Here is a 72,089-nt window from a genome sequence, read left to right as displayed (position 1 = left end):
GGGAAACATATACGAATATTTGCCATAGATTGATAGGGTAAACTTGTAATTATATTTGCTGACACCATTCAGTCACATTTTGGCGCCAGTAGAGTAGCTATCTAGATGTATAAACCACGCCCCTCTGCCCCGATGTTGGTTAAAAGGCGGTACTTATTTAAGTTAGGTAAGAGAATATCATGTTACAGTACCAGTGGTGTGTTAAAATGAGAGTTAAGGTGATGTCACGTTGTCCCCTAAATAATGAATCCAAGTGTTTGACATGGGGGAGGGGACCAGTAACTTTATGATCAAACTTTATCAATGTATAACTTATCATACTTTAGTCATCATACTTTGATCTGGTTTCCTTCAAATATCATCACATTTCATGAAAAACATCATTTTAACTATTCATGACCTTTAAATCAACACTGAAAGTGTTGTCTATGGACCCCATATAAACACCGGAACAGTGTTAAATTAACTTACGGATTAGTGTAAAGCCTTATTCAAATATTTCCCAGAGTGCCTTGCCTTTTGAGTAAATTGTAGAGTTATCACCAATGACTATATTTGTTATTGACAGAGACATGGATGATGTATTCATCCATTTTCAGTCCTATGGACTTCACCCAGTATTAAGTGAGATCCTAAGTCAATGTTATCATTAAAAATATATATGTTTAACACAATACCACACGCCATTTTGAGGGCCTAGTTTTACCCTTTTTTAGGGGCCTGAAACTCATACATATAACTTTGAACTAAAACCACGTCATTATTATCATATTTCCCAGCAGGTTCTATTGCAGGTTGATATTTCAGAATTGTTTGTTTCAATATCTATGTTTGTGCACATACATTGATTGACTGATTAATCTTGTGCTACACAAAGATAAATGACATACATTTTTATAAACTAATCCAATTAGTTAGTTCAAATCAGTTAGTTCCTAATGTTCCTAACCCAGGCAGTCATTCTGAATGCAGATTTCAGGTGAATAATTATTCCAACTGTTGGATCTCCACCCACTGATTGGATTCCAATAGGAATTACATGTCACCTTGCAAGCTAGCATAATGTGACTTGCAGGCCTGATGTGGCTTGTAAACCATGGGTTTCAGGCCCTTGTGTTACAATCTCAGAATAAAAGGTTTACATTTGTGACTAAAGGGAGACAAACACTTATTTATCTTTGTGTAGCATAATATTAATCAATCAATCAATGCACCTGCACAAATATAGATATTGAAACAAACAATTCTAAAAACAATCATCCTGCGATAGAGCAAGCTGGGAAATATGATAATGATGGGCATGGTTTTAGTTCAAAGTGACGTGCATGAGTTTCAGGCTCCTTTATTTGGTTAAAACTATGCCCACAAAATAAAGCCTTATGAAATAAATACAGTGCACAACTATTCAGACCCCTTCACCTTTTCCACATTTTGTTACGTTACAGCCTTATTCTAAAATTGATTAAATGCACATTTTTCCTCATCAATCTACACAAAATACCCCATAAAGACAAAGTGAGAAAACAGGTTTTTAGAAATGTTTACCAAAAAAAATAAACAAGTATTTACATAAATATTCAGACCCTTTGCTATGAGACTCGAAATTGAGCTCAGGTGCATCCTATTTCCATTGATCATCCTTGAGATGTTTCTACAACTTGATTGGAGTCCACCTGTGGTAAATTCAATTGATTGGACATGATTTGGAAAGGCACACACCTGTCCCACAGTTGACAGTGCATGTCAGAGCAAAAACCAAGCCATGAGGTCAAAGGAATTGTCCGTTGAGCTCCAAGAAAGGATTGTGTCGAGGCACAGATATGGAGAAGGGTACCAAAACCTTTCTGCAGCATTGAAGGTCCCCAAGAACACAGTGCCCTCCATCATTCTTAAATGGAAGAAGTTTGGAACCACCAAGACTCTTACTATAGCTTGCAGCCTGGCCAAACTGAGCAATCAGGGGAGAAGGTTCTTGGTTAGGGAGGTGACCAAGAACCTGATGGTCACTCTGACAGAGCTCCAGAGGTCCTCTATGGAGATGGGAGAACCTTCCAGAAGGACAACCATCTCTGCAGCACTCCACCAATCAGGCCTTTATGGTAGAGATGCCAGACGGAAGCCACTCCTCAGTAAAAGGCACATGACAGCCCGCTTACGTTTACATTTTACATTTTAGTCATTTAGCAGACGCTTTTAGCCAGAGCGACTTACAGTTAATAAAAATAAAAAAAAATTATACTGGCCCCCCGTGGGAATCAATCCCACAACCCTGACGTTGCAAACGCCATGCTCTACCAACTGAGCTACATCCCTGCCGGCCATTCCCTCCCCTACCCTGCACGACGCTGGGCCAATTGTGCGCCGCCCCATGGGTCTCCCGGTCACGGCCGGCTACGACAGAGCCTGGATCGAACCAGGATCTCTAGTGGCACGGCTAGCACTGCGATGCAGTGCCTTAGACCACTGCGCCACTCGGGAGTTTGCCAAAAGGCACCTAAGGACTCTCAGACCAAGAGAAACAAGATTATCTGGTCTAATGAAACCAAGATTGAACTCTTTGGCCTGAATGCCAAGCGTCCCGTCTGGAGGAAACCAGGCACCACTCATCACCTGGCCAATACCATCCCTACGGTGAAGCATGGTGGTGGCAGCATCTTGATGTGGAAAGGTGAACGGAGCAAAGTACAGAAGAGAGATCCTTGATGAAAACCTGCTCCACACCTCAGACTGGGGCGATGGTTCACCTTCCAACAGGACAACGACCCTAAGCACACAGCCAAGACAACGCAGGAGTGGCTTCGGGACAGGCCTCTGAATGTCCTTGAGTGGCCCAGCCAGAGCCCGGACATGAACCCGATCGAACAGCTCTGGAGAGACCTGAAAATAGCTGTGCAGCGATGCTCCCCATGTAACCTTACAGAGCTTGACAGGATCTGCAGAGAGGGATGGGAGAAACTCCCCAAATACAGGTGTGCCAAGCTTGTGGCATCATACCCAAGAAGACTCGAGGCTGTAATCGCTGCCAAAGGTGCTTCAACAAAGTACTGAGTAAAGGGTCTGAATATTTATGTAAATGTGATATTTCAGTTTTTAATTTTTAATTGATTTGCAAAAAAAAATGTAAAACCTGTTTTTGCTTTGTCAATATGGGGTATTTTGTGTAGATTGATAAGGAAAAAAACACATTTATTTAAGGCTGTAACGTAACAAAATGTGGAACAAGTGAAGGGGTCTGAATACTTTCCGAATGCACTGTATGGCATTGTGTTAAATATATATATATATATATATATATATATATATATATATATTTTATGACAACATATTCATTTAGGATCTCACTTTTTGAAGTCCGTAGGTCCAAAAATGGATTAATGCAACAACCATGTCTCTGTCACTTACAAATACAGTGGTGGTAACTCTACAATTTGCTTGAAAGGCAAGGCACTGTGGGAATATTTGAAAAAGGCTTTACACTAATCAGTGTGTTAATTTAACACTGTTCTGGTGTCTATATGGGTCCACAGACTCAACACTTTCAGTATTGATTTAACACCATCAGTGTTCTTAGTTATTATTTGTTTTACTGGATAATTTGTTGTGAAGAGATATATTTTGAAGGGACCATCTCTGTAAAGACTCTGTCTATGCATACTACATGACACGCGTAATAATTGCATAATTTCTTTGCCGTGCATCATTTCTCCAACATGTGTTTTTCTTTAAAGAGGTGGCCTCAATAAAAAAGATGGTGGTCCGCAAACAGTCCCTGTGCCGCATGTTTGTCTTTACTTTACTTTATATACTCTTTGTGTGCAGATCTCTGTGAGGACAAAGGACGAGAGGTTGAGCGGGTGTTTTCAGTTTCCGGTGATGCTGCCATGTTAACATCCACCCTGGTGGACCTCAATGTGTTTGACAACGGCAGCATCCCCTATAACATCTCATGGTATGACCCAAGGACTGGGAGAGAGCTGACCAGGGAGACAAGAAAGACTTTGCCGCGGGGAAAGACACTGTGGATTTTTAACATCGCGATGGAGGATGCTGGAAACTATGAGTGTGTTGTGAGGTAGGGGCAATACTTTTGTCTGCTGTGTGTGTGTGTGTGTGTGTGTGTGTGTGTGTGTGTGCTGTAAATCTTTCCTGTTACCTTTGATAAACAGACTACCCTCCCAGTGCTATAAGAAATCGGCCTTACTGATTGTGAACCACACCAACCCAGAAGAATGCGGTCGACCAGAAAAGGCCGACCAGGTCCTGACCAACAAAGCCACCGGTTTTCTGAACTGCCCATTGAGTGACCATATCAGGGAAGTGGACAATTACTCCATTCAGTGGTACAAGGTGAGTCCTATGGGGTAAACAGACAGTGCAGTGCAATGGGAGAGTGTTAAGAGGGAACGCCTGACAGCAGGGGTGGACTGGCCATGCCGGATGGGCTGGTACATTTTTAGCCCAATGGGATTGTCTTTTTTTTTTTTTTTTTTACATAATTATAATTATCTGGCTAATAACAAAATTAGTTCACCCAAAGTTCACCCAAATTACAATGACATTGGTTTCCTTACCCTGTAGGCCAGTCTATGGACAAGGTATAACAACAACGTGCTTTGGTTTGGTTTCCCTTGCACTGTTGTCACATGGAAGCGTTTTGGCATTTGTGGCACAAATCTCATTCAAGTCATTTGACCGATATTGGCATTTGTCGCGCATCAGTATGAAAAATGTATGCACTCACTAACTGTAAGTCGCTCTGGATAAGAGCGTCTGCTAAATGACTAAAACGTAAAATGTAATCATGTTCAAATCAATTTTAGATACATTTGGACATGATGTAGTCCCCCTGTAGCTCAGTTGGTAGAGCATGGCGCTTGCAACGCCAGGGTTGTGGGTTCGTTCCCCACGGGGGGCCAGTATGAAAATGTATGCACTCACTAACTGTAAGTCACTCTGGATAAGAGCGTCTGCTAAATGACTAAAATGTAAAAAATGTCAATGTAATAACGGGGTCCACAGTGACAAAAATGGGCCTTTGGGGGCCTCAAGGAAAGAAAATGGGCCAATGTCGGGGCCTCAAGGGAAAAATGGTCTGGTGTGTCAGAAATGCCAGGGGCGGATTTCTGGTCCCAGTCTGCCCCTGCCTGACAGTGCTGGAAAGCCTGTTTGAACTCTTTCTTTTCAGTCATTCAGTCTGTCTCTATGTATTCTTAATTTCTGTTTAAAACTATAGGAATGTGGGGTTATTACTACTAGTGACTACATTTGAACAATGTTCCATCAGATACGGTATATACTCTTTACATTGTTCATTGCTCTCACACATTGTACTGCATTGAATTGTTCTGAGAGTAGGTCTTCTAAGGTAAGACATTATCACAACTTATCTGTAATTGTGTATTCATTTTGTTTTATTAGCCATATTCCATTACTATGATATTCCATTCCATTACCACTACCTTTCAGTGTGGATTTCTACTTTAAACCTTTCAGGGCTGTGAACCCATTGTGAAAGATGACCCATTGTGGAACAGGTTTAGCTATGTCAATGACAGAGTTACGGAGTTACTCAAAGTAGACGCGGTCATTCCTGAGGACCATGCGTTCTACACCTGCACCATGACCTTTAACTTGGAAGGGCTCAGCGGCAGGATCTCAGAGACCATCAACGGTACGGTGGACGGTGAGTTTTGTTGGCACAGCTCATAAAGGTTGTCCCTAACCACAGATTATTACCATATACCCCCAATCCTTACCACAGCCATTACAGAGATACAGTGCCTTCAGAAAGTATTCACACCAGTTGACTTTCTCCACATCTTGTTGTGTTACATAGCGGGATTAAAAGGGATTTAATAGTCATTTTTTGTTAACAATCTACACAAAATACCCTGTAATGTCAAAGTGTAAGAAAAAGTCTAACATTAAAAAAAGAAAAAAAATAGAAAAATAGAACACTAATATATCTGATTACATAAGTATTCAACTCCCTGAGTCAATATATGTTAGAATCACCTTTGGCAGAGATTACAGCTGTGAGTATTTCTGGGTAAGTGTCTAAGAGCTTTCCACACCTGGATTGTGCAACATTTCCCCATTATTCTTTTCAAAATTCTTCAAGGTCTGTCAAGTTGGTTGTTGATCATTGCTAGACAACCATTTTCAGGTCTTGCCATAGATTTTCAAGCAGATTTAAGTCTAAACTGTAACTCGGCCACTCAGGAACATTCACTGTATTCTTCGTAAGCAACTTCAGTGTAGATTTGGCCTTGTGTTTAAGGTTATTGACCTGCTGAATGGTGAATTCATCTCCCAGTGCCTGGTGGAAAGCAGACGGAACCAGGTTTTCCTCCCTGGTCTTCGTGGTTGAATCTGTGTTTGAAATTCACTGCTTGACTTAGGGACCTTACATATAATTGTACTGTATGTGTGGGGTACAGACATGAGGTAGTCATTCAAAAATCATTTGAAACACTGTTATTGCACACAGAGTGTCACGATCGTCAAAAGGAGCGGACCAAGGCGCAGCGTGGAATGCGAACATACTTTATTTATATTCACCACACGAACAAAAACAACAAAACGATACGTGAAGTCCTTGGTAACAAACACAAACCAACACGGAACAAGATCCCACAAAACACAACTGCCAAACGGCTGCCTAAGTATGGGTCCCAATCAGAGACAACAAGCAACAGCTGATTCTCGTTGCCTCTGATTGAGAACCACCCCGGCCAACACAGAAACACATGAACTAGATACTGAAACAATGAACACAAAACATAGACTCTACACACCCTGGCTCAACATAAAAGAGTCCCTAGAGCCAGGGCGTGACAGTACCCCCCCCCAAAGGCGCGGACTGCGACCGCGCCAACATAAACCGAACAGGGGAGGGCCGGGTGGGCATTCCTCCTCGGAGGCGGATCCGGCTCCAGGCGTGACCACCACCCTCTATTAACCCCCCCGTAGTGCCCCTGGTCTGGTCCCGCTGGCTGGAGCTGGACTGGACATCGGTGGAGCGGATTGCTTAGGCTCCGGTGTGGAGCAGCTGACCGGTACCTGACCAGGCACCGGTGAAACGGGCACGGGCTGTGCCGGACTGACGACGCGCACCACAGGCTTGGTGCGGGGAGCAGGAATGGGCCGGACCGGGCTGACGACGCGCACCCCTGACTTGGTGCGGGGAGCAGGAACGGGCCGGACCGGGCTGACGACGCGCACCCCTGGCTTGGTGCGGGGAGCAGGAACGGGCCGGACCGGGCTGACGATGCGCACCACAGGCTTGGTGCGGGGAGCAGGAACGGGCCGGGCCAGGCTGATGACGCGCACCACTGACTTGGTGCGGGGAGCAGGAACGGGCCGGGCCGGGCTGGCGACGCGCAACATAGGCAAGTGCGGGGAGCAGGAACAGGCCGGACCGGGCTGGCGACGCGCACCATAGGCTTGGTGCGAGGGGCAGGAACAGGCCGGGCCGGGCTGGCAACGCGCACCATTGGCTTGGTGCGGGGAGCAGGAACGGGCCGGGCCGACGACGCGCACCACTGACTTGGTGCGGGGATAAAGAACGGGCCGGGCCGGGCTGGCGATGCGCACCACAGTCTTGGTACGAGGGGCAGGAACAGGCCGGACCGGGCTGTGGAGACGGACTGGAGGTCTGTAGCGAAGAGCTGACACAACCCGTCCTGGCTGAATGCCTATCTTAACACACTCTGTGTGAGGCATCAGCACAGGACGTACAGGGCTGTGTACACGTACTGGCACAACAGCACGTGACACTGGCGCAGGATATCCGGGACCGAGGAGGGGTACTGGAGGCCACAAGCGTTGAGCCGGCACACTCCGTCCTGGCTGCATGCCCACCTTAGCACGACACGTGCGTAGTGCTCGCACAGGACGTACCGGACTGTGCCGGACCACTCGCGGCACAGTACGCAGCTCCGCATATCTCGGAACCTGCCCAGTCTCACGCTGCCTAGCCTGAGTACGGGGAGTTGGCTCTGCTCTACCTCTAGGCTCCGCCAACCTCCCTTCCGGCCCCCCAAATCCGGTGGCCTCCTCTCCTAATCCCCAACCTCGACCTGTAGCTGCCTCCAGCAGCCCCGTCGTCCATGCCGTGTGCCCCCCCCTAAAAATGTCTTGGGGTTGCCTCTTGCGTGTCCGACGTCGGCCCGGTTGGCGCTGCTGCTCCTCTCTACGGCGCGCCTCCAGCGTCTCCTCCCACGGACGGCGATCCATACCGGCCTGGATCTCCTCCCAAGTCCAGGCTGTCTGCTCCTGGACACGCTGCTTGGTCCTGTTATGGTTCTTCTGTCACGATCGTCAAAAGGAGCGGACCAAGGCGCAGCGTCGAATGCGAACATACTTTATTTATATTCACCACACGAACAAAAACAACAAAACGATACGTGAAGTCCTTGGTAACAAACACAAACCAACACGGAACAAGATCCCACAAAACACAACTGCCAAACGGCTGCCTAAGTATGGTTCCCAATCAGAGACAACAAGCAACAGCTGATTCTCATTGCCTCTGATTGAGAACCACCCCGCCAACACAGAAACACATGAACTAGATACTGAAACTGATACTGATACTGAATGCACTGTATGGCATTGTGTTAAATATATATATATATATATATATATATATATATATATATATATATATATATTTTTTATGACAACATATTCATTTAGGATCTCACTTTTTGAAGTCCGTAGGACCAAAAATTGATGAATGCAACAACCATGTCTCTGTCACTTACAAATACAGTGGTGGTAACTCTACAATTTGCTTGAAAGGCAAGGCACTGTGGGAATATTTGAAAAAGGCTTTACACTAATCAGTGTGTTAATTTAACACTGTTCTGGTGTCTATATGGGTCCACAGACTCAACACTTTCAGTATTGATTTAACACCATCAGTGTTCTTAGTTATTATTTGTTTTACTGGATAATTTGTTGTGAAGAGATATATTTTGAAGGGACCATCTCTGTAAAGACTCTGTCTATGCATACTACATGACACGCGTAATAATTGCATAATTTCTTTGCCGTGCATCATTTCTCCAACATGTGTTTTTCTTTAAAGAGGTGGCCTCAATAAAAAAGATGGTGGTCCACAAACAGTCCCTGTGCCGCATGTTTGTCTTTACTTTACTTTATATACTCTTTGTGTGCAGATCTCTGTGAGGACAAAGGACGAGAGGTTGAGCGGGTGTTTTCAGTTTCCGGTGATGCTGCCATGTTAACATCCACCCTGGTGGACCTCAATGTGTTTGACAACGGCAGCATCCCCTATAACATCTCATGGTATGACCCAAGGACTGGGAGAGAGCTGACCAGGGAGACAAGAAAGACTTTGCCGCGGGGAAAGACACTGTGGATTTTTAACATCGCGATGGAGGATGCTGGAAACTATGAGTGTGTTGTGAGGTAGGGGCAATACTTTTGTCTGCTGTGTGTGTGTGTGTGTGTGTGTGTGTGTGTGTGTGTGTGCTGTAAATCTTTCCTGTTACCTTTGATAAACAGACTACCCTCCCAGTGCTATAAGAAATCGGCCTTACTGATTGTGAACCACACCAACCCAGAAGAATGCGGTCGACCAGAAAAGGCAGACCAGAACCTGACCAACAAAGCCACCGGTTTTCTGAACTGCCCATTGAGTGACCATATCAGGGAAGTGGACAATTACTCCATTCAGTGGTACAAGGTGAGTCCTATGGGGTAAACAGACAGTGCAGTGCAATGGGAGAGTGTTGAGAGGGAACGCCTGACAGCAGGGGTGGACTGGCCATGCCGGATGGGCTGGTACATTTTTAGCCCAATGGGATTGTCTTTTTTTTTTTTTTTTTTACATAATTATAATTATCTGGCTAATAACAAAATTTGTTCACCCAAAGTTCACCCAAATTACAATGACATTGGTTTCCTTACCCTGTAGGCCAGTCTATGGACAAGGTATAACAACAACGTGCTTTGGTTTGGTTTCCCTTGCACTGTTGTCACATGGAAGCGTTTTGGCATTTGTGGCACAAATCTCATTCAAGTCATTTGACTGATATTGGCATTTGTCGCGCATCAGTATGAAAAATGTATGCACTCACTAACTGTAAGTCGCTCTGGATAAGAGCGTCTGCTAAATGACTAAAACGTAAAATGTAATCATGTTCAAATCAATTTTAGATACATTTGGACATGATGTAGTCCCCTGTAGCTCAGTTGGTAGAGCATGGCGCTTGCAACGCCAGGGTTGTGGGTTCGTTCCCCACGGGGGCCAGTATGAAAATGTATGCACTCACTAACTGTAAGTCACTCTGGATAAGAGCGTCTGCTAAATGACTAAAATGTAAAAAATGTCAATGTAATAACGGGGTCCACAGTGACAAAAATGGGCCTTTTGGGGGCCTCAAGGAAAGAAAATGGGCCAATGTCGGGGCCTCAAGGGAAAAATGGTCTGGTGTGTCAGAAATGCCAGGGCGGATTTCTGGTCCCAGTCTGCCCCTGCCTGACAGTGCTGGAAAGCCTGTTTGAACTCTTTCTTTTCAGTCATTCAGTCTGTCTCTATGTATTCTTAATTTCTGTTTAAAACTATAGGAATGTGGGGTTATTACTACTAGTGACTACATTTGAACAATGTTCCATCAGATACGGTATATACTCTTTACATTGTTCATTGCTCTCACACATTGTACTGCATTGAATTGTTCTGAGAGTAGGTCTTCTAAGGTAAGACATTATCACAACTTATCTGTAATTGTGTATTCATTTTGTTTTATTAGCCATATTCCATTACTATGATATTCCATTCCATTACCACTACCTTTCAGTGTGGATTTCTACTTTAAACCTTTCAGGGCTGTGAACCCATTGTGAAAGATGACCCATTGTGGAACAGGTTTAGCTATGTCAATGACAGAGTTACGGAGTTACTCAAAGTAGACGCGGTCATTCCTGAGGACCATGCGTTCTACACCTGCACCATGACCTTTAACTTGGAAGGGCTCAGCGGCAGGATCTCAGAGACCATCAACGGTACGGTGGACGGTGAGTTTTGTTGGCACAGCTCATAAAGGTTGTCCCTAACCACAGATTATTACCATATACCCCCAATCCTTACCACAGCCATTACAGAGATACAGTGCCTTCAGAAAGTATTCACACCAGTTGACTTTCTCCACATCTTGTTGTGTTACATAAGCGGGATTAAAAGGGATTTAATAGTCATTTTTTGTTAACAATCTACACAAAATACCCTGTAATGTCAAAGTGTAAGAAAAAGTCTAACATTAAAAAAAGAAAAAAAATAGAAAAATAGAACACTAATATATCTGATTACATAAGTATTCAACTCCCTGAGTCAATATATGTTAGAATCACCTTTGGCAGAGATTACAGCTGTGAGTATTTCTGGGTAAGTGTCTAAGAGCTTTCCACACCTGGATTGTGCAACATTTCCCCATTATTCTTTTCAAAATTCTTCAAGGTCTGTCAAGTTGGTTGTTGATCATTGCTAGACAACCATTTTCAGGTCTTGCCATAGATTTTCAAGCAGATTTAAGTCTAAACTGTAACTCGGCCACTCAGGAACATTCACTGTATTCTTCGTAAGCAACTTCAGTGTAGATTTGGCCTTGTGTTTAAGGTTATTGACCTGCTGAATGGTGAATTCATCTCCCAGTGCCTGGTGGAAAGCAGACGGAACCAGGTTTTCCTCCCTGGTCTTCGTGGTTGAATCTGTGTTTGAAATTCACTGCTTGACTTAGGGACCTTACATATAATTGTACTGTATGTGTGGGGTACAGACATGAGGTAGTCATTCAAAAATCATTTGAAACACTGTTATTGCACACAGAGTGTCACGATCGTCAAAAGGAGCGGACCAAGGCGCAGCGTGGAATGCGAACATACTTTATTTATATTCACCACACGAACAAAAACAACAAAACGATACGTGAAGTCCTTGGTAACAAACACAAACCAACACGGAACAAGATCCCACAAAACACAACTGCCAAACGGCTGCCTAAGTATGGTTCCCAATCAGAGACAACAAGCAACAGCTGATTCTCGTTGCCTCTGATTGAGAACCACCCCGCCAACACAGAAACACATGAACTAGATACTGAAACAATGAACACAAAACATAGACTCTACACACCCTGGCTCAACATAAAAGAGTCCCTAGAGCCAGGGCGTGACAGTACCCCCCCAAAGGCGCGGACTGCGGCCGCGCCAACATAAACCCGAACAGGGGAGGGCCGGGTGGGCATTCCTCCTCGGAGGCGGATCCGGCTCAGGCGTGACCACCACCCTCTATTAACCCCCCGTAGTGCCCCTGGTCTGGTCCCGCTGGCTGGAGCTGGACTGGACATCGGTGGAGCGGATTGCTTAGGCTCCGGTGTGGAGCAGCTGACCGGTACCTGACCAGGCACCGGTGAAACGGGCACGGGCTGTGCCGGACTGGCGACGCGCACCATAGGCTTGGTGCGGGGAGCAGGAATGGGCCGGACCGGGCTGACGACGCCGCACCCCTGACTTGGTGCGGGGAGCAGGAACGGGCCGGACCGGGCTGACGACGCGCACCCCCTGGCTTGGTGCGGGGAGCAGGAACGGGCCGGACCGGGCTGACGATGCGCACCACAGGCTTGGTGCGGGGAGCAGGAACGGGCCGGGCCAGGCTGATGACGCGCACCACTGACTTGGTGCGGGGAGCAGGAACGGGCCGGGCCGGGCTGGCGACGCGCAACATAGGCAAGTGCGGGGAGCAGGAACAGGCCGGACCGGGCTGGCGACGCGCACCATAGGCTTGGTGCGAGGGGCAGGAACAGGCCGGGCCGGGCTGGCAACGCGCACCATTGGCTTGGTGCGGGGAGCAGGAACGGGCCGGGCCGACGACGCGCACCACTGTCTTGGTGCGGGGATAAGGAACGGGCCGGGCCGGGCTGGCGACGCGCACCACAGTCTTGGTACGAGGGGCAGGAACAGGCCGGACCGGGCTGTGGAGACGGACTGGAGGTCTGTAGCGAAGAGCTGACACAACCCGTCCTGGCTGAATGCCTATCTTAACACACTCTGTGTGAGGCATCAGCACAGGACGTACAGGGCTGTGTACACGTACTGGCACAACAGCACGTGACACTGGCGCAGGATATCCGGGACCGAGGAGGGGTACTGGAGGCCACAAGCGTTGAGCCGGCACACTCCGTCCTGGCTGCATGCCCACCTTAGCACGACACGTGCGTAGTGCTCGCACAGGACGTACCGGACTGTGCCGGACCACTCGCGGCACAGTACGCAGCTCCGCATATCTCGGAACCTGCCCAGTCTCACGCTGCCTAGCCTGAGTACGGGGAGTTGGCTCTGCTCTACCTCTAGGCTCCGCCAACCTCCCTTCCGGCCCCCCAAATCCGGTGGCCTCCTCTCCTAATCCCCAACCTCGACCTGTAGCTGCCTCCAGCAGCCCCGTCGTCCATGCCGTGTGCCCCCCCCCCTAAAAATGTCTTGGGGTTGCCTCTTGCGTGTCCGACGTCGGCCCGGTTGGCGCTGCTGCTCCTCTCTACGGCGCGCCTCCAGCGTCTCCTCCCACGGACGGCGATCCATACCGGCCTGGATCTCCTCCCAAGTCCAGGCTGTCTGCTCCTGGACACGCTGCTTGGTCCTGTTATGGTTCTTCTGTCACGATCGTCAAAAGGAGCGGACCAAGGCGCAGCGTGGAATGCGAACATACTTTATTTATATTCACCACACGAACAAAAACAACAAACGATACGTGAAGTCCTTGGTAACAAACACAAACCAACACGGAACAAGATCCCACAAAACACAACTGCCAAACGGCTGCCTAAGTATGGTTCCCAATCAGAGACAACAAGCAACAGCTGATTCTCATTGCCTCTGATTGAGAACCACCCCGGCCAACACAGAAACACATGAACTAGATACTGAAACAATGAACACAAAACATAGACTCTACACACCCTGGCTCAACATAAAAGAGTCCCTAGAGCCAGGGCGTGACACAGAGTGAGTCCATGCAACTTATAATGTGACTTGTTAATGTCACACCCTGGCTCTGGGACTCTATATGTTGAGCCAGGGTGTGTTCTTTCTGTTGTGTTTATTTCTATGTTGGCCAGAGTGACTCCCAATCAGAGGCAACGAGTGTCAGCTGTCGTTGGTTGTCTCTGATTGGGAACCATATTTAAACTGTCTGTTTTCCCTTTGTGTTTGTGGGTTTTTGTTCCGTGTTGGTCATTGTTACCGTGGACTTCACGAGTCGTTTCTTGTTTTGTTTATTGTGGTCTATTATCACTAAAGATAATAAAGTTGAACCATGTTCGTTCATCACGCTGCGCCTTGGTCTATTCCTTACGACGAACGTGACAGAAAAACCCACCAAGTAAGGACCAAGCAGCGTGTCCCGGGGCAGAACTTGGACTGGACATGGGAGGAAGCGCCGGGAGAGGCCCTGGCGAAAGAGGAGCAGCGGCGTCAGCAGTGTCAACGTCGGACAGGCGAGAGGCAACCCCAGAAAATTTTTAGGGGGGGCACACGGCATGGACGACGGGGCTGACGGAGGCAGAAGAGGGGCGGATTCAGAAGGCCACCAGGTTACGGGTACACCGCCCTGTACGTCCTGTGCGGATGCCTCACACAGAGTGTGTGAGGGTAGGCATTCAGCCAGGACGGGTTGTGGCCGCTCTTCACTCCAGGTCTCCTATCCGTCTCCACAGCCCGGTTCGGCCTGTCCCTGCTCCACGCACCAAGCCTACGGTGTGCGTCGCCAGCCCAGTCCGGCCTGTCCCTGCTCCACGCACCAAGCCTACGGTGTGCGTCGCCAGCCCAGTCCGGCCTGTCCCTGCTCCACGCACCAAGCCTACGGTGTGCGTCGTCAGCCCGGCCCGGCCTGTTCCTGCCACTCGCACCAAGTCTACGGTGCGCGTCGCCAGCCCGGCCCGGCCTGTCCCTGCTCCACGCACCAAGCCTATGGTGCGCATCGTCAGCCCGGCCCGGCCTGTTCCTGCCACTCGCACCAAGTCTACGGTGCGCGTCGCCAGCCCGGCCCGGCCTGTTCCTGCCACTCGCACCAAGCCTACGGTGTGCGTCGCCAGCCCGGCCCGGCCTGTTCCTGCCACTCGCACCAAGTCTACGGTGCGCGTCGCCAGCCCGGCCCGGCCTGTTCCTGCCACTCGCACCAAGCCTACGGTGTGCGTCGCCAGCCCGGCCCGGCCTGTTCCTGCCACTCGCACCAAGCCTACGGTGCGCGTCGCCAGCCCGGCCCGGCCTGTTCCTGCTCCTCGCACCAAACCTACGATGTGCGTCGCCAGCCCGGCCCGACCTGTTCCTGCCCCTCGCACCAAGCCTACGGTGCGAGTCGTCAGCCTGGTCCAGCCCGTTCCTGCTACTCGCACCAAGCCAGGGGTGCGAGTCGTCAGCCTGGTCCAGCCCGTTCCTGCCACTCGCACTCAAGCCAGGGGTGCGAGTCGTCAGCCTGGTCCAGCCCGTTCCTGCCACTCGCACCAAGCCAGGGGTGCGAGTCGTCAGCCTGGTCCAGCCCGTTCCTGCCACTCGCACCAAGCCAGGGGTGCGAGTCGTCAGCCTGGTCCAGCCCGTTCCTGCTACTCGCACCAAGCCAGGGGTGCGAGTCGTCAGCCTGGTAAGGCCCGTCGCTGCTCCACGCACCAAGCCAGGGGTGCGAGTCGTCAGCCCGGTCCGGTCCGTTCCGGCTCCACGCACCAAGCCAGGGGTGCGTATCGTCAGCCCGGTCCGGCCCGTCGCTGCTCCACGCACCAAGCCAGGGGTGCGACTCGTTAGTCCGGTGAGGCCCGTTCCGGCTCCACGCACCAAGCCAGGGGTGTGCATCGTCAGCCCGGTCCGGTCCGTTCCGGCTCCACGCACCAAGCCAGGGGTGCGTATCGTCAGCCCGATCCGGCCCGTTGCTGCTCCACGCACCAAGCCAGGGGTGCGCATCGTCAGCCCGGTCCGGTCAGTTCCTGCCTCACGCACCAAGCCAGGGGTGCGCGTCGTCAGTCCGGCACAACCCGTGCCTGGGTCATCGGTGCCAAATCAGGTACCGCTCAACTGCTCCACAACGGAGCTGAAGCTAGCCGCTCCTGCTACGTCCAGGTCAGTTCCAGCCAGCGGGGCCAGACCGGACCAGGGGCGCTATGGGGGGTTTATTGGAGGGTGGTGGGCAAGCCCGGAGCCAGAACCGCCGCCGGGGAGGAATGCCCACCCAGCCCTCCCCTGTTTTGCTCTTATTGAGGCGCGGTCGCAGTCCGCGCCTTTAGGGGGGGGTACTGTCACACCCGGGCTCTGGTACTCTATATGTTGAGCCAGGGTGTGTGTATTCTATGTGTTATATTTCTATGTTGGGGGTTCTAGTTCGTCTGTTTCTATGTTTGCCTGAGTGACTCCCAATCAGAGGCAACGAGTGTCAGCTGTCGTTGGTTGTCTCTGATTGGGAGCCATATTTAAACTGTATGTTTTTCCCTTTGTGTTTGTGGGTTTTTGTTCTGTGTCGGTCATTGTTACCGTGGACTTCACGAGTCGTTTCTTGTTTTGTTTTTGTTGTCTATTATCACTAAAGATAATAAAGTTAAACATGTTCGTTCATCACGCTGCGCCTTGGTCTATTCCCTACGACGATCGTGACAGTTAAGCAACATTTTACTCCTGAACTTATTTAGGCCTGCCATAACTAAGGCATTGAATACTTCTTGACTCAAGACATTTCATCATTTTTAATTAATTTGTAAACATTTCTAAAAACATTCCACTTTGACATTATGGGGTATTGTGTGTAGGCCATTGATACAAAAATCTAAATTGCATCAATTTCAAATTCAAGCTGTAACACAACAAAACGTGGAAAAAGTCAAGGGTTGTGAATACTTTCTGAAGGCACTGTATATGACCCTGAATCAGAGGTTATGAGTTCATAGAGGCTGCTTTGAAACTTTGCTCTTTGAGAGCTTAGAAAGGGTTGTTTTCTATAGGGTCAGGTGACTGAATATTTCTGTGTCTTTCTATGATGTTTATGAATCATTGTCATAATTTCAGTGCAGTATTGCCTGGAGCCCAAAGTGGTTGAACCTGCCAATGAGATCATCAAAGCAGATCTGGGTGAGTAAACCATTAGAGAACGTGTGTGTGTGTGTGTGTGTGTGTGTGCGCGTGCGTGCGTGAGTTTATTATTTATTTTCATTCATGATCCAAATAAAGAATTCAATGTTTGCCCCCTAGGTTCTTCCTTCAGTAAGATGTGTCGGGTGTTTGTGCCGAGTGTGGGGAATAAATGTTTTACGGATTTGAATTGGATAGCTAGAGAAAACTCAATTTCCAAAATTGTCTCAGAGCGCGTCTTTCAGGAATCACAAAGGTAGGTTGAGACAACACAACAGTATCACAATACACACTGTAAGAATTCTACAAATGTGTTGCTTTTTAACCATTTTCATGTAGACTTGATTGTGTGTTTTGGATCATTGTCTTGCTGCATGACCCAGCTGCGCTTCAGCTTCAGCTCACAGACGGATGGCATGACATTCTCCTGTAGAATTCTCTGATACAGAGCAGAATTCATGGTTCCTTCTATTAAGTCAAGTCGTCCAGGTCCTGAGGCAGCAAAGCATCCCCAAACCATCACAATAACACCACCATGCTTGACTTACAGTATGAGGTTCTTACTGTGTTATGCAGTGTTTGCTTTTCGCCAGACATAATGGGACCCATCTCATCCAAAAAGTTGACTCAAGTTTGCCAAAAAGCACCTGAATCATCAAGACTCTTTGAAGAATGTTCTATGAACAGATGAGTCAAAAGTATAACTTTTTGGACGACATGGGTCCCATTACGTTCTACAGGAGAATGTAAGGCCATCTGTCTGTGAGCTGAAGCTGAAGCACAGCTGGGTCATGCAGCAAGACAATGATCCAAAACACATATTCAAGTTTACTTGAAAATGGTTAAAAAGCAACACATTTGAAGTTTTGTAATTTACTAGTCAAAGTCCAGACCTAATTCCAATTGAGATGTTGTGGTAGGACTTGAAACTAGCAGTTCATGCTTGAAAACCCAAAAATGTTGCATGCAAGAGTGGGCCAAATTCCTCCACAGTGATGTGAGAGACTGATCAACAACTACAGGAAGCATTTGGTTGCAGTCATTGCAGCTAAAGGTGGCACAACCAGTTATTGAGTGTAAGGGGGCAGTTACTTTTTCACACTTGCATAACTTTGTTAATTAAATAAATAAAATAAGTATAATTTTTGGGTTTGTTATTTGTACACTCAGGTTCCTTTATCTAATATTAGGTTTTGGTTGAAGATCTGATAACATTCAGTATAAAAAATATGCAAAAATAGAGAAAATCAGAAAGGAGAAAATACTTTTTCACGGCACTGTATATGCCTGTATTCTGTGTCATCCAGATGGATGTTCTACTGTATAGTATCTAAACTGTTGGTATCGTATCAGGTATACCACTGAGATTAAGATAGGCTCCATATACCTTAATACATAGTGCTTGCTTTGAAACTTTGGAACTTCACAAAATCAAATCAAATCACATTTTATTTGTCACATGCGTCGAATACAACAGGTGTAGACCTTACCGTGAAATGCTTACTTACAAGCCCTTAACCAACAATGCAGTTCAAGAAATAGAGTTAAGAAAATATTTACTAAATAAAATAAAGTAAAAAATCAAATAAAAAGTAACAATAAAATAACAATAACGAGGCTAAATACAGGGTGTACCGGTACCAGGTCAATCAGCGGGGGTACAGGTTAGTCGAAGTAATTTGTACATGTAGGTAGGGGTAAAGTGACTATGCATAGATAATAAACAGCGAGTAGCAGCAGTGTAAAAACAAAGGGAGGGCGGGGTGTCAATGTAGATAGTCCAGGTGGCCATTTGATTAATGTTGACACAAAGGAACTTGAAACTCTCGACCAGCTCCACTACAGCCCTGTCAATATGAATAGGAGCGTGTTTGGCCCTCCTTTTCCTGTAGTCCACGATAGCTCCTTTGTCTTGATCACGTTGAGGGAGAGGTTGTTGTCCTGGCACCACACTGCCAGGTCTCTGACCTCCTCCCTTTAGGCTGTCTCATCGTTGTCGGTGATCATGCCTACCACTGTTGTGTCGTCAGCAAACTTAATGATGGTGTTGGAGTCGTGCTTGGCCACGCAGTCATGGGTGAACAGGGAGTACAGGAGGGGACTAAGCATGCACCCCTGAGGGGCCCCAGTGTTGAGGATCAGCTTGGCAGATGTGTTGTTACCTACCCTTACCACCTGGGGGCGGCCCGTCAGGAAGTCCAAGATCCAGTTGCAGAGGGAGGTGTTTAGTCCCAGGGTCCTTAGCTTAGTGATGAACTTTGTAGGCACTATGGTGTTGAACGCTGAACTGTAGTCAATGAACAGCATTCTCACATAGGTGTTCCTTTTGTCCAGGTGGGAAAGGGCAGTGTGGAGTGCGATTGAGATTGCGTCATCTGTTGATCCATGGGGGCGGTATGCAAATTGGAGTGGGTCTAGGGTTTCCAGGATGATGGTCTTGATGTGAGCCATGACCAGCCTTTCAAAGAACTTCATGGCTACCGACGTGCTACGGGACGGTAGTCATTTAGGCAGGTTACCTTCGCTTTTCTGGGCACAGGGACTATGGTGGTCTGCTTGAAACATGTAGGTGTTACAGACTTGCTCAGGGAAAGGTTGAAAATGTCAGTGAAGACACTTGCCAGTTTGTCCATGCAGGATCTGAGTACACGTCCTGGTAATCCGTCTGGCCCCGCGGCCTTGTGAATGTTGACCTGTTTAAAGGCTACGGAGAGCGTGATCACACAGTCGTCCGGAACAGCTGGTGCTCTCATGCATGCTTCAGTGTTGCTTGCCCCGAAGCGAGCATAAAAGGCATTTAGCCCATCTAATAGGCTCGCGTCACTGGGCAGCTCGCTGCTGGGTTTCCCTTTGTAATCCGTAATAGTTTGCAAGCCCTGCCACATCTGACGAGTATCAGAGCCGGTGTAGTAGGATTCAATCCTAGTCCTGTATTGACGCTTTGCCTGTTTGATGGTTAGTCTGATGGCATAGCGGGATTTCTTCCAGTCTGTGCTAGCAAAACAGTCCTGTAGCGTAGCATCCGCGTCTTCTGATATTGAGCGAGTCACTGGTACTTCCTGCTTTAGTTTTTGCTTGAAAGCAGGAATCAGCAGGATAGAATTATGGTCAGATTTGCCAAATGGAGGGCGAAGGAGAGCTTTGTATGCGTCACTGTGTGTGGAGTAAAAGTGGTCTAGGGTTTTTTTCCCTCTGGTTGCAAATGAGGTAAAATGGATTTAAGTTTGCCTGCATTAAAGTTCCTGGCCACTAGGAGCGCCGCTTCTGTCCTGCCGATGCACGGAAATCCAGCCAACTGTATATTATCCGTGTCGTCGTTCAGCCACGACTTGGTGAAACATAAGCTATTACAGTTTTTAATGTCCCGTTGGTAGGATAGTCTAGAACGGAGCTCATCCAGTTTATTCTCCAGTGATTGCACGTTGGCCAATAGAACAGATGGTAGAGGCGGGTTCCCCACTCGCCGAAAAATTCTCACAAGGCACCCGATCTCCGCCCCCTGTACCTCTGTCTTTTCTTCACACGAATGACGGGATTTGGGCCTGGTCTCGGAGAAACAGTATATCCCTTCTGTAAGACTCATTAAATAAAAAAATCTTTGTGCAGTTTGAGGTGAATAATCACTGTTCTGATATCCAGAAACTATTTTCGGTCATAAGAGACGTTAGCAGCAACATTATGTACAAAAAAGGTTACAAACAATGCAAAAAACCACACAAAATAGCACAGTTGGTTAGGAGCCTGTAAAACGGCACCCATCCCCTCAGGCGCCAATAACAGTGTATGTTATGTTAACTGTTGCCATGATGGTTTGATTGTGCGTTCACAAGGGGGAACTTGTCTGTCTCCCCCCCTCCCTCCCCAAACCAGGGAGTGGAGAGAAGAAGAGAAGAAGGGTGTATGGTTGGAGCGTCATTTTAATTTCTTGATGGTGGAAGAGGAAGACTTTTACATCAACTACACGTGTTTGGTTTCCAGTGACAGAGGCATTTCTTTAGCCTTCTTCATACTACAGCCTACAGGTTAGACAATACTGTCTGAAGGATAACATAAAGGTGTTTCAAAAGAGATCACACACATATTATCCTGTCCCTTTACCCTTGTTTTGATAGTGTATTATAACAACTGCAACCTCACCACTTTTGAAAAAACGGTTATAAATGCTATCTTCTCTCTTTTTCTGCACAGATCCAAACTATCTGCTCCCTATTGGGGTACTACTGACCAGTCTGGTATTGGTGTTTACTGTTAGTGTTGTTATTTACCATCGCTTCAAGATCGACATCGTGCTGTCGCTCAGGAGGATGTTCCCGCTTCTCTACACAAACACAGGTACGCAATGAGAGACACTTTACCGCACATATACTGCGCAAACACACTCATGGAAACATTAATAGAAACATGCCTGAGCGCGCACACGCAGACATGCACACACTCATGCACACACACACACTATCTGCAGACTCATTGCATACTGTGCTTTCACGAAATGGAAACTCGCACTAACATAAATATACATTCCTACACCAGATACAGACAGAAATGCACATACAGCATGTCTCCCCACAAACCCCCAGGCCCACACTTAAACCCACACACACACGCATGTTGCATTGCTTGTGTTAGATTCTGAACAAACTGAGTAAAAACTCAAACGGACAACTAGAAAAAGCTCAAACAAAGTTTATTCACCCACTGGGTCATACAGCTGCAAAGACAAAGATGTTTACACAATCACATATATTTATACCTTCCTACTAGGCGGAGTCAAACCCTTGCATATCTAGACAGCCAATACATCTCTGTTGCTAGTCAGGAACGTATTTGGTTCCTCTCATTGGTGTAGCCTCCTGCTAGAACCTTCATGGGCATGGAAATATACAGTTGAAGTTGGAAGTTTACATACAGTCATTAAAACTTGTTTTTCAACCACTCCACAAATTTCTTTTTAACAAACTATAGTTTTGGCAAGTCGGTTAGGACATCTACTTTGTACATGACACAAGTAATTTTTCCAACAATTGTTTACAGACAGATTATTTCACATATAATTCACAGCAATTCCAGTGGGTCAGAAGTCTACATACACTAAGTTGACTGTGCCTTTAAAGTTGGCTTGCAAGCTGAAGAACACCATCCCAACTGTGAAGCACGGGGGTGGCAGCATCATGCTGTGAGGGTGCTTTGCTGCAGGAGGGACTGGTGCACTTCACAAAGTATATAGCATCATGAGGAAGGAAAATTATGTGGATGTATTGAAGCAACATCTTAAGACATCAGTCAGGAAGTTTAAGCTTGGTCGCAAAAGGGTCTTCCAAATGGACAATGACCCCAAGCATACTTCCAAAGTTGTGGCAAAATGTCTTAAGGACAACAACGTCAAGGTATTGGAGTGGCCACCACAAAGCCCTGACCTCAATCCTATAGAACATTATGGGCAGAACTGAAAAAGCGTGTGCGAGCAAGGAGGCCTCTTACACCAGCTCTGTCAGGAGGAATGGACCAAAAGTCATCCAACTTATTGTGGGAAGCTTGTGGAAGGCTACCCGAAACGTTTGACCCAAGTTAAACAATTTAAAGGCAATGCTACCAAATACTAATTGAGTGTATGTAAACTTCTGACCCACTGGGAATGTGATGAAATAAATAAAAGCTGAATAAATCATTCTCTTTACTATTATTCTGACATTTCACATTCTTAAAATAAAGTGGTGATCCTAACTGACCTAAGACAGGGAATTTTTACTAGGATTAAATGTCAGGAATTGTGAAAAACTGAGTTTAAATGTATTTGGCTAAGGGGTATGTAAACTTCCGACTTCAACTGTATGTGTGTGACAGGACTGACTGTTCCTCCTCACTTCATCTGACCTGACCTCGGGCCGAATTCCTCACTCCTCCCTACTCCACGGCTGTCCTACCTTAGCAGTGACTGAAACCAGACTGTTGCCCTTTGCCTCTCTCCATAGGGTACATGAGATTTAAGAATAACATTTTCCAACAGAATGTAAGCTCTGCACTCCCCTTTCTCACTCAGTAACTTTCCATACACCCGGTTCTAATATGGTAACATGAATAAGTATATTCCAAGTTAGAATCCAACACTTGTTTCCCACTCCCCACCTGACCACAAGTAAAATCAGTAGCAAGTGTAGCAATGTATTGTAGCACATCCCACAGCTATGCAAGCACAGCATTTTCCATGACTCAGAGGAAACAGAGAGGAAGTTTGATACAAGGCACTAAATAGGCCATGTAACCATAAAACACAAGCAACTATGGTGTCATAAATAACCAAGCCTCCTCTGTTAGGCAGGTTTGTGGAGGCTTTTGCTCTAGCCCAGCACTAACACATCTATTTTGTTTTACCTGTCCCTATCCTGCATGTGGCAGACTCTGATGGGAAGTTGTATGATGCGTACGTGGCATACCCCCGTCTGTTTGGGGATGGGGGCGGAGCCTGTGGGGAGGCAGAGATGTTTGCCCTCCACATGTTGCCCCAGGTTCTGGAGGGGAGGTGTGGCTACAGGCTGTTCATACTAGGCCGGGACAGCCTACCAGGGGAAGGTATGACATCTCAGCTCGAGGTTCCAGAAGACTAAGTTAGCCTTGGCATTAGTACATAAGTAGCATGATGATGAAATATGTGAAACCTTTCTGAAATCATAAAGACCTTCAGAAACCATTTCAATGGTAGAACAATGTTTTAATAACAATTTTCCCTACTCCCTGACCCCCTCTTCTCCTCCCTCCTCCCTTTCCCCCTCTTCTCCTCCCTCCTCTCTCCTCCCTTTCCCCCTCTTCTCCTCCCTCCTCCCTTTCCCCCTCTTCTCCTCCCTCCTCCCTCTCTAGCCATAGTAGATGCAGTGGAGGAGAGCATGCTGGCAAGCCGGCGTCTCCTCCTGGTCTACTCTGGCTCTACGTTCTGCAGTGGAAGCCACAGTGACAGCAGCAGTGGTGTCCTGGAGGCCTGGCAGAGCTTCGAGAGGCAGACGGCCATGCACCGTGCCCTGTTGGAGGGCTCCCTTAAGGTGGTCCTTGTGGAGCTGGAGGAGGTCTCCCCACACAGCTGACCCTCTTCCCCGAGTCGGTGCGCCACCTCCGGGAGCGCCAGGGCGCCGTCTGCTGGTGGAAGAGTAGCAGAGGGTTGAGGTGTGGGAGGTGGGGAGAAGAGGAGGAGGTGGAGGAGAAGAGAGGGAGCTGGCTTGTCCCCCTCTCTCCTCACCCTCTCTTTCCTTGTCCTCACGCTTCTGGAAGGAACTGACGTATTATATGCCAGTGAGGGGCACGAGGACGAGGTGACCAGAGAAGAACAGCCTGATGAAGTTGTGATGGGATGGATGGGCTTTGGAGAGGACAGTGTTAGACATAACGAGGAAATCTGTTGAATGAAAGGACTTCTGGTACCTGACTCTCTCAACACATTTTCATGAAAAATTATTGAATCCAGTTATTTATGTGTGACTGATACCGGTGTGGAACAGCTGGTCACTCTTAAAGGATTCTGAATGATTACCTTGCCAATAGGATGATTGAATATTATTGTCTTGCAGACAATTATTTTTTTGTGAGTTTCCTCCTAATACAGGATGTGGTAGGAATCCTAAGGGTCATCATCATCACACCTGTTAATACTTATTTTCTATAACTTTGTGTGAAATCTATTTCTTATTGCAACGGCAAGTAAAATATGCCCTTTGTGTTTTATAGAAACGCAAGGTGTTTAATGTGAATGATGTTTTGCTTACAGCTAATGTTTTTTATACTGTCTATGTTTTCATGTTTTCTATTGTTTTCTAAAAATACATTTTAATCTATTTTAGAATAAGGCTGTAATGTAACGAAATGTGGAAAAAGTCAAGTGATCTGAATACTTTACGAATGTACTGTATGTCATGAGGTCCACCTGGCTACCACAACACACTGTCTTCAGTTGCCACGAAGTTGGAAGCACAGAATCATCTAGAATGTCAATGTATGCTTTAGCGTTAAGATTTCTCTTCACTGGAACTAAGGGGCCTAGCCCGAATCATGAAAAACAGCCCCAGAATATTATTCCTCCTCCACCAAACTTTACAGTTGGACACTATGCATTGGGGCAGGTAGCGTTCGTCTGTCGGACTGCCAGATGGTGAAGCGTGACACATCACTCCAGAGAACACAATTCCACTGCTTCAGAGTCTAATGGAGGTGAGCTTTACACCACTCCAGCCGACTCTTGAAGGTAACAGCGCTAACTGTTGCCCCTAGTGGCCGGTTTCCACGTCATCTCCTGATGTCCTCAGACATGGAGGGACGTCAAATTCTGACTTGTATGACGGGTGACCAGGCTGGATTTATCACCACCTTCAAGAAAAGTAACTTTGAATATGTCAAGATAAGAGAATATTCTGCGTCATTGCCGCAACGGCTATAACTCATCTGGAATTGCTTCTATTTAAAAGAATATGTCTCAACATGTTGTGTTTGGAATTCATCAAATGATAACTGATCATATTATCCAAGTAAATTTGTTTTATATCTCTCCATGTACGTTATCATTAAACTCACTTACTGCACCTGTTTCCTGACTCCCTGCGTCTCCGTTACGGAATTCTGCCTCTACAAATGGAAGCAGCAGGTAATCAAGACATCTCCCAGATGGTAGGTGAACAGGGACGCCTACTTTGCCAACACCACGACCAGCTGGCGCAACTGGGGACGACTATAGATGAGGTCCTCCGCGTTCTTCAACACCTCGACATTACCCAAGGGGCGTCACCTCCAACTAGCGGAGGATTCTCTACCACGAGTCGACCCAGCGAGCTAGCACCCCAGCCCATCCAGCAGTCCTCCCAGGTCAACGATGTCCGATTGTCCCTCCCGGACAAATATGATGGGACTCCATCTAAATGCCGTGGCTTCCTACTCCAGTGCTCCCTCTATTTCGCCCATCAGATGGGAGCCCCCACCACCGATACGTCGAAAGGACCGACAGGGGGAGTGGGCCCGATTCCTCGAGGGGTGCCCCGCCTATGCCGTCAAATCCCTCCTGGGCTCCCGACGTCGTGGGGGTCGGCTCCAGTACCTGGTGGACTGGGAGGGGTACAGTCCAGAGGAGCGGTGTTGGGTCCCGGTGGACGACATTCTAGATCCCAACATCATCAGATATTTCCTTCTTCGCTGTCCGGACCGGCCCGCTCCTCGCCCTCGGGGCCGTCCCCCTGGCTGCCGTCCCCCTGTGGCTGGAACCGCGCGTCAGGGGGGACTTCATCACACCTGGACTTCATCACTACCTTGATTACTCCCCATTTATCTACAGTGGCTTGCGAAAGTATTCACCCTCCTTGGCATTTTTCCTATTTTGTTGCCTTACAATCTGGATGTGATGGGTGATTTGAAGGAGTCAGGCGCAGGAGGGTAAATCACACAATAACAGGATTTATTCCGGAATACAGAGTTACACAGTAAAGCGTCAAAACTGTCCTGTGCGCAAAACAGGTGCACTGGAACCAACAAGGCACATGGGGAAAATAACCTGGCGATACAAAATACAAGGAGCTCCACCGAGCTTCACTATCCTCACAATAAACAATCACACACAAAGACAAGTGGGCAGAGGGAATACTTGTACAGGTACTGATGAGGGGATATGAACCAGTTTTGTGTAATAAACAAGACAAAACAAATGGAATGATGAGATGAGGAGTGGCAGTGGCTAGAAGGCCGGTGACGACGACGCCGAAGCCTGCCCAAATAAGGAGAGGAGGCAGCCTCGGAGGAAGTCGTGACAGTACCCCCCCCTTGACGCGCAACTCCAGCAGCGCGTCGACACCGGCCTCGGGGACGACCAGGAAGACGCGGAGCAGGGCGAGCCGGATGGCGACGGTGGAAATCCTGCAACAGGGAGGGATCGAGGATATCTCTCACCGGGACCCATCACCGCGCCTCCGGACCGTACCCCTCCCAATCCACAAGGTACTGAAGGCCCCCCACCCGACGCCTCGATTCCAGGATGGAACGGACGGAGTACGCCGGGACCCCCTCGCTGTCCAGAGGGGGCGGAGGGACCTCCCGCACCTCAGACACATGGATTTTAATACGGTAATCTGGAGGGAGTAATGACATACAAGTAACCTCGTTTATTCTCCTCAAGACTTTGAACGGCCCCACAATCCGTGGGCTCAGCTTCTGGCAGGGTAGGCGGAGGGGTAGATTCCGGGTCGAGAGCCATACCAAATCACCCGGTACAAAGACCGGGACCTCACTGCGGTGGCGGTCAGCGTTGGCCTTCTGGCAACGCATGGCGCGTTGGAGGTGGACATGAGCAGCGTTCCACGTCTCCTCCGCGCGCTGAAACCAGTCATCCACCACAGGAGCCTCGGTCTGGCTCTGATGCCACGGTGCCAGAACCGGCTGATAACCTAAAACACATTGAAATGGCATTAGGTTAGTGGAGGAGTGGCGGAGAGAGTTCTGGGCATATTTGGCCCATGGCAAGAACACCGACCATTCCCTGGCCGATCCAGGCAGTAGGACCTACCCACATCCTGGTTCACCCGTTCCACCTGCCCATTAGACTCGGGGTGAAAACCGGAAGTCAGGCTGACTGAGACCCCCAGACGTTCCATGAACGCCTTCCAGACCCTAGATGTGAACTGGGGACCCCGGGTCAGACACTATGTCCTCTGGAAACCCCATAGTGCCGATAGACGTGTGTAAACAGTGCCTCCGCAGTCTGCAGGGCCGTGGGGAGACCGGGCAGCAGATGGAGGTGGCAGGCTTTGGAAAAGCGGTCCACAACGACCAGGATGGTGGTGTTAACTTAACAGAGGGGAAGATCAGTAAGGAAGTCAATACACAAGTGTAACCATGGCCGTTGTGGAACTGGTAAGGGCTGTAACTTACCTGCTGGGAGGTGCCTAGGTGCCTTACTCTGGGCGCACACTGAGCAGGAGGAGACATACACCATCACGTCCTTAGCCAAGGTAGGCTACCAGTACTTTCCGTTCAGACAGCGCACTGTATGACCGATACCTGGGTGACCAGAGGAGGGGGTAGTGTGTGCCCAATAGATCAGACGGTCACGGACAAGAGAAGGCACGTACTGCAACCCAGCTGGACACTGAGGTGGAGATGGCTCTGTGTGTAATGCCCGCTCTATGTCCGCGTCCATCACCTATACTACCGGCGCCACAATACAGGAGGCCGGGAGTATGGGGGTGTTGTCTATGGGCCTCTCCTCTGTGTCGTACAGCCGTGACAGTGCGTCTGCCTTCACGTTCTTCGTACCCGGAATGTATGATAGAGTCAAATCAAACCGGGTGAAGAATAGGGCCCACCTGGCCTGGCGAGGATTCAGCCTCCTCGCTGCCCAGATGTACTCCAGGTTATGGTGGTCCATCCAGACGAGGAAAGGGATGTTTCGCTCCCCTTGAGCCAGTGCCTCCAACGTTCAGGGCTCGGACAACAGCGAACAGCTCCCGATCACCAACGTCGTAGTTCTGCTCCGCCGGGCTGAGCTTCTTGGAGAAGAAGGCATAGGGGTGGAGCTTGGGTGGCGTGCCCGAGCGTTGAGATAGGACAGCGCCTATCCCAACCTCGGACGCATCCACCTCCACTACCAACGTTAGTGATGGTTCGGGATGGGCCAGTACCGGGGCTGAGGTGAACAGAACCCTCAGGTTACTGAAGGCCCTGTCAGCCTCAGCAGACCAGCGGAGTCGGGACGGCCCACCCTTCAACAGAGATGTAATGGGAGCTGCGACTTTGCCAAAGCCCCGGATAAACCTCCGATAGTAGTTGGCAAAGCCAATAAAGCGCTGCACCTCCTTAACCGTGGTTGGAGTCTGCCAAATACGCCCGGCTGAAATGCGATCTCCCTCCATCTCCACACCTGAGGTGGTAATGCAGTATCCGATAAAGGAGACGGACTGTTGGAAAAACAGACACTGTTCTGCCTTGGCATAAAGGTCATGTTCCAACAGTCGGGCCAGCACTTTGCGAACCAGGGACACATGTTCGCTGCGCGTAGCGGAATACACCAGAATGTCATTGATGTAGACCACTACACCACGACCAAGCATGTCCTGAAACACCTCGTTCACAAAGGACTGGAAGACAAATGGAGCATTCATCAAACCGTACGGCATCACCAGGTATTCGTAATGCCCCGTGGTTGTGCTGAATGCTGTCTTCCACTCGTCCCCCTCTCGGACACACACCAGGTTGTACGCACTCCGGAGATCTAATTTTATGAAGAAACGTGCCCCATGCATTGACTCGATCATAGATGGAATGAGGGGTAGAGGATAACTATGAAGTATAGTCCCCTTGTTCAGTGCTCGGTAATCAAGGCAAGGGCGCAGACCTCCGTCTTTCTTCTTCACAAAAAATAAACTTGAGGCGGGCGAAGTGGAGGGACGTATGAACCCCTGACGCAGGGACTCGGAGACGTATGTCTCCATCGCCTCCGTTTCAGACTTCGACAGGGGATACACATGACTCCTGGGAGGCACAGCGTCTACCCGGAGGTTTACCGCGCAATCCCCCGCCCGATGAGGTGGTAATTTGGTCGCCTGCGTTTTGGAAAATGGGTACGCCAAATCGAGGTATTCGGGGGGGAATGCGCACGGTGGAGGTAGTGTCTGGACTGTCCACCGTGGTTGCACCAATGGAAACACCTAGACACCTACCCTGACACTCTCACGCCCACCACGTGAGAACCCTCTGCAGCCATGAAAAGGTGGGGTTGTGTAGTACTAACCAGGGAAGACCTAACACAACAGGGAAATCAGGAGACTCAATAATAAAAAAGGTGACTTGCTCGCTATGGGTCTTGTGCGTAACCATAGTGACTGGTGCTGTAACTTCCCTAACGAACCCGGACCCTAGTGGTCGACTGTCAAGTGCTCTGATGGGGAGTGGAATGGATAGGGGAACCAATGTAATGCCTAGACTATGTGCAAATGACCTGTCCATAAAGTTCCCAGCTGCGCCTGAATCGACCAGCGCCTTACACTGGGGAACTACAATGTAATCAGGAAAGTGCATGGGTAGGGTAGAGTGTGCAGCAGAGGGCTCTGAACGAGTGTGGGTGTTCGATACCTGGGGTGACGCGAGAGTGCCCTGCCTGCCGCCTCAAGACCCAAAAGAAAGCCCACGACAGCGTGCAGGAGAAAGTCCTCTCGTTCCACTAGAGGGACACTGGGGCTGTCGTCCTCCGCTTTCCCGGATCGCCGCTCCACCCAGCTCCATCAGCTCGTGATCCGGGTTGGGGGGGTGGAACGGGCAGGCCCCTTCCAGGACGTCCTCTAGCAGCCAGCAGGTTGTCCAACCGGATGGCCATGTCCACCAGTTGATTAAAGGACAACATGGTGTCCCGGCAGGCTAGCTCCCTTCGGACATCCTCTCGTAGATGGCACCAGAAGTGGTCAATGAGGGCCTGCTCGTTCCACCCAGGCCCAGCCGGGGTCCTGCGCGGTCCTTGTCCCCTGCCTCAGGTGGACCAGCCGCTTGCCCGCCTCACTACCTTCGGGCGGGTGATCGAAGACGGACCGAAAGAGGCGAGTGAACTCCCCGTAGTTGTCCAACGCGGCTCCTCTTTCACTCCAGACTGCATTGGCCCACTCCAGGGCTTTCCCCTAGAGGCAGGAGACGAGGGCAGACACCTTCTCCCGCTCCGATGGGGCCGGGATGATGGTAGAATAATATAGCTCCAGTTGTAGGAGGAGTCCCTGGCAGCTGTCCCGTCTAAATCCCGTGGTCGGAATATATGGATCCCTCTGGGTGCTGGGATGTGGGTGGCTGGATCTGATACAAAATACAAGGAGTACCACGAGCTTCACTATCCTCACAATAAACAATCACACACAAAGACAAGGGGGCAGAGGGAACACTTATACAGGTACTGATGAGGGGATATGAACCAGGTGTGTGTAATAAACAAGAAAAAAAATAGAATGATGAGATGAGGAGCGGCAGTGGCTAGAAGGCTGGTGACGACGAACACCGAAGCCTGCCCGAACAAAGAGAGGAGGCAGCCTCGGATGAAGTCGTGACACTGGAATTAAAATGGATTTTTGGGGGGTTTGTATCATTTGATTTACACAACATGCCTACCACTTTGAAGATGCAAAAATATTTTTTCTTGTGAAATGAACAAGAAAGAAGAAAAAAAAACGGAAAACTTGAGCGTGCATAACTATTCACCCCCCCCAAAGTCAATACTTTGTAGAGCCACCTTTTGCAGCAATTACAGCTGCAAGTCTCTTGGGGTATGTCTCTATAAGCTTGGCACATCTAGCCACTGGGAGCTTTGCCCATTCTTCAAGGCAAAACTGCTCCAGATCCTTCAAGTTGGATGGGTTCCACTGGTGTACAGCAATCTTTAAGTCATACCACAGATTCTCAATTGGATTGAGGTCTGGGCTTTGACTAGGCCATTCCAAGACATTTAAATGTTTGCCCTTAAACCACTCGAGTGTTGCTTTAGCAGTATGCTTAGGGTCATTGTCCTCCTGGAATGTGAACCTCCATCCCAGTCTCAAATCTCTAGAAGACTGAAACAGGTTTCCCTCAAGAATGTCCCTGTATTTAGCGCCATCCATCATTCCTTCAATTCTGACCAGTTTCCAAGTCCCTGCCGAAGAAAAACATCCCCACAGCATGATGCTGCCACCACCATGCTTCACTGTGGGGATGGTGTTCTTGGGGTGATGAGAGGTGGTTGGTTTGCGCCTGACATAGCGTTTTCCTTGATGGCCAAAGAGCTCAATTTTAGTCTCATCTGACCAGAGTACCTCCCGAGTGGCGCAGTACCTCCCGAGTGGCGCAGTGGTCTAAGGCACTGCATCGCAGTGCTAGCTGTGCCACTAGAGATCCTGGTTCGAATCCAGGCTCTGTCGTAGCCGGCCGTGACCATGAGACCCATGGGGAGGTGCACAATTGGCCCAGCGTCGTCCAGGGTAGGGGAGGGAATGGCCGGCAGGGATGTAGCTCAGTTGGTAGAGCATGGCGTTTGCAATGCCAGAGTTGTGGGTTCGATTCCAACGGTGGGCCAGTATGAAAAAAATAAATAAAAAATAATGTTTGCACTCACTAACTGTAAGTCGCTCTGGATAAGAGCGTCTGCTAAATGACTAAAATGTAAATGTAATGTTTGGGGAGTCTCCCACATGCCTTTTGGCGAACACCAAACATGTTTGCTTATTTTTTTCTTTAAGCAATGGCTTTTTTCTGGCCACTCTTCTGTAAAGCCCAGCTCTGTGAAGTATACGGCTTAAAGTGGTCCTATGGACAGATACTCCAATCTCCACTGTGGAGCTTTGCAGCTCCTTCAGGGTTATCTTTGGTATCTTTGTTGCCTCTCTGATTAATGCCCTCCTTGCCTGGTCCGTGAGTTTTGGTTAGTGGTGTTGCAGACTCTGGGGCCTTTCAGAATAGGTGTATATATACTGAGATCATGTGACAGATCATGTGACACTTAGATTGCACGCAGGTGGACTTTATTTAACTAATTATGTGACTTCTGAAGGTAATTTGTTGCACCAGATCTTATTTAGGGGCTTAATAGCAAAGGGGGTGAATACATATGCACGCACCACTTTTCCGTTATTTATTTTTAGAATTTTCTGAAAGAAGTTCTTTTTTTCATTTCACTTCACCAATTTGGACTATTTTGTGTGTAATACCTTGCTAAAACCAAGTATAGAGTTTATTTGTTATAATTCATTGGTATTAGATTTAAAAGGTGATCGAATAGCTCCTGATTTGTAATGTCATTAATGCATTTCTTTTGAAGCAATGTTTAAAAAAAAAAAATTAAGTTTAAATTTCCCACGTATCTCGTTAAAGTTTTGACCAATGAGGTAACTTGTTAAGTTGTGGCCAATGGGAGAGTGGACTGGTTGCTGGGAAAGAGAAGAGAGGGAAAGGTTGAAAGGAGAGAGAGGAGAGACGTTAGTGGGGTTGGTGAAGGAAAAATGACCCAAGGAAACGATAGAGAAAACAAAACCATACCTACAGAGTTTGTTTTAAAGGGAAATCCTGATTTTATTTCTATAAGAGAGTGTTTATTAGTTCGTTAAGAAAGACCTAGTAGAGACTGAAGCTGCCGTCACATTGTGGAGACATTCGACATCCTAGAGGTTAGCCTAGCATCGTTCAAGACTTGGAGAGAATTGCTTGTGACGATCAGTTCGGGTTTCAAACGGATGTCTGTTGCTGCTACGGATTACTGGCTGCATTGATAGCTGTGTTCGCTGTGGATCTTGTGAGGACACCTGCACGGAACTACTATATTTTGCTGAGGCATTATCTACAAGTAGTGAGTAACTACAAATGTGTGGTGGACTTCGGGACTTTATGTATGTCGTCATTTTTTTGAGCTCCAACGCGCGCCCAGGGTTTAAGCAAGCTTGCAAATAATTTGGACATGGGTTGTGGAAAAATCATTGGGGTTTATAATTTGTATTTCTTTTGATGTGATACATTGAACATTTGATTAATATAGATCTTGAACCTTGTGTCTGTTGTATTGGTGGAGTCATTTACTGTTTCAGTTTCATTTAATGCATGGGAAAGCATATCCTTATACCAATAACCAAGTCTATAATCATTCTATCTGAAGTTAATACCCTATTTGTCATTCACCCTAGCAAGTTTACAATAGGGATTCTTATTGGAGATGTCCTTCTCACCTAATATCCCATGCTGTTCAGATATTCTAAATAAGGTAATATCTTGAGAGTCAAATTCGAGCCTGGTGAGAGGGTTACATGTGTATTACATTTGACATTTTAGTCATTTAGCAGACACTCTTATCCAGAGCGATTTACAGTTAGTGAGTGCATACATTTTTAAAAAATCATACTGTCCCCCCGTGGGAATCGAACCCACAACCCTGGCGTTGCAAACGCCATGCTCTACCAACTGAGCTACATCCCTGCCGGCCATTCCCTCCCCTACCCTGGACGAAGCTGGGCCAATTGTGCGCCGCCCCATGGGTCTCCCGGTCACGGCCGGCTACGACAGAGCCTGGATTCGAACCAGGATCTCTAGTGGCACAGCCTTAGACCACGACAGCCTTATGTCCATTACATGAAATCCAAATAAAAATCCATTTAAATTACAGGTTGTAATGCAACAAAATAGGAAAAACGGCAAGGGGGATAAATACTTTTGCAAAGCACTGTAGCACTCATCGGGTCAGGCAGTATTGGTTATGTTTTCTTGTCCATACGCTTCCCTTGTTTTCGATCTGTCCATGTTCTTAATCATGAAACTCACTACTGCACCTGCTTCCTCTCCCTGCGTCTCCGTTACATAAATCCATGTCTTGTTGAATAAAATGGCCACAGTCAATACCAGTTTATGGTTCCTGACAAAAGTAGAACATTATTTATGTAAATTCAAGTTTCTTTCAAGAAACAAACAAAAAAAAAAAGTGCCAGTAGTTGCAGAACCACCCATATACAAACTTTATTTGTGTAGTGTAAGGTTCTGTATTTATTTTCTTAGTCAACCTTGTGTTCTTGAATGTAGCCATGTTTCTCTGTGTTCTTGAACGTAGCCCTGTCTTTCATTTTTGTTCATTGATTTCACCTGTGTTTGTTACTCACCTGGTCTCATTAGCTCCTTATTTAGTTCAGTTCATTCTGTTTGTGCCTTGTGAGGTATTGTTCATTTTGACTCTACTAAACCTTTTCTTAGTTCGTTTGTGACTAGGGGTGGGCGATATGAGCTAAAATTCATATCACGATATTTTCCACTGTCCAGACGATATCGATATGATATCACGATATATGACGTAAAAAAATATGAATCACATTTTAATATCCCTTCTTGGTTAAATTATATTAGTTAAGGAAAAATATGTATTTGAACCTTATATAACCAGAAAGAGTGAGGCATTGGACCGTATGGACCTGAAAAGTTTTTATTTGTATTGTGCAAACATGCATTCCGTAAACATGAGGTAGGTAGGCCTATATATATATATATATATATATATAAATTAGATATTAAGTAAAATTAAATAAAAAATAACAGGAGATAAAGAAAATAAGGTAATTACAAATTCAAATACGTGTGTTTGTTTTGGCTACGGTCCGTAGATATGTAAAAAAACTAACCGTTTGAAACTAAACCTTTCAAGCCTCAACCATCAATTATCAACAATATCAACAAATCTTCACTAGAACTTTCTTCACAAGTTCCGTGCAGGAATACCAGCATGTTGACTGTTTCTGGCTTTAGTGCTGCCCTGTGACATGTCACCACATTGCCCCCAGTGCTGAATGCCCTCTCAGAGGGGGCACTTGTGGCAGGGATGCATAAGTATTTCTTTGCCAGACAACTCACACGTGGAAAATTAGATCCGTGAAATCGCCACCACTCCAAAGGATCAGACTCGCTGTCTGCTGCCGTTGCCAGAATGTAGCTATTCAGCTCTTGCTCAATGATCTGCCTCTCTGAACATGAGGCAGGTGCACTGCTGGTCTGCTTAAAGAAGCTCCCAAGGCTCTTCTTGGGCTTCTTGCCTGATTGATGAGCAGTGGAAGCTTCTTTCTCCCTGTCAGTGTGATCCTCTGCAAGAGACGATTTTCCCAGGGCTGTGTTCTCCACCAGGAGGGCTTCGGTCTCTGAGGCAGCTCTCACCTTAAAAAATGAAAATAATTAAACTTTATTTGTATAGCACCTTTCATACATAAAATGCAGCCCAAAGTGCTTTACATTTGAAGCAATAAAACAAGAACAAATGAATAAATACCTTAATGTCCTCCAGTTTCTCAGCGGACATGTACCTGGTCTTGAACCTTGGATCTAGAAAGGTAGCCATGGAGAGCAGCTCATCTGTTGCAGGGTCAGTGTACTTGTTATTCAAGTAATCAAGAACCTTGATCTTGATCTCTTTGGTCAGTTCTGTATCGTCCTTGCTCAGATTTAGAACCTCTGCATTTAACAGATTGATGACAGGCTTCAGGCTGCTGTGACTGATTCCAAGACCTGGATGTCTTGCCAGGTAGGTACAAGGTGCCGTGTCTTTTTGTCCCCTGCCAGGACCTGTGTAATGGCCTTTTCCTGCTCCAGGACTCTTTCCATCATTTTCAGACGAGATCCCCACCTTGTCGGAGATTCTGTGATGAGCTTGTGCAGGGGCAGGCTTAGTTCATTCTGTGCTGTCATCAGGGCCTTCTGCTTTTTCCAGCTGTATGAGAACGTGCTAACCACCTTTTTGCAAACCCCTGTGGCCCGGGAAATCGCACACCCCTGTGGCCCGGGAGCGTTTTGGACACTCCTCTCTGGAAATTGGGAATAAGAAATCAAAATAATAGGGTGAAAAATAATCGAATCACAATACAATAATAATTAATAATAATGCATTTTTATATAGAAATCACAATACAATATAACTTTTAATCTTTGTTTGAGGATTTACGGCATTTACATTCAACTGTTACACATTTTACAAATCTGATGTGCTTAGATTTAGCCTACGGTACATGGCTGATGTGAGCTGTATTTTTTTCTTAATAATAAGCATCATACAGGGTAGGCCTAGGCTACAGTCCTGAAACTTACCAATAGCATTGTGCAGCCTGTGTCCGAAACATCCAAGGTTTGCCCACTTGTTCAGCTGCAATGCCTTGATCATGTTCGATCCGCTGTCGGTCGTCATACAAACTTGACGCGACTCTTTTAATCCCCAGGACGACAGTATGTCCCTCAGCCCACCTGCAATTATTTCCCCGGTGTGGTCGTCTGGGAAATAAGACGTCTGTAGGCACTTACTTTTCAGTTTCCAGTCACCGTCTATGTAATGGATTGTGAGGCTTATATAAGGTTCTGTGGTACGACTTGACCATAGATCGGCAGTAGTGGAGAAGAATGGAATGTTATTTATCTCACTGTAAACTCTGTCCCAGCATTCTGTGTAAAGCTGTGGCAGGCATTTTTGGCTAAAATATTTGCGGCTCGGGATCTCATATCTTGGGTCCAGAGTTTGAATCAACTTTCTGAACCCCTCTTTCTCCACAGTTTGAATCGGTACCATGTCCTTCGCTATGTGATTTGTAATCGCAGCTGTGATGTCTATCCATTTTTTGCTCGTCTTCTCATAGCAAGTACCGGCAGCAAATGATGATATAATTGATTGTTGAGTGCGAGTCTGGCTTGTCTTCGGGCGAGCTCCTGGGCTTACTGTCTCACGCATTCTGGTGCATTGTTCATACTCACGGACATGTATGTTTTTTAAGTGATTGAACAGGTTGGTCGTGTTTCCACCTTTTGCTAAGACAACACGACGACACAACTTGCATAGGGTAGTGTTTTGGTCGGGGGTCGGAGATTTTAAAGCCAAACCAGTTCCAAACAACAGAGGTGCCCCCTTTCTTCTTAACCAATTTATCCTCCTGCTCTTGAGCAACATCAATTTCTGTGTTTTCGCTCATCCTGGATTGTAAAGTTTTCCCCCAATAGTTAACCTGCCTCCTAACTGCAGCTGCCTGCACACTTCTTTGTTGCTAGCACTACATGCGTGCAACAAGTGCATGCGACGTGCGCTCATAAAAATAGGTCAACATATTAACATACATTCTTTTATTCGTAAGAACCAAGAAAGGTTGGATAAAAAAAAAAAAAAAAAAGATGTAGCTACTTAGTACTATCACTCAGTTGAAATTTGGAACAAAAAAATATTGATGCAAAATTCGAATTTATGAATTCTGAATAAATCGCGGTATCCATGATATTGCTAAATCCATATCATGGCGCGGCACAATACCGGTTTTTACTACATACACAAAAAAAAAAAATGTATGCACGCATGACTGTAAGTCGCTTTGGATAAAAGCGTCTGCTAAATGGCATATTATTATTATTATTATTATTATTATTATTATTATTATTATTATTATTACTATCAAACCGGTATATCGCCCACTCCTATTTGTGACAACCAGTTATAGCCTTCAGTCCTAGTTTTGGATTCTCCTGCCTGTTAGCCTACCTGTGTATGACCATTGCCTGCCTGTGAACACGATTCCTGCCTTTTGTGAAGGCGAAATAAACACCTGCCGCGCTCTGCGCGTGAATCTACACCCTTTTTCTCCCTGACTATTCATTACAGAATACTTCACCAAAAAATTGAACGGATTCAGCGGAGCTACAGCAGCGCCTAACCCAGCAAGAGGAATGTATGGAGGAAATCTGCCATCTTCTCCATCAGCCTATCCCTACTCTTCCGATGCCAGGTATCGTAACCCATAGCCCTCCTTCATTCATATCCATGCCTGGAAAGTATGACGGTTCACCTGGGAAATGTCAGGGATTTCTGATGCAATGCAGCAAATACATTGAGCACAACCCCACTAACTTTGCCACCGACAAGAGCAGGGTGGATTTTGTGTCTCTGCTCACAGGCAAAGCCCTGGATTGGGCCACCGCCATATGGACTGCCAACAGCACAGAACTCAGATCCGAGACCCATTTCCACACCCTCTTCAAAGAGGTATTCGATCACGCTCCTTCCAGGAGACCTCCTCATAGAACTTCAACAAGGACTCAATTCAGCTGCCGAGTATACCCTCGAGTTCCGCACCATGGCTGCAGGGAGTGGATGGAGTGAGGCTGCTTTACTTACGTCTACCGAAGAGGGCTCAACAGGGAACTTCAGGCGGAGTTGGCCTGTAGAGGTGACCTTCAGGATTTAAATCAATACATTCGTATCTCCATCGACCACCTCGTCGCCGACCGTCGAAGAACTCTGACACCCAGGAACCTGAAACCTTCTCTTTCCATGGTTCCGTCATCCCGTTCCAGTCTTCCAGAGCCCATGCAGTTGGGCCATGCTCCTCTCCCCGCGTATCAAACGTCAAAGGCGGATCCAAGAAGGGCTCTGCCTATACTGTGGAGGGAAAGATAATCTACTCAGCCATTGCCCTGTTCGCCCCACGGAGAGATGATAAGGGTCCCTCCGCTGCCATGCAGGTAGGCGTGTCCTTATTTCTAAATATCTCCCAGAAGCAATTCTCCATCCCAGTGTTGATAACCGCAAAGGGGGTTACTAAGTACGTAGAGGGCTTGATAGATTCGGGCGCAGCAGGTAATTTTATTGATCACCAGCTAGTACAAGAGCTTGACATTGATCTTACACCTGTCACCCCTCTCTTAAGGATTAACGCCCTGGACGGGCAGCCATTGGGCACGGGCTTCATTACGCACCTGACACAGAGCGTCACCCTCCAGATTGGAGTCTTCCACACCGAAACCATTCAACTCATGGAACTATCATTCCCCAAACAGCCACTCATCCTCGGACACCCCTGGCTTTGCCGTCACGACACTGCTATCTCGTGGTGACAAGGTGAACTACTGTCCTGGTCTTCTACCTGCATCACCAGTTGTCTCAGCCTACCCTGCAGAAACACCACCATTGAGGACTCTGCAGTGCCACCCACTATACCATCTGAATACGCCCAGTACAGCAATGTCTTCAGCAAAATCAAGGCCTCCACTCTGCCACCACATCGCCCAGTGGACTGTGCTATTGACTTACTCCCTGGAGTGTCCCCACCGAACGGGCCATGTTTACCCCCTATCTATCCCGGAAAATGAGGCAATGGAGAACTACATTGATGAAGCACTCGAAAATGGTTTAATTCGTCCTTCTTCCCCGGCTGCGTCCAGCTTCTTCTTCGTTGGAAAAAAGGACGGTGGTCTCCGTCCATGTATTGATTACCGTTCCCTGAATGACGTCACGGTCAAGAACCGTTTCCCTCTTCCTTTGATCCCAGCGACCCTTGAACAAGTGGGCCACGCCAACATCTATACAACATCTTTTCCAGGATATGATCAACCGCTTTCTCATCGTCTACATTGATTACATCCTGATTTACTCCCACTCCCTGAAGGAACACATACAGCATGTACAAAAGGTTCTTCAACGGCTCCTTGACCATAACCTTTATGTGAATTCTGAAAAGAGCACCTTCCATGTAAACTTCCTCGGTTTCGTACTGACACCTGGAGGGGTCCGCATGGATGAGAACAAAGTCACCGCTGTCAATAACTGGCCCAAACCCACCACTGTTAAGGGACTCCAACGTTTCATTGGGTTCTCCAACTTCTATCGCCAGTTCATTTGGAACTTCAGTTCTACTGCCGCTCCCCTCACTGCCCTTACTAGCCAAAAGACCCGGACTCTTCAAACGACTGATACCGCCCTGACTGCTTTCAACAACTTGAAATGCCTCTTCACCTCAGCTCCTCTCCTTCGCCAACATGATCCGACCCTTCCTTTCACCCTGGAGGTGGATGCCTCCAAAGTAGTAGGAGCCATACTCTCTCAGTGGGTGGCAACACCCTCCCAAATCACATCCCAGTGCCTTCTTCTCCAGGAAGTTATCCGCCGCTGAGAGGAATTACGATTTGGGGAACAGAACTCCTCGCCATCAAGCTGGCCCTCGAGGAATGGCGCCACTGGTTGTAGGGCGCACAACATCCTAAACAGATCATCATTATCTGGAATATATCAAACGGGCCAAGAGGTTAAACTCCAGACAAGCCAGCTGGGCTCTCTTCACAAGCTTCCATTTTCATGTTACTTACATCCCTGGAAAGAAAAACGTAAAAGCTGATGCTCTCTCCCGCCAGTTTGACCTTCCGACCAGTAACTCAGACCCTACACCCATTTTTCCATCCTCTTGCATTATGGAACCGGTACAGTGGGAGGTTCACTCTGCTATACAAGAAGCCCTAACCTCAGACCCGGCTCCTCCTGAGACACCAGCTGGGAATACTTACGTACCAGCAGCTGTTAGACCCCAACTGATGCAATGGTGTCACACGTCCTTGGGGTCAGGACATCCGGGCATTACATTAACCACCGAACTTCTAGCCCGTAAGTTCTGGTGGTCCTCACTGGCATCCGACGTAAGGGATTACGTACTCTCCTGTCCAGTCTGCGCCCAAACCAAAAGCCCTCGTCATCTCCCTGGTAAGCTTCAACCTTTTATAGCTGTTGACTTCATCACAGACCTTCCTGAATCCTCTGGTAACACCACCATCCTTGTCATAGTAGACCGTTTTTCAAAAATGTGTCTGGTTCCTCTTCCTCATTTACCTAACACCATGGAATTGGCTGAGTGTATGTTCCAGCAGGTGTTCCGTCTGTATGGGATTCTGGAGGACATAGTTTCTGACCGCGGGTCCCAGTTTGTCTCCCGGGTGTGGCGAGCCTTCTGTGACCGACTGGGGATCGCCCTCAGCCTCTCCTCCGGGTACCATCCCCAGAACAACGGGCAGACGGGACGCCTGAACCAAGAAATAGGGAAGTACCTCCGCCAACAATGTTCTGCCTCTCCACACGACTGGAGTCAGTATATGAATACGCAGTCATCCGCATACATAGACACACTGGCTTTACTCAAAGCCAGTGGCATGTCGTTAGTAAAGATGGAAAAAAGCAAGGGGTCTAGACAGCTGCCCTGGGGAATTCCTGATCCTACCTGGATTTTGTTTGAAAGGCTTCCATTAAAGAACACCCTCCTGTGTTCTGTCGTCCCCACAGTGACTGTACGTACATACGCCAATCAGAAGCCATGGATTACAGGCAACATCCGCACTGAGCTAAAGGGTAGAGCAGCCGCTTTCAAGGAGTAGAACTCTAACCCGGAAGCTTATAAGAAATCCCGCTATGCCCTCCACTACAAAGGGATGCACAGCCGCGAGCTGCCCAGTGACACGAGCCTACCAGACGAGCTAAATCACTTCTATGCTCGCTTCGAGGCAAGCAACACTGAAACATGCATGAGAGCATCAGCTGTTCCGAATGACTGTGTGATCACGCTCTCCATAGCCGATGTGAGTAATACCTTTTAAACTGGTCAACATTCACAAGGCCGCAGGGCCAGACGGATTACCAGGACGTGTACTCCGAGCATGCGCTGACCAACTGGCAAGTGTCTTCACTGACATTTTCAACCTCTCCCTGTCTGAGTCTGTAATACCAACATGTTTCAAGCAGACCACCATAGTCCCTGTGCCCAAGAACACTAACGTAACCTGCCTAAATGACTACCGACCCATAGCACTCACGTCTGTAGCCATGAAGTGCTTTGAAAGGCTGGTCATGGCGCACATCATCACCATTATTCCAGAAACCCTAGACCCACTCCAATTTGCATACCGCCCCAACAGATCCACAGATGATGCAATCTCTATTGCGCTCCACACTGCCCTTTCACACCTGGACAAAAGGAACACCTATGTGCGAATGCTATTCATTGACTACAGTTCAGCGTTCAACACTATAGTGCCCTCAAAGCTCATCACTAAGCTAAGGACCCTGGGACTAAACACTTCCCTCTGCAACTGGATCCTGGACTTCCTGACGGGCCGACCCCAGGTGGTAAGGGTAGGTAACAACACATCGCTGATCCTCAACACGGGGGTCCCTCAGGAGTGCGTGCTCAGTCCCCTCCTGTACTCCCTGTTCACTCATGACTGAATGGCCAGGCAAGACTCCAACACCATCATTAAGTTTGCCGATGACACAACAGTGGTAGGCCTGATCACCGACAACGACGAGACAGCCTATAGGGAGGAGGTCAGAGACCTGGCCGTGTGGTGCCAGGACAACAACCTCTCCCTCAATTTGATCAAGAAAAAGGAGATGACTGTGGACTGTTGTCATATGCTCTAATGTCAACTGTTACACAGTCTGCATGACAACTTATGTCATATGTTATTACATGCTACAAATAACCAGATGTTATAAAATTTTATGTCATTTACCAACCTCTGTGTCACATTATTTAATTAAATAATGAGCGCCATAACCATGTCATATGGCTTTACAAAGTGTGCACAGACACCTTCAGTATAGTGACATTAATTTGAGGTGTAATGAAACAGTTACTGGATGAATGTGCTTATACCACAGGATGAGTTGAGTATCATAAAATGGTACCATACAAATGATCTCCAAGAAACATGGGCAAATGGGAGCACAGATGTAGGCCTACTAAGGATATATGTTTTTCAAGGAGACTGCTCTGAGTTGTAGCTACAAATTGGACCACATCGAGATATAATAAAGCACACATTATAATACCAACATCTAACTTAATAATCCATCCTCTTTCTCTCCGTTTGTTGGCACCATTCATTTTTAATCTTAGTGAACACCTTTCTCTATCTTTATCTTTCTGTCACTTTGTTTTAATCTCTCTATCAGTGTGTTTTGATGTGGTGGTTGTGCTGAGAAGTAGAGAGATCATTTCCTGTATCGCACAAGCAGTCATTATGGTCGACTCAACATCAATCCGATTCTGGCGCCTACTAGCACTCTTGTTTGATGGGCGTCATAACCATGGGCAAATGGGAGCACAGATGTAGATTTCATTCTGGCGCCTACTAGCACTCTTGTTTCCACATCCTTTAGTGCTTCTGTCAAGGCACAGCCTTATCACTGTAGCCTAGCAGTTAACAGCGCTGGGCCAGTAACTGAAAGATCGCTGGTTCGAATCCCTGAGCCGGCTAGGTGAAAAATCTGTTGATGTGCCCTTGAGCAAGGCACTTAGCCCTAATTGCTCTGGATAAGAGTGTCTGCTAAATGTCTAAAATATATATTTTTAAATGCATATCGTCAATGGCACATCATCCAGAATAGACACTGATGTTACCCAATATAAAGCAAAGATATCGAACTAAACTCCATGTAGTAGCAGAATGTACATTTGATATCACTCTCATTACAAGTGGACAAAGGTAGTGTGACTCCTCACAGTTGATAACTTAGTTGTAATAACAGCTGTTATACAGTTAAACAGTTATACACCTCCACTGTGAAGTGTGTCTGTCAGACTTAGTATAAACTGGCCAGTCAACCAAACATCCCCCCTTGATAAAGAGTCAAGCTTGTATTGAAGGAGGGAATTGAAAACTCCAAGACTCAAGTCATGCAGTGAGTCAATCCAGACCAGCTGGGAACAGGAATCTTAGCTTTCAAAACACTGACCTCAAGACTCTTGTGCTGCACAGTATCATCACTCCAGGGATGGCCAACCCTGCTCCTGGACAGCTACTGAGTATGCACTTTTGCTATAACACACCTGATGTTTGACATTTTACTGAACTGTTAGGATCTAGTAATGCAAGCATTTCGCTGCGCCCACTATAACATCTGCTAAACTGTGTATGCGAGCAATAAACTTTGATTAGATTTTTTTGATTCAACTAATCAATATATTGGTGAGCATCTAGTAGAATCAGGTGTTCTTGTTAAGGGTTTGAATGCAGCAGGGTAGTTCTCCCGGGTTAGTGTTGCTCACCCCGGGTGATCATTTTCTCTCTCCGTTACAGTTGTTTTATGTTTTACCTTTAGTCATCCAGTTAACACCAGAGCCCTGGAGATGTCAGTCAGTCTTTCTGTGGTGGAATGGGGAATGTGTCTGGCCCTGTTCCAGGTATGAGGTATGAGGTATTAGCCTGCCTGCCTGCCTGCCACGGGCTGTGGTTGTTGACTACCGTGGTGACTCCTGTAGTCAAATATAATTTGTTTTCCTTAAAGGCCTGCCCCAGATTGCCTCTACACAGCAAATTCCCCTATGGACTTCACCAAGTGAGATCCTAAGTGAACATGTTATCATTCAAATGTAACTATTTAAGACTATTCAAAATCATGTTTTTCATGAAATTTGATGATATTTGAAGGAAAGCAGATCAAAGTATGATGACCAAAGTACAGTGCCTTGCAAAAGTATTCATCCCCCCTTGGCGTTTTTCCTATTTTGTTGCATTACAACCTGTAATTTAAATTGATTTTTATTTGGATTTCATATAATGGCCATACACAAAATAGTCCAAATTGGTGAAGTGAAATGAAAAAAATAACTTGTTTCAAAAAATTCTAAAAAATAAATAACGGAAAAGTGGTGCGTGCATATGTATTCACCCCCTTTGCTATGAAGGCCCTAAATAAGATCTGGTGCAACCAATTACCTTCAGAAGTCGCATAATTAGTTAAAAAAGTCCACCTGTGTGCAATCTACAGTGAGGGAAAAAAGTATTTGATCCCCTGCTGATTTTGTACGTTTGCCCACTGACAAAGACATGATCAGTCTATCATTTTAATGGTAGGTTTATTTGAACAGTGAGAGACAGAATAACAACAATAAAATCCAGAAAAATGCATGTAAAAAATGTTATAAATTGATTTGCATTTTAATGAGGGAAATAAGTATTTGACCCCTCTGCAAAACATGACTTAGTATTTGGTGGCAAAACCCTTGTTGGCAATCACAGAGGTCAGATGTTTCTTGTAGTTGGCCACCAGGTTTGCACACATCTCAGGAGGGATTTTGTCCCACTCCTCTTTGCAGATCTTCTCCAAGTCATTAAGGTTTCGAGGCTGACGTTTGGCAACTCGAACCTTCAGCTCCCTCCACAGATTTTCTATGGGATTAAGGTCTGGAGACTGGCTAGGCCACTCCAGGACCTTAATGTGCTTCTTCTTGAGCCACTCCTTTGTTGCCTTGGCCGTGTGTTTTGGGTCATTGTCATGCTGGAATACCCATCCACAACCCATTTTCAATGCCCTAGCTGAGGGAAGGAGGTTCTCACCCAAGATTTGACGGTACATGGCCCCGTCCATCGTCCCTTTGATGTGGTGAAATTGTCCTGTCCCCTTAGTGTCAGCGTTGATGTGGATGCGGTTGAGGAGTCAGACGCAGGACGCATAGGCTTTACTAACTGTATAACAATACAAAATAAACGACCTCAACAAGAAGGAGGCGAGCGACAACGCAAATACAGTGCGTCACTATACACAAAGTCCAGAGTACAGCACAAGCGACACCAACTGACAGGCGGAAAATAACACACAAACTAACAAACACAAAGCAGGAAACTTATAGGACACATAATCAGACACAAACGGACACAGGTGCAACAGACAGACCAAACCAATCAAACATCGAAACATCTAATGGTGGTAGCTAGTACTCCGGGGACGACGAACGCCGAAGCCTGGCCGAGCAAGGAGGAGGAGCAGCCTCGGCAGAATCCGTGACAGTACCCCCCCCCTTGACGCGCGGCTCCAGCCGTGCGCCGACCCCGGCCTCAGGGACGACCAGGAGGACGCGGAGCCGGGAGCGTGGGATGACCACGGTGGAACTCAGTCAGGAGGGATGGATCTAGGATATCCCTCCTAGGCACCCAGCACCGTTCCTCCGGGCCGTACCCCTTCCACTCCACGAGATACTGGAGACCCCCCATCCGACGTCTCGAGTCCAAGATGGTCCTGACCGTGTACGCCGGAGCTCCCTCGATGTCCAGTGGGAGCGGAGGGGTCTCTCCTATCTCACCTTCCTGGAGTGGACCAGCTACCACCGACCTGAGAAGACACACATGGAACGAGGGGTTAATATTCTTATAATCAATAGGCAGTTGTAACCTGTAACACACCTCGTTCAATCTCCTCAGGACTTTAAAAGGCCCCACAAACCGCAGACCCAGCTTCCGGCAGGGCAGGCGGAGGGGCAGGTTTCGAGTCGAGAGCCAGATTCGATCTCCCGGTGCGTACACCGGTCCCTCACTGCGGTGGCGATCGGCGCTCGCCTTCTGTCGACGGATGGCCCGCTGCAGATGGACATGTGCAGCGTTCCACGTCTCCTCCGAGCGCCGAATCCACTCATCCACCGCAGGAGCCTCGATCTGGCTCTCGTGCCAAGGTGCCAGAACCGGCTGATACCCTAACACACACTGGAAAGGGGTTAGATTGGTGGAGGAGTGGCGGAGAGAGTTCTGTGCCATCTCTGCCCAGGGGATATACCTTGACCACTCCTCTGGCCGGCCCTGGCAATAGGACCTCAGAAACCTACCCACATCCTGGTTGACTCGTTCTACCTGCCCATTGCTCTCTGGGTGGTAACCCGAGGTAAGGCTCACCGAGACCCCCAAGCGTTCCATGAATGCCCCCCAGACTCTGGAGGTGAACTGGGGACCTCGGTCAGACACTATATCCTCGGGAACCCCATAGTGCCGGAAAACGTGGGTAAATAGGGCCTCAGCGGTCTGTAGGGCAGTAGGAAGACCTGGCACTGGAAGGAGATGACAGGCCTTGGAAAACCGATCCACAACGACCAAAATGGTGGTATTCCCCTGGGAGGGGGGAAGGTCGGTCACAAAATCCACCGAGAGGTGGGACCATGGTCGTTGTGGAACGGGCAGGGGATGTAACTTTCCCCTGGGCAGGTGTCTAGGCGCCTTACACTGGGCGCACACCGAGCAGGAGGAGACATAAACCCTCACATCCCTAGCTAACGTTGGCCACCAGTATTTCACGCTAAGGCAGTGCACTGTCCGGCCAATACCTGGATGTCCAGAGGAGGGTGATGTATGAGCCCAATAAATAAGGCGATCACGAACCTCGAGCGGAACGTACGTCCGCCCCACAGGACACTCTGGGGGAGTAGGGTCGGTACGCAATGCCCGCTCGATCTCCGCATCGACCTCCCACACCACCGGAGTCACCAGACAAGACTCCGGCAGTATGGGAGTAGGCTCAATGGACCTCTCCTCTGTGTCATACCGCCGGGACAGGGCGTCTGCCTTACCGTTCTGGGACCCTGGGATGTATGTGATCTTAAAAACAAACCGGGTCAGGAACATGTTCCACCTAGCCTGACGAGGGTTTAATCTCCTAGCTGCCCGGATGTACTCCAGGTTACGGTGGTCAGTCAGAATGAGGAAAGGGTGTTGAGCCCCCTCAAGCCAATGCCTCCACACCTTTAGGGCCTGAACCACGGCTAACAGCTCCCTGTCCCCTACGTCATAATTACGCTCCGCCGGCACGCCGGGCTGAGCTTCTTAGAATAGAACGCACAGGGGCGGAGTTTAGGTGGCGTGCCGGACCGTTGCGACAGAACTGCCCCAATACCGGCCTCTGACACGTCTACCTCAACTTGGAATGGTAAAGCGGGGTCCGGATGCGCCAGCACCGGAGCCGAAGTGAACAGGTTCTTCAGTTTAACAAATGCCCTGTCCGCTTCAGCTGACCACTGCAAATGCACCGGGCCCCCCTTCAGCAGGGACGTAATGGGAGCTGCCACCTGTTCAAAGCCCCGGATAAACCTCCGGTAGTAATTAGCAAAACCCCAAAACTGCTGCACCTCCTTTACAGTGGTTGGAGTTTGCCAATTACGCACGGCCGACACACGGTCAACCTCTATCTTCACACCAGACGGACATCGATAACCCAAAATGGACTCCTAACAAGCATTTCTCTGCCTTGACATACAAGTCATGCTCCAACAGCCTCCTCAACACTCGGCGCACCAGGGCTACATGCTCGGCTCGTGTAGAAGAGTACACTAGGATGTCGTCGATGTATACTACCACACCCTGCCCATGCATGTCCCGGAAAATCTCGTCCACAAAGGATTGGAAGACTGAAGGAGCATTCATTAACCCGTATGGCATGACGAGATACTCGTAATGACCCGAGGTGGTGCTAAATGCTGTTTTCCATTCATCTCCCTCCCTAATGCGCACCAGATTGTACGCGCTCCTGAGATCCAACTTTGTGAAGAACCGCGCTCCGCGTAATGACTCAGTCATAGTCGCAATCAGAGGAAGAGGATAACTGTACTTAACCGTGATCTGATTGAGACTACGGTAATCAATACACGGGCGCAAACCCCCGTCCTTCTTCTTCACAAAGAAGAAACTTGAGGAAACCGGGGAAGTGGAGGACCGTATGTATCCCTGTTCCAAGGACTCGGCTATGTAAGTCTCCATAGCCGCTGTCTCCTCTTGAGACGGGATACACACGGCTCCGCGGAAGTGCCGCTTCTGTTTGGAGATCTATCGCACAATCCCCCTGTCTATGAGGTGGCAGCCGTGTTGCCCTAGTCTTGCTGAACACAAGTGCTAAATCCTCATATTCAGGGGGAATGCGCATTGCGGGCACTTGGTTCGGACTCTCCACCGAGGTCGCCCCTAAGGAAACACCTAGACATCTCCCCACACACTGGGCAGACCACTCCATAAGAGCCCTCTGTTGCCACGCAATGGTAGGATCATGGGCGCTTAACCAGGGAAGCCCCAGCACCATGGGATACGCAGGAGATTCGATCAGATAAAACTGAATGATCTCCTCATGACCCCCCTGCGTAGTCATCTTAAGTGGTGCTGTGACTTCTCTAATCAACCCCGACCCCAGCGGCCGGCTGTCTAGAGCATGAACAGGGAAGGGGGCTTCCACCGGCCGAAGGGGAATTCCTAACCTAAAACAAAATTCCCGATCAACAAAATTCCCAGCTGCGCCTGAATCTACTAGCGCCTTATGCTGGGAATGAGGTGCCACCTGTGGAAATCTCACAGGTATACACAGGTGACCAACAGAGAGCTCTGGGTAAGTGGGGCGCCTACTCACCTGAAATGACTCCCCAGTGCGTGACCTGTTGTCCCCTCTCCCAGGAGACCCTCCCCAGCACCTAGCCGCAGTGTGCCCTCCACGGCCACAGTTGGTGCAGGGGACGGCCCCCCTCGGGTTCACTCTCCTCCTCTCTCTAGCGCCAGCACCCCCGAGCTCCATGGGAATCGGCTCGGAGGTGCTGGAGGGTGGAATGGACGACCCCCATTCGGGACGTCCGCGGGTAGCCAGCAGGGTGTCGAGACGGATGGAAATGTCCACCAACTGGTCGAAGGATAGGTTGGTGTCCCTGCAGGCCAGCTCACGACGAACGTCCTCTCGTAGGCTGCACCGATAATGGTCGATGAGGGCCCTCTCATTCCACCCCGCATCCGCCGCTAAAGTCCGGAACTCCAGGGCGAACTCCTGTGCACTCCTCTTCCCCTGTCGGAGGTGGAACAGACGCTCCCCCGCCGCCTTCCCCTCAGGTGGATGATCGAACACAGCCCTGAAGCGGCGGGAGAACGCGTAGGTGATGGTGGCGGCGTCTATTCCCCTCCATTCGGCGTTGGCCCACTCCAACGCCTTGCCGGATAGACAGGAGATGAGGGCGGAGACGCTCTCGTATCCCGAGGGCGCCGGGTGTATGGTGGCCAGGTAGAGTTCCACCTGCAGGAGGAACCCCTGACACCCGGCTGCGGTACCATCATATGCCCTCGGGAGCGAGAGCCGAATGCCACTGGGTTCCGGTGCTGGGAGAGGAGGACTGGCCGATGGTGATGGTAAGGTGTGGGCACCTCTCCAATGACCAAACGGCGCAGAGTGTTGGACACCTCGTTCATGGCGGCCCCAAGTTGCCGGATCATGGTGTCTTGATCGCTGATCCGTTCCTCCAGCGACTTGGGTGCCGCCGCTGCTCCTGCTGACTCCACAGCAGGTGTGTTATTCCGTCAGCGTTGATGTGGATGCGGTTGAGGAGTCAGACGCAGGACGCATAGGCTGAGTCAAACAAGACTTTACTAACTGTATAACAATACAAAATAAAGGACCTCAACAACAAGGAGGCGAGCGACAACGCAAATACAGTGCGTCACTATACACAAAGTCCAGAGTACAGCACAAGCGACACCAACTGACAGGCGGAAAATAACACACAAACTAACAAACACAAAGCAGGAAACTTATAGGACACATAATCAGACACAAACGGACACAGGTGCAACAGACAGACCAAACCAATCAAACATCGAAACATCTAACGGTGGTAGCTAGTACTCCGGGGACGACGAACGCCGAAGCCTGCCGAGCAAGGAGGAGGAGCAGCCTCGGCAGAATCCGTGACACTTAGCAGAAAAACACCCAGAAAGCATAATGTTTCCACCTCCATGTTTGACGGTCGGGATGGTGTTCTTGGGGTCATAGGCAGCATTCCTCCTCCTCCAAACAAGGCGAGTTGAGTTGATCCCAAAGAGCTCGATTTTGGTCTCATCTGACCACAACACTTTCACCCAGTTCTCCTCTGAATCATTCAGATGTTCATTGGCACACTTCAGACCGGCCTGTATATGTGCTTTCTTGAGCAGGGGGACCTTGCGTGCGCTGCAGGATTTCAGTCCTTCACGGCATAGTGTGTTACCAATTGTTTTCTTGGTGACTATGGTCCCAGCTGCCTTGAGATCATTGACAAGATCCTCCCGTGTAGTTCTGGGCTGATTCCTCACCGTTCTCATGATCATTGCAACTCCACGAGGTGAGATTTTGCATGGAGCCCCGGGCCGAGGGAGATTTACAGTTCTTTTGTGTTTCTTCCATTTGCGAATAATTGCACCAACTGTTGTCACCTTCTCACCAAGCTGCTTGGCGATGGTCTTGTAGCCCATTCCAGCCTTGTGTAGGTCTACAATCTTGTCCTTGACATCCTTGGAGAGCTCTTTGGTCTTGGCCATGGTGGAGAGTTTGGAATCTGATTGATTGATTGCTTCTGTGGACAGGTGTCTTTTATACAGGTAACAAGCTGAGATTAGGAGCACTCCCTTTAAGAGTGTGGTCCTAATCTCAGCTCGTTACCTGTATAAAAGACACCTGGGAGCCAGAAATCTTTCTGATTGAGAGGGGGTCAAATACTTATTTCCCTCATTAAAATGCAAATCAATTTATAACATTTTTGACATGCGTTCTTCTGGATTTTTTTTTGGTTATTCTGTCTCTCACTGTTCAAATAAACCTACCATTAAAATTATAGACTGATCATGTCTTTGTCAGTGGGCAAACGTACAAAATTAGCAGGGGATCAAATACTTTTTTCCCTCACTGAATGTGTCACATGATCTGGCACATGATCTCAGTATATATACACCTGTTCTGAAAGGCCCCAGCGTCTGCAACACCACTAAGCAAGGGGCACCACCAAGCAAGGGGTACCATGAAGACCAAGGAGCTCTCCACAGGTCAGTACACATTTTAAACATGGTTATAAAAAAATATCAGAAACTTTTAACATCCCACGGAGCACCATTAAATCCATTATAAAAATGTTTAAAGAATATGGCACCAAAACTCACAGACCAGGCAAGGAGGACATTAATCAGAGAGGCAACAAAGAGACCAAAGATAACCCTGAAAGAGCTGCAAAGCTCCACAGCGGAGATTGGAGTATCTGTCCATAGGACCACTTTAAGCCGTACACTCCACAGAGCTGGGCTTTTTACGGAAGAGTGACCAGAAAAAAACCCATTGCTTAAAGAAAAAAATAAGCAAACATGTTTGGTGTTCACCAAAAGACATGTGGGAGACTCCCCAAACATATGGATGAAGGTACTCTGTTCAGTTGAGACTAAAATTGAGCTTTTTGGCCATCAAAGAAAATGCTATGTCTGGCGCAAACCCAAAACCTCTTATCACCTCGAGACCACCATCCCTGGTGGTGGCAGCATCATGCTGTGGGGATGTTTTTCATTGGCAGGGACTGGGAAACTGGTCAGAATTAAAGGAATGATGAATGGCGCTAAATACAGGGAAATTCCTGAGGGAATGTCACGTTCGTTCATAGACGGGTCAGACCAAGGCGCAGCGTGATATGCATACATGTTTATTAAATGAATAAACACAACGACAAAACAATAAACCAACGATACGTGACGTTCTACGGTACACACAACAAACCTCACACGGAACAAGATCCCACAACCCACTAGTGCCAATAGGCTGCCTAAGTATGGTCCCCAATCAGAGACAATGAGCGACAGCTGCCTCTGATTGGGAACCACACCTGCCAACATAGATCTAGACATACTAGATCCTACAACATAGAACAAACACAACAAGGAATATACACACCCTGACTCAACATATAAGCGTCCCCTGAGTCAGGGCGTGACAGTACCCCCCCCCAAAGGTGCGGACTCCGACCGCACAACATAAACATAACAGGGTAGGGGCCGGGTGGGCATTCTGCCTCAGAGGCGGATCCGGCTCAGGCCATGACGACCTCTCACTCTTCGCCTCCCAGTTGCGCCCCTGGTCTGGTCTAGACCTCGGCGCGTTGCTTCCCCTCTCCTTCCTCCCACTATACTCCAAGCCCTGTCTGGACCCTGGTGTGAGAGACCCCGAACCTGGAGAGGGGCTGACGTCTGGGTCTGGACTGGAGCCGCTGACCGGAGCTGGATCAGGCACCGGTGGAGCGGACTGCTCTGGCTCCGGAGTGGAGCCGCTGACCGGAGCTGGACTGGACCCCGGTGAAGCGGATTGCTCTGGCTCCGGAGTGAAGGCATCTTTGCATAGGGACGTGGTTTATATAGCCAGAAAGCTACTCTACTGGTGCCAAATTTGACTTTAGGGTGTCATCAAATATAAATAAAAGTTTTCCCTGTTTATCTATGGCAAAGATACTTATATGTTTCCTCTTTCATCTGTGACTGGTGTTAGCTTGCTACTGGCTAGCTAGGTCTTCAGCCAGCATGGAACAAAGGGGGGAAGGGTCATTCAAAACGCTGACGCAGTTGTCAAGTCAACACATCCATCAGTGCTCTTGTGAACTGCGTCACAAGAGACATGCCAAACAAGAGATGTATAAAAAATAATTGATATCATTGATGCAATTTCAGTGTTTGAGTTGCTTTGTGTATCACCAAATTTGCTTGAGATGATTTTGCTGCAACACTGCTCACTGCATCCAAGTTGCTTGACATGGGAGTTTCAAAGAGCTGTCAGTCAAGGCGAGATCATGAATATAAGCTCCCTGCACACTCAGCCTCTTTTCAAACTTCCTGGTAGTTAGCCATGACAGAAAAAGTACTTTTCAGAATTACTGTTCAATACCTTTAACACAATACAATATGTATTTCTTAAGGCCTCATGAGGGCTTACACTCTAAAACATCCTGGGTTGTTTGGATGACCCAACTGCTGGGTTGCAGGCATTGGGTCACTTAGTTTGGTTGTTTTTTAAAAAGAGCAAGGTTGGTTTGGTGATGCTGGGTTATTGTGATTTTACAGAGGGGGTCAAATCATAATAAGACTGGAGGCTTGGCGTAGTAGGGGCGTGGCTTTCAGGAAGTTATTTTTGTCCACCCATGGGAGTAAATGTAATTCCGGTTAATCTGTTCTGTTGAATTGTTAGCACATGTCACGGTTGAACACTTACATATTTGTAGTTATAATTAAGCCTACAGAAGTATACCAAAAAAAAAAAAAAAAAGTATATGAGTTCCTTAAAAGCCTATGCAAATCATAATGTGATATCCCCAATGGTATAGTAACCACTTTAGTGTAATATGTAAATAATAATGTTCATATTTTTGTATTAGATTATGTGACGTGCAATAATTTTCAAGGAAAATTTGACATTGCAGTCTACAAAATAAGGCTTTACACCAAGCAGTGTGTTAATTGAACACTTTCCAGTGTCTATAGGGGTCCACACTTTGTGTTAATTTAAAACTCTCAGTCTATAATTTGCTGTGTAGCTCTGGTGTGTGTGTTTGTGTGGGAAACAGACATTCAGTTGACAAGTAAGGGATTCAGTGGATGGTCAGAAAGAAGCATGATACGTTTGTGTGTGTGAGATCATTTCTTTTGCTGAAGATTTTGGATAGTGTGATGTGACCCTTGATTCTGATAGTTTGTTTGAGCCTATTATGGCAATGCCTGACTAAAACTCACAAGTGATTCTGTGTGTCTCTTTGTTTCAGCTATGGATTGGAGTCAGATGTTGCAGCTCTCACTCTTCTCACTCCTCTGTCTCACTGGCAGCGCCAAGGCAGTAGGAGGTAAGTAGCATGGACTTTACCAACATAATTCATCAGCCATTAATTAATCAATCAATCAATCAATCATGTTACGAGGACAGCTAGAAGTACAGATTGAATTAAACTGTATCAATTGAACAGCTCTATAGGCAGAAACATGGTCCTTCACTTTGTCATGACTTAACTCTGACCTCTGGTGGGTGTTGATGGAATTACATCCTTTGAAACAGCAGCCCTGCAAATATCTATGTTTCTTGTTGTTCTGAAAGGTTAAGCACACAGCAAATTCTCCAGTTTAAAAAAAACAGAGTTTTAAAGGTCCTGAACAGTCATTCTGAAAAGTACTTTTTCTCTCATGGGTAACTACCAGGAAGTTGAAAAAGACAGGCTGAGTGGGTGGTGAGCTTATATTAATTAGTTCGCCTTGACTGACAGCTCTTTGAAACACCTATGTCAAGCAACTTGGATGCAGTGAGCAGTGTTGCAGTAAAATCATCTTAAGCAAATTTGGTGACACAAAAAGCAACTCAAACAACATTGAAATTGCATCATTGATGTCATTTATATATATATATATCTCCCGTTTGGCATGTCTTTTGTGATGTGTTTCACAGCAGCACTGACGGATGTGTTGACATGACAACTGAGTCAGAGTTTTGAATGACCCTTCTCCCCCTTTTGTTCCATGCTGGCTGAAGACCTCGCTAGCCAGTAACTAGCTAACACCAGACACAGATGAAAGGGGAAACATATAAGAATATTTGCCATAGATTGATAGGGTAAACTTGTAATTATATTTGCTGACACCATTCAGTCACATTTTGGCGCCAGTAGAGTAGCTATCTAGATGTATAAACCACGCCCCTCTGCCCCGATGTTGGTTAAAAGGCGGTACTTATTTAAGTTAGGTAAGAGAATATCATGTTACAGTACCAGTGGTGTGTTAAAATGAGAGTTAAGGTGATGTCACGTTGTCCCCTAAATAATGAATCCAAGTGTTTGACATGGGGGAGGGGACCAGTAACTTTATGATCAAACTTTATCAATGTATAACTTATCATACTTTAGTCATCATACTTTGATCTGGTTTCCTTCAAATATCATCACATTTCATGAAAAACATCATTTTAACTATTCATGAAAGTGTTGTCTATGGACCCCATATAAACACCGGAACAGTGTTAAATTAACTTACGGATTAGTGTAAAGCCTTATTCAAATATTTCCCAGAGTGCCTTGCCTTTTGAGTAAATTGTAGAGTTATCACCAATGACTATATTTGTTATTGACAGAGACATGGTTGATGTATTCATCCATTTTCGGTCCTATGGACTTCACCCAGTATTAAGTGAGATCCTAAGTGAATGTTATCATTAAAAATATATATGTTTAACACAATACCACACGCCATTTTGAGGGCCTAGTTTTACCCTTTTTTAGGGGCCTGAAACTCATACATATAACTTTGAACTAAAACCACGTCATTATTATCATATTTCCCAGCAGGCTCTATTGCAGGTTGATATTTCAGAATTGTTTGTTTCAATATCTATGTTTGTGCACATACATTGATTGACTGATTAATCTTGTGCTACACAAAGATAAATGACATACATTTTTATAAACTAATCCAATTAGTTAGTTCAAATCAGTTAGTTCCTAATGTTCCTAACCCAGGCAGTCATTCTGAATGCAGATTTCAGGTGAATAATTATTCCAACTGTTGGATCTCCACCCACTGATTGGATTCCAATAGGAATTACATGTCACCTTGCAAGCTAGCATAATGTGACTTGCAGGCCTGATGTGGCTTGTAAACCATGGGTTTCAGGCCCTTGTGTTACAATCTCAGAATAAAAGGTTTACATTTGTGACTAAAGGGAGACAAACACTTATTTATCTTTGTGTAGCATAATATTAATCAATCAATCAATGCACCTGCACAAATATAGATATTGAAACAAACAATTCTAAAAACAATCATCCTGCGATAGAGCAAGCTGGGAAATATGATAATGATGGGCATGGTTTTAGTTCAAAGTGACGTGCATGAGTTTCAGGCTCCTTTATTTGGTTAAAACTATGCCCACAAAATAAAGCCTTATGAAATAAATACAGTGCACAACTATTCAGACCCCTTCACCTTTTCCACATTTTGTTACGTTACAGCCTTATTCTAAAATTGATTAAATGCAAATTTTTCCTCATCAATCTACACAAAATACCCCATAAAGACAAAGTGAGAAAACAGGTTTTTAGAAATGTTTACCCAAAAAAATAAACAAGTATTTACATAAATATTCAGACCCTTTGCTATGAGACTCGAAATTGAGCTCGGGTGCATCCTATTTCCATTGATCATCCTTGAGATGTTTCTACAACTTGATTGGAGTCCACCTGTGGTAAATTCAATTGATTGGACATGATTTGGAAAGGCACACACCTGTCCCACAGTTGACAGTGCATGTCAGAGCAAAAACCAAGCCATGAGGTCAAAGGAATTGTCCGTTGAGCTCCAAGAAAGGATTGTGTCGAGGCACAGATATGGAGAAGGGTACCAAAACCTTTCTGCAGCATTGAAGGTCCCCAAGAACACAGTGCCCTCCATCATTCTTAAATGGAAGAAGTTTGGAACCACCAAGACTCTTACTATAGCTTGCAGCCTGGCCAAACTGAGCAATCAGGAGAGAAGGTTCTTGGTTAGGGAGGTGACCAAGAACCTGATGGTCACTCTGACAGAGCTCCAGAGGTCCTCTATGGAGATGGGAGAACCTTCCAGAAGGACAACCATCTCTGCAGCACTCCACCAATCAGGCCTTTATGGTAGAGATGCCAGACGGAAGCCACTCCTCAGTAAAAGGCACATGACAGCCCGCTTACGTTTACATTTTACATTTTAGTCATTTAGCAGACGCTCTTAGCCAGAGCGACTTACAGTTAATAAAAAATATATATAATAATACTGGCCCCCCGTGGGAATCAATCCCACAACCCTGGCGTTGCAAACGCCATGCTCTACCAACTGAGCTACATCCCTGCCGGCCATTCCCTCCCCTACCCTGCACGACGCTGGGCCAATTGTGCGCCGCCCCATGGGTCTCCCGGTCGCGGCCGGCTACGACAGAGCCTGGATTCAAACCAGGATCTCTAGTGGCACAGCTAGCACTGCGATGCAGTGCCTTAGACCACTGCGCCACTCGGGAGTTTGCCAAAAGGCACCTAAGGACTCAGACCAAGAGAAACAAGATTCTCTGGTCTAATGAAACCAAGATTGAACTCTTTGGCCTGAATGCCAAGCGTCCCGTCTGGAGGAAACCAGGCACCACTCATCACCTGGCCAATACCATCCCTACGGTGAAGCATGGTGGTGGCAGCATCTTGATGTGGAAAGGTGAACGGAGCAAAGTACAGAAGAGAGATCCTTGATGAAAACCTGCTCCAGACCTCAGACTGGGGCGATGGTTCACCTTCCAACAGGACAACGACCCTAAGCACACAGCCAAGACAACGCAGGAGTGGCTTCGGGACAGGCCTCTGAATGTCCTTGAGTGGCCCAGCCAGAGCCCGGACATGAACCCGATCGAACAGCTCTGGAGAGACCTGAAAATAGCTGTGCAGCGATGCTCCCCATGTAACCTTACAGAGCTTGACAGGATCTGCAGAGAGGAATGGGAGAAACTCCCCAAATACAGGTGTGCCAAGCTTGTGGCATCATACCCAAGAAGACTCGAGGCTGTAATCGCTGCCAAAGGTGCTTCAACAAAGTACTGAGTAAAGGGTCTGAATATTTATGTAAATGTGATATTTCAGTTTTTAATTTTTAATTGATTTGCAAAAAAAATGTAAAACCTGTTTTTGCTTTGTCAATATGGGGTATTGTGTGTAGATTGATAAGGAAAAAAACACATTTATTTAAGGCTGTAACGTAACAAAATGTGGAACAAGTGAAGGGGTCTGAATACTTTCCGAATGCACTGTATGGCATTGTGTTAAATATATATATATTTTATGACAACATATTCATTTAGGATCTCACTTTTTGAAGTCCGTAGGTCCAAAAATGGATGAATGCAACAACCATGTCTCTGTCACTTACAGTGGTGGTAACTCTACAATTTGCTTGAAAGGCAAGGCACTGTGGGAATATTTGGAAAAGGCTTTACACTAATCAGTGTGTTAATTTAACACTGTTCTGGTGTCTATATGGGTCCACAGACTCAACACTTTCAGTATTGATTTAACACCATCAGTGTTCTTAGTTATTATTTGTTTTACTGGAGAATTTGTTGTGAAGAGATATATTTTGAAGGGACCATCTCTGTAAAGACTCTGTCTATGCATACTACATGACACGCGGAATAATTGCATAATTTCTTTGCCGTGCATCATTTCTCCAACATGTGTTTTTCTTTAAGAGGTGGCCTCAATAAAAAAGATGGTGGTCCGCAAACAGTCCCTGTGCCGCATGTTTGTCTTTACTTTACTTTATATACTCTTTGTGTGCAGATCTCTGTGAGGACAAAGGACGAGAGGTTGAGCGGGTGTTTTCAGTTTCCGGTGATGCTGCCATGTTAACATCCACCCTGGTGGACCTCAATGTGTTTGACAACGGCAGCATCCCCTATAACATCTCATGGTATGACCCAAGGACTGGGAGAGAGCTGACCAGGGAGACAAGAAAGACTCTGCCGCGGGGAAAGACACTGTGGATTTTTAACATCGCGATGGAGGATGCTGGAAACTATGAGTGTGTTGTGAGGTAGGGGCAATACTTTTGTCTGCTGTGTGTGTGTGTGTGTGTGTGTGTGTGTGTGTGTGTGTGTGTGCTGTAAATCTTTCCTGTTACCTTTGATAAACAGACTACCCTCCCAGTGCTATAAGAAATCGGCCTTACTGATTGTGAACCACACCAACCCAGAAGAATGCGGTCGACCAGAAAAGGCCGACCAGGTCCTGACCAACAAAGACACCGGTTTTCTGAACTGCCCATTGAGTGACCATATCAGGGAAGTGGACAATTACTCCATTCAGTGGTACAAGGTGAGTCCTATGGGGTAAACAGACAGTGCAGTGCAATGGGAGAGTGTTGAGAGGGAACGCCTGACAGCAGGGGTGGACTGGCCATGCCGGATGGGCTGATACATTTTTAGCCCAATGGGATTGTCATTTTTTTTTTTTACATAATTATAATTATCTGGCTAATAACCAAATTAGTTCACCCAAAGTTCACCCAAATTACAATGACATTGGTTTCCTTACCCTGTAGGCCAGTCTATGGACAAGGTATAACAACAACGTGCTTTGGTTTGGTTTCCCTTGCACTGTTGTCACATGGAAGCGTTTTGGCATTTGTGGCACAAATCTCATTCAAGTCATTTGACCGATATTGGCATTTGTCGCGCATCAGTATGAAAAATGTATGCACTCACTAACTGTAAGTCGCTCTGGATAAGAGCGTCTGCTAAATGACTAAAACGTAAAATGTAATCATGTTCAAATCAATTTGAGATACATTTGGACATGATGTAGTCCCCTGTAGCTCAGTTGGTAGAGCATGGCGCTTGCAACGCCAGGGTTGTGGGTTCGTTCCCCACGGGGGGCCAGTATGAAAATGTATGCACTCACTAACTGTAAGTCACTCTGGATAAGAGCGTCTGCTAAATGACTAAAATGTAAAAAAATTTAAATGTAATAACGGGGTCCACAGTGACAAAAATGGGCCTTTTGGGGGCCTCAAGGAAAGAAAATGGGCCAATGTCGGGGCCTCAAGGGAAAAATGGTCTGGTGTGTCAGAAATGCCAGGGCGGATTTCTGGTCCCAGTCTGCCCCTGCCTGACAGTGCTGGAAAGCCTGTTTGAACTCTTTCTTTTCAGTCATTCAGTCTGTCTCTATGTATTCTTAATTTCTGTTTAAAACTATAGGAATGTGGGGTTATTACTACTAGTGACTACATTTGAACAATGTTCCATCAGATACGGTATATACTCTTTACATTGTTCATTGCTCTCACACATTGTACTGCATTGAATTGTTCTGAGAGTAGGTCTTCTAAGGTAAGACATTATCACAACTTATCTGTAATTGTGTATTCATTTTGTTTTATTAGCCATATTCCATTACTATGATATTCCATTCCATTACCACTACCTTTCAGTGTGGATTTCTACTTTAAACCTTTCAGGGCTGTGAACCCATTGTGAAAGATGACCCATTGTGGAACAGGTTTAGCTATGTCAATAACAGTGTTACGGAGTTACTCCTAGTAAAAGCGGTCATCCCTGAGGACCATGCGTTCTACACCTGCACCATGACCTTTAACTTGGAAGGGCTCAGCGGCAGGATCTCAGAGACCATCAACGGTATGGTGGACGGTGAGTTTTGTTGGCACAGCTCATAAAAGTTGTCCCTAACCACAGATTATTACCATATACCCCCAATCCTTACCACAGCCATTACAGAGATACAGTGCCTTCAGAAAGTATTCACACCCGTTGACTTTCTCCACATCTTGTTGTGTTACATAGTGGGATTAAAAGGGATTTAATAGTCATTTTTTGTTAACAATCTACACAAAATACCCTGTAATGTCAAAGTGTAAGAAAAAGTCTAACATTAAAAATAGAAAAAAATAGAAAAATAGAACACTAATATATCTGATTACATAAGTATTCAACTCCCTGAGTCAATATATGTTAGAATCACCTTTGGCAGAGATTACAGCTGTGAGTATTTCTGGGTAAGTGTCTAAGAGCTTTCCACACCTGGATTGTGCAACATTTCCCCATTATTCTTTTCAAAATTCTTCAAGGTCTGTCAAGTTGGTTGTTGATCATTGCTAGACAACCATTTTCAGGTCTTGCCATAGATTTTCAAGCAGATTTAAGTCTAAACTGTAACTCGGCCACTCAGGAACATTCACTGTATTCTTCGTAAGCAACTTCAGTGTAGATTTGGCCTTGTGTTTAAGGTTGTTGACCTGCTGAATGGTGAATTCATCTCCCAGTGCCTGGTGGAAAGCAGACGGAACCAGGTTTTCCTCCCTGGTCTTCGTGGTTGAATCTGTGTTTGAAATTCACTGCTTGACTTAGGGACCTTACATATAATTGTACTGTATGTGTGGGGGTACAGACATGAGGTAGTCATTCAAAAATCATTTGAAACACTGTTATTGCACACAGAGTGTCACGATCGTCAAAAGGAGCGGACCAAGGCGCAGCGTGGAATGCGAACATACTTTATTTATATTCACCACACGAACAAAAACAACAAAACGATACGTGAAGTCCTTGGTAACAAACACAAACCAACACGGAACAAGATCCCACAAAACACAACTGCCAAACGGCTGCCTAAGTATGGGTCCCAATCAGAGACAACAAGCAACAGCTGATTCTCGTTGCCTCTGATTGAGAACCACCCCGGCCAACACAGAAACACATGAACTAGATACTGAAACAATGAACACAAAACATAGACTCTACACACCCTGGCTCAACATAAAAGAGTCCCTAGAGCCAGGGCGTGACAGTACCCCCCCCCCCAAAGGCGCGGACTGCGACCGCGCCAACATAAACCGAACAGGGGAGGGCCGGGTGGGCATTCCTCCTCGGAGGCGGATCCGGCTCCAGGCGTGACCACCACCCTCTAATAAGCCCCCCGTAGTGCCCCTGGTCTGGTCTGGCCCCGCTGGCTGGAGCTGGACTGGACATCGGTGGAGCGGATTGCTTAGGCTCCGGTGTGGAGCAGCTGACCGGTACCTGACCAGGCACCGGTGAAACGGGCACGGGCTGTGCCGGACTGACGACGCGCACCACAGGCTTGGTGCGGGGAGCAGGAATGGGCCGGACCGGGCTGACGACGCGCACCCCTGACTTGGTGCGGGGAGCAGGAACGGGCCGGACCGGGCTGACGATGCGCACCACAGGCTTGGTGCGGGGAGCAGGAACGGGCCGGGCCGGGCTGACGAAGCGCACCACTGGCTTGGTGCGGGGAGCAGGAACGGGCCGGGCCGGGCTGACGACGCGCACCACTGACTTGGTGCGGGGAGCAGGAACAGGCCGGGCCGGGCTGGCGACGCGCACCATAGGCTTGGTGCAGGGAGCAGGAACAGGCCGGACCGGGCTGGCGGCGCGCACCATAGGCTTGGTGCGAGGGGCAGGAACAGGCCGGGCCGGGCTGGCAACGCGCACCATTGGCTTGGTGCGGGGAGCAGGAACCGGCCGGGCCGGGCTGACGACGCGCACCACTGACTTGGTGCGGGGAGCAGGAATGGGCCGGGCCGGGCTAGCGACGCGCACCACAGTCTTGGTACGAGGGGCAGGAACAGGCCGGACCGGGCTGTGGAGACGGACTGGAGGTCTGGAGCGAAGAGCTGACACAACCCGTCCTGGCTGAATGCCTATCTTAACACACTCTGTGTGAGGCATCAGCACATGACGTACAGGGCTGTGTACACGTACTGGCACAACAACACGTGACACTGGCGCAGGATATCCGGGACCGAGGAGGGGTACTGGAGGCCACGAGCGTTGAGCCGGCACACTCCGTCCTGGCTGCATGCCCACCTTAGCACGACACGTGCGTGGTGCTCGCACAGGACGAACCGGACTGTGCCGGACCACTCGCGGCACAGTACGCAGCTCCGCATATCTCGGAACCTGCCCTGTCTCACACTGCCTAGCCTGAGTACGGGGAGTTGGCTCTGCTCTACCTCTAGTTTCCGCCAACCTCCCTTCCTGCCCCCCAAACCCGGTGGCCTCCTCTCCTAATCCCCAACCTCGCCCTGTAGCTGCCTCCAGCAGCCCCGTCGTCCATGCCGTGTGCCCCCCCCCCCTAAAAATTTATTGGGGTTGCCTCTTGCGTGTCCGACGTCGGCCCGGTTGGCGCCGCTGCTACTCTCTACGGCGCGCCTCCACCGTCTCCTCCCACGGACGGCGATCCATACCGGCCTGGATCTCCTCCCAAGTCCAGGCTGTCTGCTCCTGGACACGCTGCTTGGTCCTGTTATGGTGAGATCTTCTGTCACGATCGTCAAAAGGAGCGGACCAAGGCGCAGCGTGGAATGCGAACATACTTTATTTATATTCACCACACGAACAAAAACAACAAAACGATACGTGAAGTCCTTGGTAACAAACACAAACCAACACGGAACAAGATCCCACAAAACACAACTGCCAAACGGCTGCCTATGTATGGGTCCCAATCAGAGACAACAAGCAACAGCTGATTCCCGTTGCCTCTGATTGAGAACCACCCCGGCCAACACAGAAACACATGAACTAGATACTGAAACAATGAACACAAAACATAGACTCTACACACCCTGGCTCAACATAAAATAGTCCCTAGAGCCAGGGCGTGACACAGAGTGAGTCCATGCAACTTATGTGACTTGTTAAGCAACATTTTACTCCTGAACTTATTTAGGCCTGCCATAACTAAGGCATTGAATACTTCTTGACTCAAGACATTTCATCATTTTTAATTAATTTGTAAACATTTCTAAAAACATTCCACTTTGACATTATGGGGTATTGTGTGTAGGCCATTGATACAAAAATCTAAATTGCATCAATTTCAAATTCAAGCTGTAACACAACAAAACGTGGAAAAAGTCAAGGAGTGTGAATACTTTCTGAAGGCACTGTATATGACCCTGAATCAGAGGTTATGAGTTCATAGAGGCTGCTTTGAAACTTTGCTCTTTGAGAGCTTAGAAAGGGTTGTTTTCTATAGGGTCAGGTGACTGAATATTTCTGTGTCTTTCTATGATGTTTATGAATCATTGTCATAATTTCAGTGCAGTATTGCCTGGAGCCCAAAGTGGTTGAACCTGCCAATGAGATCATCAAAGCAGATCTGGGTGAGTAAACCACTAGAGAATGTGTGTGTGTGTGTGTGTGTGTGCGCGTGCGTGCGTGAGTTTATTATTTATTTTCATTCATGATCCAAATAAAGATTTCAATGTTTGCCCCCTAGGTTCTTCCTTCAGTAAGATGTGTCGGGTGTTTGTGCCGAGTGTGGGGAATAAAAGTTGCACGGATTTGAATTGGAAAGCTAGCAAAAACTCAATTTCCAAAATTGTCTCAGAACGCATCTTTCAGGAATCACAAAGGTAGGTTGAGACAACACAACAGTATCGCAATACACACTGTAAGAATTCTACAAATGTGTTGCTTTTTAACCATTTTCATGTAGACTTGATTGTGTGTTTTGGATCATTGTCTTGCTGCATGACCCAGCTGCGCTTCAGCTTCAGCTCACAGACGGATGGCATGACATTCTCCTGTAGAATTCTCTGATACAGAGCAGAATTCATGGTTCCTTCTATTAAGGCAAGTCGTCCAGGTCCTGAGGCAGCAAAGCATCCCCAAACCATCACAATACCACCACCATGCTTGACTTACAGTATGAAGTTCTTACTGTGTAATGCAGTGTTAGCTTTTCGCCAGACATAATGGGACCCATCTCATCCAAAAAGTTGACTCAAGTTTGCCAAAAAGCACCTGAATCATCAAGACTATTTGAAGAATGTTCTATGGACAGATGAGTCAAAAGTATAGCTTTTTGGACGACATGGGTCCCATTACGTTCTACAGGAGAATGTAAGGCCATCTGTCTGTGAGCTGAAGCTGAAGCACAGCTGGGTCATGTAGCAAGACAATGATCCAAAACACATAATCAAGTTTACTTGAAAATGGTTAAAAAGCAACACATTTGAAGTTTTGTAATTTACTAGTCAAAGTCCAGACCCAATTCCAATTGAGATGTTGTGGTAGGACTTGAAACTAGCAGTTCATGCTTGAAAACCCAAAAATGTTGCATGCAAGAGTTGGCCAAATTCCTCCACAGCGATGTGAGAGACTGATCAACAACTACAGGAAGCATTTGGTTGCAGTCATTGCAGCTAAAGGTGGCACAACCAGTTGTTGAGTGTAAGGGGGCAGTTACTTTTTCACACTTGCATAACTTTGTTAATTAAATAAATAAAATAAGTATAATTTTTGGGTTTGTTATTTGTACACTCAGGTTCCTTTATCTAATATTAGGTTTTGGTTGAAGATCTGATAACATTCAGTATAAAAAATATGCAAAAATAGAGAAAATCAGAAAGGAGAAAATACTTTTTCACGGCACTGTATATGCCTGTATTCTGTGTCATCCAGATGGATGTTCTACTGTATAGTATCTAAACTGTTGGTATCGTATCAGGTATACTACTGAGATTAAGATAGGCTCCATATACCTTAATACATAGTGCTTGCTTTGAAACTTTGGAACTTCACAAAATCTAATCAAATCACATTTTATTTGTCACATGCGTCGAATACAACAGGTGTAGACCTTACCGTGAAATGCTTACTTACAGGCCCTTAACCAACAATGCAGTTCAAGAAATAGAGTTAAGAAAATATTTACTAAATAAAATAAAGTAAAAAATCAAATAACAAGTAACACAATAAAATAACAATAACGAGGCTAAATACAGGGTGTACCGGTACCGAGTCAATGTGCGGGGGTACAGGTTAGTCGAAGTAATTTGTACATGTAGGTAGGGGTAAAGTGACTATGCATAGATAATAAACAGCGAGTAGCAGCAGTGTAAAAACAAAGGGAGGGGGGTGTCAATGTAGATAGTCCAGGTGGCCATTTGATTAATGTTGACACAAATGAACTTGAAACTCTCGACCAGCTCCACTACAGCCCTGTCGATGTGAATAGGAGCGTGTTTGGCCCTCCTTTTCCTGTAGTCCACGATAGCTCCTTTGTCTTGATCACGTTGAGGGAGAGGTTGTTGTCCTGGCACCACACTGCCAGGTCTCTGACCTCCTCCCTTTAGGCTGTCTCATCGTTGTCGGTGATCAGGCCTACCACTGTTGTGTCGTCAGCAAACTTAATGATGGTGTTGGAGTCGTGCTTGGCCACGCAGTCATGGGTGAACAGGGAGTACAGGAGGGGACTAAGCATGCACCCCTGAGGGGCCCCAGTGTTGAGGATCAGCTTGGCAGATGTGTTGTTGCCTACCCTTACCACCTGGGGGCGGCCCGTCAGGAAGTCCAAGATCCAGTTGCAGAGGGAGGTGTTTAGTCCCAGGGTCCTTAGCTTAGTGATGAACTTTGTAGGCACTATGGTGTTGAACGCTGAACTGTAGTCAATGAACAGCATTCTCACATAGGTGTTCCTTTTGTCCAGGTGGGAAAGGGCAGTGTGGAGTGCGATTGAGATTGCGTCATCTGTGGATCCATGGGGGCGGGATGCAAATTTGAGTGGGTCTAGGGTTTCCGGGATGATGGTGTTGATGTGAGCCATGACCAGCCTTTCAAAGAACATCATGGCTACCGACGTGCTACGGGACGGTAGTCATTTAGGCAGGTTACCTTCGCTTTTCTGGGCACAGGGACTATGGTGGTCTGCTTGAAACATGTAGGTGTTACAGACTTGCTCAGGGAAAGGTTGAAAATGTCAGTGAAGACACTTGCCAGTTTGTCCACGCAGGATCTGAGTACACGTCCTGGTAATCCGTCTGGCCCCGCGGCCTTGTGAATGTTGACCTGTTTAAAGGCTACGGAGAGCGTGATCACACAGTCGTCCGGAACAGCTGGTGCTCTCATGCATGCTTCAGTGTTGCTTGCCCCGAAGCGAGCATAAAAGGCATTTAGCCCATCTAATAGGCTCGCGTCACTGGGCAGCTCGCTGCTGGGTTTCCCTTTGTAATCCGTAATAGTTTGCAAGCCCTGCCACATCTGACGAGTATCAGAGCCGGTGTAGTAGGATTCAATCCTAGTCCTGTATTGACGCTTTGCCTGTTTGATGGTTAGTCTGATGGCATAGCGGGATTTCTTCCAGTCTGTGCTAGCAAAACAGTCCTGTAGCGTAGCATCCGCGTCTTCTGATATTGAGCGAGTCACTGGTACTTCCTGCTTTAGTTTTTGCTTGAAAGCAGGAATCAGCAGGATAGAATTATGGTCAGATTTGCCAAATGGAGGGCGAAGGAGAGCTTTGTATGCATCACTGTGTGTGGAGTAAAAGTGGTCTAGGGTTTTTTCCCTCTGGTTGCAGATGTGATATGCTGGTAGAAATGAGGTAAAATGGATTTAAGTTTGCCTGCATTAAAGTTCCTGGCCACTAGGAGCGCCGCTTCTGTCCTGCCGATGCACGGAAATCCAGCCAACTGTATATTATCCGTGTCGTCGTTCAGCCACGACTTGGTGAAACATAAGCTATTACAGTTTTTAATGTCCCGTTGGTAGGATAGTCTAGAACGGAGCTCATCCAGTTTATTCTCCAGTGATTGCACGTTGGCCAATAGAACGGAAGGTAGAGGCGGGTTCCCCACTCGCCGAATAATTCTCACAAGGCACCCGATCTCCGCCCCCTGTACCTCTGTCTTTTCTTCACACGAATGACGGGATTTGGGCCTGGTCTCGGAGAAACAGTATATCCCTTCTGTAAGACTCATTAAAAAAAAAATATTTGTGCAGTTTGAGGTGAATAATCACTGTTCTGATATCCAGAAACTATTTTCGGTCATAAGAGACGGTAGCAGCAACATTATGTACAAAAAAGGTTACAAACAATGCAAAAAACCACACAAAATAGCACAGTTGGTTAGGAGCCTGTAAAACGGCACCCATCCCCTCAGGCGCCAATAACAGTGTATGTTATGTTAACTGTTGCCATGATGGTTTGATTGTGCGTTCACAAGGGGGAACTTGTCTGTCTCCCCCCCAGAGCAGGGAGTGGAGAGAAGAAGAGGAGGAGGGTGTATGGTTGGAGCGTCATTTGAATTTCTTGATGGTGGAAGAGGAAGACTTTTACATCAACTACACGTGTTTGGTTTCCAGTGACAGAGGCATTTCTTTAGCCTTCTTCATACTACAGCCTACAGGTTAGACAATACTGTCTGGAGGATAACATAAAGGTGTTTCAAAAGAGATCACACACATATTATCCTGTCCCTTTACCGTTGTTTTGATAGTGTATTATAACAACTGCAACCTCACCACTTTTGAAAAAACTGTTATAAATGCTATCTTCTCTCTTTTTCTGCACAGATCCAAACTATCTGCTCCCTATTGGGGTACTACTGACCAGTCTGGTATTGGTGTTTACTGTTAGTGTTGTTATTTACCATCGCTTCAAGATCGACATCGTGCTGTCGCTCAGGAGGATGTTCCCGCTTTTCTACACAAACACAGGTACGCAATGAGAGACACTTTACCGCACATATACTGCGCAAGCACACTCATGGAAACATTAATAGAAACATGCCTGAGCGCGCACACGCAGACATGCACACACTCATGCACACACACACACTATCTGCAGACTCATTGCATACTGTGCTTTCACGAAATGGAAACTCGCACTAACATAAATATACATTCCTACACCAGATACAGACAGAAATGCACATACAGCATGTCTCCCCACAAACCCCCAGGCCCACACTTAAACCCACACACACACGCATGTTGCATTGCTTGTGTTAGGTTCTGAACAAACTGAGTAAAAACTCAAACGGACAACTAGAAAAAGCTCAAACAAAGTTTATTCACCCACTGGGTCATATAGCTGCAAAGACAAAGATGTTTACACAATCACATATATTTATACCTTCCTACTAGGCGGAGTCAACCCCTTGCATATCTAGACAGCCAATACATCTCTGTTGCTAGTCAGGAACGTATTTGGTTCCTCTCATTGGTGTAGCCTCCTGCTAGAACCTTCATGGGCATGGAAATATACAGTTGAAGTTGGAAGTTTACATACAGTCATTAAAACTTGTTTTTCAACCACTCCACAAATTTCTTTTTAACAAACTATAGTTTTGGCAAGTCGGTTAGGACATCTACTTTGTGCATGACACAAGTAATTTTTCCAACAATTGTTTACAGACAGATTATTTCACATATAATTCACAGCAATTCCAGTGGGTCAGAAGTCTACATACACTAAGTTGACTGTGCCTTTAAAGTTGGCTTGCAAGCTGAAGAACACCATCCCAACTGTGAAGCACGGGGGTGGCAGCATCATGCTGTGAGGGTGCTTTGCTGCAGGAGGGACTGGTGCACTTCACAAAGTAGATAGCATCATGAGGAAGGAAAATTATGTGGATGTATTGAAGCAACATCTTAAGACATCAGTCAGGAAGTTTAAGCTTGGTCGCAAATGGGTCTTCCAAATGGACAATGACCCCAAGCATACTTCCAAAGTTGTGGCAAAATGGCTTAAGGACAACAACGTCAAGGTATTGGAGTGGCCACCACAAAGCCCTGACCTCAATCCTATAGAACATTATGGGCAGAACTGAAAAAGCGTGTGCGAGCAAGGAGGCCTCTTACACCAGCTCTGTCAGGAGGAATGGACCAAAAGTCATCCAACTTATTGTGGGAAGCTTGTGGAAGGCTACCCGAAACGTTTGACCCAAGTTAAACAATTTAAAGGCAATGCTACCAAATACTAATTGAGTGTATGTAAACTTCTGACCCACTGGGAATGTGATGAAATAAATAAAAGCGGAATAAATCATTCTCTTTACTATTATTCTGACATTTCACATTCTTAAAATAAAGTGGTGATCCTAACTGACCTAAGACAGGGAATTTTTACTAGGATTAAATGTCAGGAATTGTGAAAAACTGAGTTTAAATGTATTTGGCTAAGGGGTATGTAAACTTCCGACTTCAACTGTATGTGTGTGACAGGACTGACTGTTCCTCCTCACTTCATCTGACCTGACCTCGGGCCGAATTCCTCACTCCTCCTTACTCCACGGCTGTCCTACCTTAGCAGTGACTGAAACCAGACTGTTGCCCTTTGCCTCTCTCCATAGGGTACATGAGATTTAAGAATAACATTTCCCAACAGAATGTAAGCTCTGCACTCCCCTTTCTCACTCAGTAACTTTCCATACACCCGGTTCTAATATGGTAACATGAATAAGTATATTCCAAGCTAGAATCCAACACTTGTTTCCCACTCCCCACCTGACCACAAGTAAAATCAGTAGCAAGTGTAGCAATGTATTGTAGCACATCCCACAGCTATGCAAGCACAGCATTTTCCATGACTCAGAGGAAACAGAGAGGAAGTTTGATACAAGGCACTAAATAGGCCATGTAACCATAAAACACAAGCAACTATGGTGTCATAAATAACCAAGCCTCCTCTGTTAGGCAGGTTTGTGGAGGCTTTTGCTCTAGCCCAGCACTAACACATCTATTTTGTTTTACCTGTCCCTATCCTGCATGTGGCAGACTCTGATGGGAAGTTGTATGATGCGTACGTGGCATACCCCCGTCTGTTTGGGGATGGGGCGGAGCCTGTGGGGAGGCAGAGATGTTTGCCCTCCACATGTTGCCCCAGGTTCTGGAGGGAGGTGTGGCTACAGGCTGTTCATACTGGGCCGGGACAGCCTACCAGGGGAAGGTATGACATCTCAGCTCGACCCTGAGGCTCCAGGTTCCAGAAGACTAAGTTAGCCTTGGCATTAGTACATAAGTAGCATGATGATGAAATATGTGAAACCTTTCTGAAATCATAAAGACCTTCAGAAACCATTTCAATGGTAGAACAATGTTTTAATAACAATTTCCCCCTGCTCCCTGACCCCCTCTTCTCCTCCCTCCTCCCTTTCCCCCTCTTCTCCTCCCTCCTCTCTCCTCCCTTTCCCCCTCTTCTCCCTCCCTCCTCCCTTTCCCCCCTCTTCTCCTCCCTCCTCCCTCTCTAGCCATAGTAGATGCAGTGGAGGAGAGCATGCTGGCAAGCCGGCGTCTCCTCCTGGTCTACTCTGGCTCTACGTTCTGCAGTGGAAGCCACAGTGACAGCAGCAGTGGTGTCCTGAGGCCTGGCGAGCTTCGAGAGGCAGACGGCCATGCACCGTGCCCTGTTGGAGGGCTCCCTTAAGAGTGGTCCTTGTGGAGCTGGAGGAGGTCTCCCCCACACAGCTGACCCTCTTCCCCGAGTCGGTGCGCCACCTCCCGGGAGCGCTCAGGCGCCGTCTGCTGGTGGAAGAGTAGCAGAGGGTTGAGGTGTGGGAGGTGGGGAGAAGAGGAGGAGGTGGAGGAGAAGAGAGGGAGCTGGCGTCCCCTCTCTCCCTCACCCTCTCTTTCCTTGTCCTCACGCTTCTGGAAGAACTGAGGTTTATATGCCAGTGAGGGAACACGAGACCGAGGTGACCAGAGAAGAACAGCCTGATGAAGTTGTGATGGGATGGATGGGCTTTGGAGAGGACAGTGTTAGACATAACGAGGAAATCTGTTGAATGAAAGGACTTCTGGTACCTGACTCTCTCAACACATTTTCATGAAA

General features: G+C 47.2%; 2 protein-coding genes, 1 long non-coding RNA gene and 1 pseudogene across 3 annotated transcripts in view; all 4 read left to right on the top strand.

Annotated features, from left to right (window-relative positions):
* Positions 1 to 3,998, top strand: part of LOC121565970 — a 20,196-nt gene extending 16,198 nt beyond the window's left edge. Inside the window, exon 3 of the long non-coding RNA XR_006660020.1 lies at positions 3,820 to 3,998. This is a non-coding gene — a long non-coding RNA (uncharacterized LOC121565970). The remainder of the gene's footprint in view (positions 1 to 3,819) is intronic.
* An 8-nt stretch (positions 3,999 to 4,006) lies between these two features.
* On the top strand, positions 4,007 to 5,745 carry LOC123488323 (interleukin-1 receptor type 1-like). The gene is made up of 3 exons (XM_045219230.1): positions 4,007 to 4,072; positions 4,167 to 4,347; positions 5,494 to 5,745. Exons 1-3 carry the CDS (start codon positions 4,038 to 4,040, stop codon positions 5,707 to 5,709), a joined length of 432 nt encoding a protein of 143 aa, XP_045075165.1. The 5' UTR covers positions 4,007 to 4,037; the 3' UTR covers positions 5,710 to 5,745.
* Positions 5,746 to 8,881: 3,136 nt separating this feature from the next.
* On the top strand, positions 8,882 to 25,141 carry LOC123488324 (annotated as a pseudogene).
* An 8,262-nt stretch (positions 25,142 to 33,403) lies between these two features.
* LOC121561523 (interleukin-1 receptor type 1) lies at positions 33,404 to 72,015 on the top strand (the record flags this gene model as incomplete). The annotated part of the gene is given in 17 exon segments (XM_045219231.1): positions 33,404 to 33,436; positions 54,717 to 54,794; positions 59,280 to 59,532; positions 59,633 to 59,813; positions 60,955 to 61,144; positions 64,576 to 64,638; positions 64,755 to 64,890; positions 68,513 to 68,664; positions 68,831 to 68,974; positions 71,036 to 71,106; positions 71,109 to 71,151; positions 71,154 to 71,207; positions 71,509 to 71,629; positions 71,631 to 71,688; positions 71,690 to 71,758; positions 71,760 to 71,809; positions 71,913 to 72,015. Coding segments are annotated over 16 exon segments (1,764 nt in total), but the record flags the coding sequence as incomplete, so codon positions are not given.
* Between the last annotated feature and the right edge of the window lie 74 nt (positions 72,016 to 72,089).

The sequence above is a fragment of the Coregonus clupeaformis genome, unplaced genomic scaffold (assembly GCF_020615455.1).
Source record: "Coregonus clupeaformis isolate EN_2021a unplaced genomic scaffold, ASM2061545v1 scaf2170, whole genome shotgun sequence".
Classification (NCBI taxonomy): domain Eukaryota; kingdom Metazoa; phylum Chordata; class Actinopteri; order Salmoniformes; family Salmonidae; genus Coregonus; species Coregonus clupeaformis.
Note: the sequence above shows the minus strand (reverse complement) of the source record. Positions and strands in the feature narration are given on the sequence as shown.

What these genes read in the sequence shown, in the direction of transcription:
- LOC123488323 (XM_045219230.1), top strand. Translation starts at nt 4,038, where the DNA reads ATGGAGGATGCTGGAAACTATGAGTGTGTTGTGAG. An exon ending in AACTATGAGTGTGTTGTGAG is followed by an intron (nt 4,073 to 4,166) that starts GTAGGGGCAATA and finishes TTTGATAAACAG; the next exon opens with ACTACCCTCCCAGTGCTATA. An exon ending in ACTCCATTCAGTGGTACAAG is followed by an intron (nt 4,348 to 5,493) that starts GTGAGTCCTATG and finishes TAAACCTTTCAG; the next exon opens with GGCTGTGAACCCATTGTGAA.